General features: G+C 46.3%; 2 protein-coding genes and 1 long non-coding RNA gene across 3 annotated transcripts in view; all 3 read left to right on the top strand.

The window, feature by feature from the left end:
- The window catches only part of Ssc4d (scavenger receptor cysteine rich family member with 4 domains), an 8,879-nt gene extending 3,858 nt beyond the window's left edge, over window positions 1-5,021 (top strand). The window contains exons 6-10 of the mRNA XM_027952975.2: window positions 1,277-1,354; window positions 2,007-2,081; window positions 2,198-2,509; window positions 3,271-3,348; window positions 3,988-5,021. Of these exons, the coding sequence (XP_027808776.2) occupies window positions 1,277-1,354; window positions 2,007-2,081; window positions 2,198-2,509; window positions 3,271-3,348; window positions 3,988-4,304 (860 nt within the window). The 3' untranslated portion in view covers window positions 4,305-5,021. The remainder of the gene's footprint in view (window positions 1-1,276; window positions 1,355-2,006; window positions 2,082-2,197; window positions 2,510-3,270; window positions 3,349-3,987) is intronic.
- Window positions 5,022-12,182: 7,161 nt separating this feature from the next.
- On the top strand, window positions 12,183-18,879 carry LOC114106063 (uncharacterized). The gene is made up of 2 exons (XR_003585144.2): window positions 12,183-12,348; window positions 12,816-18,879. It is a non-coding gene; the product is annotated as an uncharacterized lncRNA (long non-coding RNA).
- A 7,750-nt stretch (window positions 18,880-26,629) lies between these two features.
- Window positions 26,630-60,712, top strand: Ywhag (tyrosine 3-monooxygenase/tryptophan 5-monooxygenase activation protein gamma). The gene is made up of 2 exons (XM_027952901.2): window positions 26,630-26,916; window positions 57,336-60,712. Exons 1-2 carry the CDS (start codon window positions 26,830-26,832, stop codon window positions 57,990-57,992), a joined length of 744 nt encoding a protein of 247 aa, XP_027808702.1. The 5' UTR covers window positions 26,630-26,829; the 3' UTR covers window positions 57,993-60,712.
- The last annotated feature ends 9,854 nt before the right edge of the window (window positions 60,713-70,566 follow it).

The raw sequence follows: 70,566 nt of genomic DNA, 5'->3' as shown, positions 1-70,566 counted from the left end.
AGGATGGTAAGTTCAAAGCTAGCCTCAGCAACTTAGGGAGACCCTGCCTCAAAATATAAAAAAGGATGGGGTTGTTGCTCAGTGGTTAAGCGCCCCTGGGTTCAATCCCTGATTTAAAAAAAAAAAATGGGCTGGGGATGTGGCTCAAGAGGTAGCGCGCTCGCCTGGCATGCATGCGGCCCAGGTTCCATCCTCAGCACCACATACAAACAAAGATGTTGTGTCCGCTGAAAACTGAAAAATAAAAAAAAAAGTAACAGTACTTTAAAATTGCCCCAGAGATACTTCAGAATCACCTAGCACAGCCCTCTGCAATCCTGAAGCTCCCATAGTAACTTTCTCCCACGTGGTCTCCAATTTGAGAAGTGTTCTCAGCCTATAGGATTAACAATGTCAATAACAACATTTCACAGATGGACCCTATTGTATAAGATGGAAAGTACTTTGGCACTCCAGGGGCTATCATTCCCACTTACAGATGGGAAAGTTGAGGTCCTGAGAGGCAAAGCCTTACCCTCTTACACAAGAAGTCTGACAGAGCTAGGGCTGTCCTTGCTGCATGGCCTTGAGCAGACCACCCCTTTCTAGCTCTATCTTAAAAAAAATTGTTTTATTTATTTTTTAAGTGTAGATGGACACAACACAATGCCTTTATTCTTATGTGGTGCTGAGGATCGAACCCAGGGAGTGCTCTACTGCTGAGCCACAATTCCAGCCTCTCTAACTCTATCTTATCTGCAAGATGAGTCTTGTTCTGCAAGCCCCTCAGAATTGTGAATGGGGGCTGGGGATGTGGCTCAAGCGGTAGTGTGCTTGCCTGGCATGCTTGCGGCCCGGGTTCGATCCTCAGCACCACATACAAACAAAGATGTTGTGTCCGCCGAAAACTAAAAAATAAATATTAAAAAATTCTCTCTCTCTCTAAAAAAAAAAAAAAAAGATGTAAAAGTTAAAAAAAAAAAAAGAATTGTGAATGGCCCTCCCTAGTGGGCAAGGCTTTCTCTCTAGTCTTGGACACATTAGGCTTCTGAGAACATAGGACACTGGAAGGAACTGAAAGCATGGTCCTGCAAGCCCTGAATACACTGTAAAGGCTAGCCCAAGTCAATCACTACTGTCAAAAGTGGGGCCTTCTTAGATCCCAGCTAGGGCTGAGCCCCTGTCCAAGGAAGTAAAATCTGGTGTCATTTCTAAGAGACCCTCCTCTCCTCTCCTGAGAGCCCATGGCTCACCTGAACCTCAGCCTCTGATCCTGCTCTCTTTTCTCCTGCTCTAGTCCTGGGTCCCACAACTCTCACAGCACTGCCACCCTTGGCCACAAGAGCAGATGGGGCCTGGCACACTGAGCCATCAGGTATAAAGCCCACCCTCCAGGCTGAAACCGTAGGAGCAAGGTGGGTGGGGCTGCGCACTGGGAATGCTGTTTTGGATTCACAGGAATGGGTCCATTACTCACAGGCCAGGGCTTTTGGCCAGATGGTAAGGGTGGGTGAGAGAACCATGAGCAGATGGAACAAGGATGAAACCCGGAGCCCTGAAAAGTTCGGCGGGGTGGGAGGCGGTGGTAAGATTTCTCCAAAGAACTTAAGTAAAATTTGGGGCTGCTGCTGAGTTTGGGAAATCAGAGACTTGGTGAGGGAGTTAACCTAAAGGATGAATCAAGGTTAAAAGTGAGGTTGGAGGGCTGGGGCTGTAACTCAGTGGTAGAGCGCTCGCCTAGCACGGGTGAGGTGCTAGGTGATCCTCAGAACCACACACAAACAAACCAATGTTAAAATCTTTTTTTTTTTTTTTTTTTTTTTTTTTTTAAGTGAGGTTGGAACTGGGGCTGGAGCTGTTACTGGGATTAAAATTAGGTTAACGTCTAGAATTAAGATTCTACATTATACACCATACATGGTGACTCTGAGACTAGGACTGAATGTGAGGTGCGGTGTGGCAGTTGGGGTCCCCCCCGCCTGCTGCAGGACAGACCTCCTAGTGCCCTTTAAACGCTGTCTCCGCAGGTACCAGAGTTGGTGCCCAGTCTTCTGGGGCGTCGGCTCTGTCCACCACACCCACCTGGGCTGCGGGGAAGAGAAGTAAGTGGCCGAGCAGGTGTCCCGCAGGGGGTGGGAGAGGATGGGGCCGGGGCTCTGCCAGGGAGCCGGCCGCCCCAGCCCAGCCCCCTCTGGCCGCGGGCCTGTGCGCCCTGCAGGCGGGCGGCTGCGGCTGGTGGGCGGCCCGGGCCCGTGCCGTGGCCGCGTGGAGGTGCTGTACGCCGGGGGTTGGGGCACCGTGTGCGACGATGACTGGGACTTCGCGGACGCGCGCGTGGCTTGCCGCGAGGCGGGTTGCGGACCTGCGCTGGGCGCTACGGGTCTCGGTCACTTCGGCTACGGCCGCGGCCCGGTGTTGCTGGACAATGTGGGCTGTGTGGGTACCGAAGCCCGCCTGAGCGACTGCTTCCACCTGGGCTGGGGGCAGCACAACTGCGGTCACCACGAGGACGCGGGCGCTCTCTGCGCAGGTGAGACCGCGGCTGGACCGCGCGGAGGCGCCCTCTGCGGTGCGGACGGGGCCCACGTACGCACGCAAGGCAGAGAGGGTGGGGCCTCGCGTACACGCACTGCGCGCTTGGGCGGGGCCTGAGAGGGATGGGCGTAGGACGCGCGTGAGGCCTCTCTGCGGCACTGCCGCGGGAGCACTCCGCCGGGACTAGCGGCCAGCCTGCTGTTGCGCTCTGCGGCTGCGCGGAAGGGGCGGGGCCGGAAGGGCGCGGCCTCCGCAGTGCGAGGGCAGGGCGGGGCCTGGGAGCGCGGCTCCGTGCAGCAGTGCAGGGCGCGTCTGGGAGCTCGCCCTAGGCTTGGACCTCTTTGGAGTCTGAGTCATAGTCCAGCAAACTCTAGTAAGAGAGGTGGGAAGCAAGGGAGAGTCTATCAGCCTTCCCAGAAGTCGCCAACGGGAGGAGGCAGTAGAAATGGGACGTTGAAAAATGCTTCTGTTCATCGATTGCTGTGGAAATCAATATCTTCACCCTCATTTAGTGCCCAGGCCTGATGGGGCGTCCTCTCCCTCTTCAAAGTCCTGGCCGCAAAGCGTTCTGCCTTGGGCCCCAGGGTCAAATTAGTACAGAGGACAGGGAGAAGTTTTTTAGTATCCTGTTAAGTCCTTTCTTGTCCCCAGAACAGATTTCTCTGGGAATGGGAGGAGAGGAGGAGGTGACCTGGCCCTGAGGAGCATGTTCCCCAACGTGACAGCCATCTCTTTTTTCTCTTCTTGCTGAGCCAGGCCCAGAGGAAGTGGGACTGCAGGTCCAGCAGGACGGCTCTGAGACCACTCGGGTGCCCACTCCTCGACCCAGGGATGGTAGGTGCCCACAGCCAGCTGGAAGTGAGGTGGGAGCATCAGAAAAGATGGATTAGGTTGAGGGAAGTCACAGCCTGAGTTATAGCAGCTCAACAGATTTGCACCAGATGTTGGAACACTTGTTTTTTTTTGTGTGTGTGCTGGTCTCAGTCCTAATTAATAGGGGTATGGTGTCCAGAAAGGAGGAGATGAACTTCCAACTAGAGCAATCTAGAGGTTTCTAGAGTTAGGGTTAAAGGCAAAGAGTGGGGATCCTGTCCTGAGGGGAGTAATGAAGTAATTCCAAATTTAGTTCAGGAAGTGGGGTAGAGACTCCAGTGACCTTCAAGGGACACAATAGGACATGATCACAATCCCCAGATGGCTGGCCTGGCGTTGAAGTACTGGGATTATGAGCAAAGGCCTCGAGAGACAGCTGACAGAAGCACTCAGCACGTTTGATCTCTTTTTCTCAGGCCTGTCTCTGGGTCTGGCACACTGCTCATCCTGAATCAGTCTCACTTGTCTGTCTTCATGGGGTTTCCTGGGCAGTGCTGTGTCTCAAACCCTGCCTTAGCCTCTTCACCCCCTACTTGGCCTAGCTTGGAGGTGGCCTGGCATAGGCCAGCCCCCTTACCCCCAGGCCTTGTTCCCCCACAGGACACCTACGTCTGGTCAGTGGAGCCCACCGATGTGAGGGGCGTGTAGAGCTCTTCCTAGGGCAACGGTGGGGCACAGTTTGTGATGATGCCTGGGACCTGCGGGCAGCTGGTGTCCTGTGCCGTCAGCTGGGCTGTGGCCCAGCTCTGGCAGCCCTTGGTGAGGCCCACTTTGGCCAAGGTCGAGGCCCCATCCTTCTGGACAACGTCAAGTGCCGTGGGGATGAGAGCACCCTACTGCTCTGCTCTCACATTCGCTGGGATGCCCACAACTGTGACCACAGTGAGGATGCCAGTGTCCTGTGCCGGCCCTTGTGACCAGCTGGCTCGACAGATCACCTCTTCTTCCGGGAGCCTACTGTAACCTGTCTCTCTTCCTCCAGGAAGCTTTCCTCCAGTGACTTCTGCAGTTCTCCCTGCCCCTCCCTCCCCTGCTTGGGAGAAAGTCTGCCCAGAGGGGAAGTCCTGCCTAGGGGAACCTGGCTCTGTCCCCATCAACTTCTTGGGTGACCTCGATCTGTCATCAACTATTGCAGTCCAGTGCAGTGAACACATCCATGTTTTGTTTAGCCAAAACAGAAAATGGCAGGGGTGGGATTGGGGACTCTAGAGTCTTCTCTTCATAGGAACTCCTATTACAGTACTATTGACCCTGCCTCCTTCTACCTGGATCCAGAAGGCTCAGGGTTCCTCTGTAAATGGGATGCCTTCCCTTCCCTTCCCTTCCCTGACCTATCTGGGGATCCCTAAGCAGGGGAGCCAGGAGGCACATGCAGCTCTTTCCTTAGACTCCCAGGGGCTGCAGAAAAACCTGGGTCATTGCCTGACCTTCTCCATGAAGGCCTGGATTTAGATGGTGCTCGGCTGGACAAGGGGGCTGGAGGGGCCAAAGCAGGGACAGTGGCTCCTCCCTGCAGCTGGAACCAGCAGCTCTGATTTATGCTGCCCCCGCCACAGCCTCCACTTTGCAGTAGCAAAGAAGCCTGGGGGCCTGTAGCCACCAGTTCATAGGTGCCAACTCAATAAAGCATTGTCTCCCTGACTTTTAACTGAGGTCATTGTTTGAACAGCAGTGCATTATCCGTGGCAACAGAAGATTCCAGGCAGGACTGACTCTCTGGAGGAATCTGGCCTGAGGATGGAAGGCGGTGGCCCAAGAGCATCATCCCTGAGCTGGAATCTTGGAAATGCTGACTCACCGTGGCAGGCCTCCAAGGTCCCTAGAGAATACCCTGGCCCTTGGACTGTCTCCTCTTTCCTTTTACATATACAGAAATCTAGAACCCGCTAAAGGAAGGGGTTTGCTCAAGGTCACAGAGCAAGGTGAAGGAGTCACTAGAGAAGAAAAAATGATTAAAGGGAGTGGGAAGGGAGATGGGAAACAAAGCAATGTGGAGATCCTGCTTGAGCCTCTCTTGGCCTCAGGCTATGTGACTTGCCTGTGTCTACAGTCCAGTGTCAAGCCCCCACCCTTCAGGTCCAGCCTGCTTGTCTTTTTTTTTTGTTGTTTTTGGTACTGGGGATTGAACCCAGAGGTGTTTTACTGGGGAGCCATATCCCCAACCCTTTTTAATTTTCACTTTTAGACAGGGTCTCACTAAGTTGCTTAGGGCCTTGCTAAATTGCTGAGGCTGGCCTTGAACTTGTGATCCTCCTTCCTCAGCCTCCCGAGTTGCTGGGATTAGAGTTGCTCAGATTGGAGGCATGTGCCAGAGGTGGTGCCTAGCAAGCCTGCAAGGCTTTGTATTAGTTTTTTTCTTACTGCTATAACATGGCCACCAATGTCCTTCCTTGAAATAATACAGATTTACCATCTTTTTTTTTTTTTTTTTTTTAATGTGGTGCTGTGGTTTGACCCCAGGGCCTTTGTGCATGTGGGGCAAACACTCTACCACGCAGTTTGAGCTATATCCCCATCCTCAAATTTACTATCTTAACAGTTCTTGAGGTCATAAGTTTGAAATGGACATCCCTGGATAAAATTCAAGGTGTCCACAGGGTGATGGTCTTTCGGAGGTTCTAGGGGTGAATCTGCCTCTGCTTCCTTACCTCTTCTAGCTTCTAGCTTCTAGAAGCTGCTCATCTGCTCATGACCTTCTATCCAGGAATCACACCATCTGACCTCTGGGCCTTTTTTTTTTTAGTGTTGGAAATTGAGCTCAGGGCACTTGACCTCTGAGTTAATTCCCTAGCCCTTTTTGATTTTTCAGAAATCTGAGATAGGAACATGCTAAGTTGCTGAGGCTGGCCTCAAACTTGCAATCCTCCTGCCTCAATCTCCTGAGTTGCTGGGATTACAGGCCTGTGTCACTGCACCTGATTTGATCTTTACTTCTGACAGCTCATCTTTGACTCTTTGCTTTCCTCTTTCATCTTTTAAGGCCTTCTGTGATTATGTTAGGTCTGCCTAAATAATCCAGTATCATCTCCCTATCTCAAGATCCTTGATTTAATCAAACACGCAAAGTAACATAGTCACAGGTTCCAGGGATTAGGATGCGGATGTCCTTGGGGAACCTTATTCTGTCTCCCACAGGCTCTAAACCTGAGTCCTGGCTCCCATCTAAGGAGTAAGGTGAACAATCTGACTCTCAATTCCCTCAGCTTCTGGCAGGAATGACTTTGCCTCATTTGTTAAAGAGCTCCCTGAGACCTGCTGTGTCATTGGAGGGACAAGGGCTACAGGAATGAAAGATAGGAAAGTGGCTCAGGCCGGTCTGGGCACACTGGTGCATGCCTGTAATCCCAGCTATTCAGGAGGCTGGGGCGAGGAACGACAAGTTCCAGGCTGGCCTCAGCAATTTAGCAAGACTGTCTTAAAATGAAAAATCAAAAGGACTGAGGATGTAGCTCAGTGGTAAAGGATCCCTGGGTATCAAAGGGGGGAGAAAAAGAGAGAGAGAGAGAGAGAAAGAAAGAGGAAAGAATTCAGGAAGTTAGGCAGAGGGACAGAGGAATGTTCTAGCTGCCTTGCTGTCCCCAGCACATTCAGGGATTCTGCTTTACCTGTGGTATTAGCCATTCCAGCCACACATTCCTTGTAATGTGTGTCTCTAATGTCCCAAGAAATATCACAGCTTCCCAGCACTGGACTCTCCTCATCTAAACAAAATAAACATTGAATGGATCTTCACCACAGCCCTGGGAAGGAAGTATTACCCATCCTGCTTTACAAACAGGGAGAAGTGAGGCTCAGAGAGGAGAAAAAGTTGGTCTGGGTAAGCAGAGGGAGCTAGAACTGGAACCTAGGCTTCCTGGCACTTGTTAGCAGTGGGCATCAGCATTACCAGTTTGTTACCTTGCAAGCAAGAGGTGGGAGGTGGATTTGCATTTCCATGCCCACCTCCCCCCCCCCCCCCACTTATTTTGTAGTGCTGAGAACAAGACCTTGCACTTGCTAGATAAGTGCTCTGAGCTATTATCCCCGCCCTTTTTTTTTTTTTTTAATTTTGAGTCAGGGTCTCACTAAGTGTCCAGGCTGGCCTCTGGCCTCCAACTTATGATCCTCTTGCCTTAGCCTCACAAGTCACTGAAATTATGGGTGTGCACACCACACCCAGTTACCATCACAACCTCTTTCAGTGAGGCATGGCCCTATGACACACTTTCACTAATGAAATATGGCACAATTCTCTTCCTTCAAGGTGACCAAATGACATCCAGTATGTGTGTCTAAGCAAAGGCCACTTGGAGCAAAGCCTCTACTGGCTCAGACAGACATGAAGTGGAAGTGAGAAAAAAATCCTTGTTTAAGCTACTGAGATCCAGTTGTTCATTAGAGCAGCATAGCCTGGCTTTCCAGACTCAGACATCAGGCTCCTAAGTTTTGCTCTGTCTTGTGGGTCTTGCAGCCAGTTGCAAAGGCTGATTCTGTTCATTTTTTTATCCCCCTGGTGCTGGGGATGGAACCAAGGGTTTCTAACATGACAGGCAAGTGCTCCAGGTCTAAGCCACATCTCCAGCCCTTTTCATTGTTTTATTTTGAGACAAGGTCTTGCTAAGTTGCTGAGGCCAGCCTCAAATTGTGATCCTCCTGCCTCAGCCTCCTGATTGCTTGGATTACCACACCCAGCTTCTGTTCACTGTTTTTTCAGCACACATTTGTGTTCTCTGGGCCAGGGCCTACTGAGGTTGGGAGCACAGGAATAAATAGGCAGGGCTTTTGTTCTTGAGAAATTCACAGAATAATCCCACACTGATTTCAAGTGCCCTGCTCTCTCTTAAAACACCCTATCCCACTCGTAACTTTGTCATCTACATCTAAACCTGAGTGCCCCTGTTTGGTAGTAGCACCACCAAATCACTAGCTCCTTTTCAAGTCCCACCCCAAACAACGAATGAATCACAAGGTCCTATTGATTTTTCTCAAACTCTCCTAGATGCTGTCCATTTCTCTTTATCCTTATGCATCTTCCCTGTCTGTAACCCATTCCCCATAGCACAGGAACAGAGAGATTCCTCCACTCCCCTGCTCAAACACCTGCCATGGCTCCCCAGTGCTCTTTCTCAATGCCTTAGCCCAGTTTAAAAAGGTCCTGCACAGTCTGGCTCTGTTTGTCTTTTCAGCATCATCCCTTGCCATTTGCTGCCAGGACTGAGCCAGGCTGAACTACTTTCAATTCCTCTAATGTCTGGGCTCTCTTCCCACAGAGGGGAGCCTCTGCACATCCTGTTCTCTCTGCCTGGAATACACATCATCTTCTCCTCCTCCTTCCCCTTCACCAATTCTTTTTTAGCCTCAGTCTCAGCTTTCATTTTCTCCAGAAGGCCTTCACAGACAGGTCCTCCTAGTGTGGAGCAGGAACCCCTATTACACCCTGTTATTCCCCTGACCACACTCACCCCACATGTCACACACTGCTGCTTGGCCTGTCCTTTCCTAGCCCCAGGGTTGAAGACTGGGGTTGCTCTGCTGTGCCCAATGTTGTACACAGGACCTAACATACAGCAGATGCTCAAATAAATATTTTTTGAATGAATGGAGGACACGCAAAAATTACTTCTGGAACATACTTTCTGGCACAAAGGCCAGCTTTCAAAAGGAGATATACAGCTGGGTGCCGTGGTGCCTGCTTATAACCCCAGTGGCTCAGGAGGCTGAGGCAGGAGGATCTCAAGTTCGAGGTTAGCCTCAGCAACTTAGCAAGATCCTAAGCAATTTAGCAAGATCCTGTCTCAAAAATAAAAAATAAAAAAGGATGGGGATGTGCCTCAGTGGTAAAGAGCTCAGTGCTCCTTTTACCAAAAAAAAAAAAAAAAAAAGAAAGAAAGAAAGAGGAAGGTTTGAGGGGATCTATTCCAGATCCCTCAATGGGGACTTAGCCTGGACTGCAAAAGCACCATAGTGAAGGACATCATGATTGGAGCAAAAAGGAACATGAGTCAGAGAATCTGGTAAGGGCTGGAGCACTCAGGGATTTTGGGCCACAGAGGAGCTTATTCCAAGGATGATGGGAATCCACAGAAAAGTGATACAGGGCCCCACTGCCAACCGAACATTGCCATCTTTCAACTTGCCAAGAATACCTTGCCTCCAAAGGTTTAATTAAAAAGATCCAGAGCTAGCCAGGAACTGTGGTGCACACCTGTAATCCCAACAACTTGGGAGGCTGAAGCAGTAGGATCAAAAGTTCAAAACCAGCCTCAGCAACTTAGAGAGGCCCTAGGTTACTTAGTGAGACCCTGTCTCAAAAAATAGAAAGTACTGGAGGTGTGGCTCAGTGGTTGAGCACCAGCACCCTGAGTTCAATCCCCAATACCAAAAGAAAAAATCACAAGGTGGGGGCGTGTAGCTCTGTAACAGAGCACCTGCCTAGTGTGTACAAAGCCCAGATTCAATCTCCAGCAACTCCAAATGGATAAATAAATAAACAAATAAATAAAGGATCCAGCTAGGTATCTATTATCATTAAAGTAGGATAGCCAGCATCCCAACCACAAATCTTGGATTCTGCTGATCACCCCTAACTTTTGCTTATTCTGATTCCTGCTTTTGCCTCCTCCTCCAGAAAACTTTTTTCCTGCTAAACCGACTAAGGTCTTTATTCCCAAAGCACAACCAATCTCAGGCTGTGAATAGAGCAAACTTGGCAGGTGATTTACAGTAAGGGCTCAATGCACAGCTGAAAATTGAAAATTAAATACCCTGCTTTTGCCAGGTGCAGTGGTGTGTGCCTGTAATCCCAGCAGCCCAGGAGGATGAGGCAGGAAGATGGTGAGTTCAAAGCCAGCCTAAGCAACTTAGTGAGACCCTGTCTCAAAATAAAAAGGGCTGGAGGTATAGTTCAGTGGTTGAATGCCCCTGGGTTCAATACCCAGTGCCAAATAAATAAATGCCCTGCTTTTAAACAGTCCTTGTGAACCAGGCCCTGTGGAAGGTGCTTTTTTTTTTTTTTTGTGCCAGGACTGAACCCAGGAGCACTTAACTTCTGAAAGACATCCCTAGCCCATTTATATTTTTGATTTTGATATAGAGTCTTCCTAAGTTGCTTAGGGCCTCTCTAAATTGCTGAAGCTGGCTTTGAACTTGAGATCCTCTTGCCTCAGCCTCTCTAGCTGCTGGGATTACAGGCGTGCACCACCAAGCCCAGCTGAACCTAGGGTCTCAAGCATGCAAGGCAAGAGCTCTGCCCTTGAGCTATATCTTCAGCCTTCATCTTTTGCTTATGAAAAATGCTGCTATAAACATCTGTATACAGGTATGTGTTTGAGAACCATATTCAATTCTCTTAGGTATATATTTAAGAGTGGAACTGCTGACTCAGGTAGCAATTCTGTGTTTAACACCTTAGGGAGCCACCTGTTTTCCACAGCAGATTCACCATCTTACATTCCTACCAGCAATACACTGAGGTTCCAATTTCTCCCCATCCTCACCAACACCTATTATTTCCTTCCTCCCTCCCTCCCTTCCTTCCTCCCTCCCTCCCTCCCTTCCTTCCTGCTGGGGATTAAATCCAGGGCCTTGTGCATGTGAGGCAAGCACTCTATCAACTGAGTTATATCCCCAACCCCAACACATATTAATTTCTAATTCTGCCATCCTATGGGTATATCTCTAATGATTGAAACCCATTAAGTCCCAAGGTTTCAATCCTGAGAATATTTCAACAAAATTGACACAAGTGCATTAAAATAGATTGGAAATCAGCCATAAGCTCATATGGTTATATGTTATTAGGCTATAAGTATTATTAATTATATTCCATAATATATACTGTATTTGTTTTTATAATTGTTCCACACCTAGGAACATGGAGTGAAATAGGTTCATAATGTTCAGTCTTTCTACATGCCTATTGGCCATATGTTTATCTTCTTTGGAAAAATGTCTATTCATTCAATGCCATTGCCTGTTTTTTAATATTTTTTAATAGGACGTCTTACCTTTTTTTTTTTTTTTTAATGCAGAACTGTACAGCTCTCTTGTCTATGGCCTAGGTTCCAGGACTAGCCTTTCAAAACTGTGATTTCTATTTTGCTACTCAGAGCTGTTTCTCCTATCGGGGATTCTGCAACCAAACTACTGTGCAGAGCTGTTTCCCCTCTACATTTGTGCACACCCTCTCATTTCACCTGCCCAACCACCTCAGCTGCGAAAGAAACTTGTTCTTTGGGTCTACAGAAGAGGATTGCGGTGCTGGCCAAGATCAGACAGCTGGAATTCACACCCTGAAAAGTCAAACCCCAAAGCTCCAGGCCTTCCTATCTGGCATTATCTTGCCTCGGGACCAGCCGCGAAGCGCATATTCTTATCTCTTCTCTAAGGAAGGAAAACCAAAGGCCAGAAAAGGGTCGAGGTTTTTTTCTGATCACACAAAAAAGACCAGGGTGTAGATCTCAGGACTCCTGCCTTAGTTCCTAAGTCCCCACCTCCTCCCCAGACGCAAGGCCCCGGGCGGGGCGGGGCGGAGCAGGGTGCGGCTTGGCGTGGCCCTCCCGCCTCGTCGGGTAGCACCTTCCCGCTGAGTCACGACCCTGGTGCAGCGCGGCGCGGGGTGGGGCATGAGACCCGCCCCGCGTGGGAACTGAAGCTCCACCCCTGGCTCCGCTGCAGCCTCCCGATTGGAGAGCCTGAGAACCTGCACAGCCAATCACAGCAAACTGCAAAGCGCGGGTTGGGAGGGGCTAAGGGGGAAGGAGCCGCCCTCAACTCCCCCGGAATCTGCCCACCCCGCCGCGCCCCTTCGGGCTTTTGGGAGCCACTGGGCTTCGGCAATCAAAGGGCGGGGCTGGCTGGATCCTGGGTCTGTTCCTTGGTGCGACCTCTTCGAGGACAGGAAGAATCGAGAAGGATTCCCAAGAGCTTGGAGGGTATGCAGACTTTTCTAGTCTGTGCAGCCATTTGCAGCTTACAAAAAAGGTTTGACACAACATCCTTGCCCCCCCCCCCCCCCCCCGCTCCAAGGCTGGGGTATTTACTCAGATTTTCAGAGGCAGGATTAACGCAGAGAAGCCTGTTAAAATTCTAAAGCTAATTTTCAAAACGACCTGCACTAGAAAGGGAGGTTCCCCCCTCCCCCGCCCCTGCACAGGCATGCGCACTGAGCAGTTTTTAACGTAACCAACTACAGTTAAAACCCCAGCAAAGGCGAAAGATGTGGAATCACATCAGGGTTTGGGGCCTGTGTGATTTTTCAGAATGGGCCATGCTAGTCAAAACAGAGATTGGTATTCCTACTTGGCAGAGGGAGAAACACATGCTTGGAGAAGGAACCTGCCCAAGGTCACCCACCCTGAGATAGAGGCAGACTGGGAAGCTAAGTATGCAGGCGCTTCCATGCACCTCTTCTCATCGTGGTCTGTCTGCCCGTATTTTTATTTCTTCAGGCTCAGAGCTCTCCATCACCATCAGAAAGAAGAGGAAGCTGCAGGCCCTTGGTGCCTGACTCTTGAGTCCAGCTCTCAAGATTGCTGTCACAGCCCACAGCTGTGCAGAGCTTTGCAGTCTGTAGCTTGCAGGGGACTTTGTATGTAATATCTCCATTGATTCACCTGGCCACAGTGGGAAGTGAAAATTATTGTTCCCCCATTTCCAGGTGAGAAAGCCTCAAAACTATGATACATCCATTGAGTTACAATGAGATTCAAAGACACACAACTAATGTATCTGCTGGACCTTGCTATTGTGCTGGGTTCTGTTAGATGCAAAGATAAATAGGTTTTAGGTTCTTAGGAATGTAATGCATATATTTTTTCAGCCCTTTATAAAAGATTCCAGGGTGTGGGGATTCAGAGAAATGTTGTGGGCCTCAGAGGCAGAAGTAAAGGGCATTTCTAGAAGTTCTGGGGAAGCTTCTGGAGGAGGGAATATTTAAATTGGGGTTGAGTCAGCCCAGGGGCACCCATCTGTAATCTCCGTAGCTCAAGAGGTTGAGACAGGAGGATTGTGAGTTCAAAGCCAGCCTCAGCAGTGGTGAGGTGCTAAGCAACTCAGCGAGACCCTGTCTCTAAATAAAATTCAACATAGGGCTGGGGATGGTGCTCAGCGGTTGAGTGCCGCTGAATTCAATCCCGGTACCTCCCCCCAAAAAATTTAGATTGGGGTTGAAGGCCATAGATTTGAACAGGTGGGGATGGAGAGATGCCCCCCTGCCCCTTGTCCTTTCCCAGTATTCTGGGCTTGCCCTTTTATCACAACTCACCTACTAGACTTTATGCACCTAATAGTCATTTAGCATTTTTTATTCAGTGCTAGGGACTGAGTTCAGGGTCTTGCACATGCTAGGCACTTTTCCACTGAGCTCCATCACCAGCCCAACACTCAACATTTGAATAAATGAGTAGAAAAATGAGTGTCTCAGAGGCAGGATGGGGCCATGTTATGGGTGACCTTGGTGATCAAGAGTCTCTCTTCCAGCTAAGTTGTGGAGGGCCACAATGTGGGTAGATGCCTTGTATGATTAGGATGTAGCCATGAGACATATTTTTCTCCTGTTGCAATGGTCTTGGCATTCTGCATTGAGTGCTTAGTCCTGGACTTTGGGGGAAGGGGATGATGCATAGGAGCCCTTAATTGGTGAGTTTTTTTTTTGTTGTTGTTTTTTAATTTTAGTACTGAAGTTTGAACCCAAGGGCGTTTTACCACTAAACTACATCCCCAGCCCTTTTAACATTTTTTTTTTTTTTTGAGACAGACTCTCACTCAGTTGTTTTGGATCTCACTAAATCACTAATTTGAGGCTGGCCTCCAGTTTACCATTCTCCTGTCTTAGCTTCCTGGGTTGCTGAGATTACCACTGCACCTAGCCAATTGGTGGGATCTTTAGAAATTGTGCAGCCTGGGAGCTAGAATCACAATCCTTTGACCAAACTGCTTGGCTAGATTTTTTTTTTCTTCTTGCAGTGTTGCTGATTGAACCCAGGGCTTCCCCATGTCATGCAAGGCACTCTGCCACAGAGCTACATCCTTAGTCCCTTGGCTAGATTTTTGAAATATTCTCAAAGGGTACTGGGTACAAGAGACATTTGTTACCTGCAAGTTCTTATTAGGCTTAAAGGACACCTTTATGCTCTGGTCTTACTCAGGTCCATGCCTCTGTGGGCAGGTGAAGACAGGTAGAATCCCTGAGGATAGCTGTGGTGGTTTCCATTTTGTAGGTGAGAGCCAAGACCTGCAAGAAGCTCAGTGGAAGCCAGGTGTGGTGGGAACGCCTGTAATCCTAGCAGCTAGGGAGGCTGAGGCAAGAGGCTCCAAGTTGGAGGCCAGCCTCAGCAATTTAGCAAGGCCCAAGCAACTTAGTGAGACCTTGTCTCAAAATAAAATATAAAAAGGGCTGGGGATGTGGACTTGTGGTAAAACTCCTCTGGGTTCCGTCACGTCACCTATACCTAAATAAATAAAGAAGAAAGAAAAAGAAACAGGTGAGTGGGTGCCAAACCTCACCCTAGGGAGAGGCAGAACTGGGGTCCATGCCTCCATAGCGGCCCCTTTCTTGGCCTCATACTGCCCTCTAGGAAGCCCTCAAGGGCAACCTTAGCCTGTCTGGGGAAACAGAGTCCCTGGGCTGCATTTTCCATGGCAGGTTGTTCAGAGGGGAGAGACGGCCAGCCCCATTACTGGCCTGATGGCCTCTGCCTTTCCAAAGCAGCCATCCATCCTGCCTGGTTGGGTCCAGCCCAGCAGCTTCCGGGACAACTCTTGGGCATCCGGCCAGCCTGCTCAGCACCTTCTCTCCCTGTCTCTGTCTCGAGCAATCTGTCTTCCTGTCTGTCCCTCTGTCAGATCTCTCTCTCTGTCTCCACCACTGTGTGCCTGTTTCTCCTTCCTAATCTTTCTTCTGTACCAACAATAACCTTTGGGCCTCCAGTCCCTCAGGAGTCCCGTTACCCCTGCTCTGACTGGTGCCTCTTTTTTTTTTCTTTTTCTTTTTTGTACCAAGGATTGAACCCAGGGGCACTTAACCCCTGAGCCACATCCCCAGCCCTTTTTATTTTTTATTTAGAGACAGGGTCTCACTGAGTTGCTTAGGGCCTTGCTAAATGGATGAGGCTGGCTTTGAACTCAGGATCCTCCTTTGAACTCATGATCCTTCAGCCTCCCCAGCCTAGTGCCTCTTCTCAACTGGCAGCGTGAGCCAGTGGGAAGATTATAAAGGAGGGGAATACCACAGTGGAACTCTAATCTGGTCAAGTCCTTGGCTTCCTCCTCTCTTGGCTTCCTCGTCCTTCCTGAGGCAACCAACCCCAGAGGCCCAAATTGTCTCCAGAGGAGGAAGGTGTTGCTCAGAGGTCCGAGTTAAAGAGCAGGACATGTGGTGGCAGGGCCTTTATCAACGGAAGACTTGAGGGGTGGACAGGTCCAGGCCACATGCTTCCCTACCAGCCCTGCTGGTCCTGGCAGACGCCCGTCCTCAGGCTCAGATCTGCAGCTCTGTGATCTGTCCCTTTTCCCAGAGCCCAGTCCTGGGGGCCCTGAATTGCAGCTTTCCTATTTCCCCAGGGCCTGCTTCGCCCTGGGGGACTCCACCTCCAACCACAGGGCCCAGCACCTTCCTCCAGAGCCTCTCAGGGTGAACCTCCTTAAACTTGAGCCTCAGCCCCTGTGTCACCGCCCCCAACTTTCCAAGGCTTCTGTTCATCTTGGAGGACCTCCCAGAAGGGACACTCCTGACCCTCTGGCACCCCCTGCTCCACTGTCCTCTGCCTGTTCTTGACTGACTCCAAGGCCTCCAATCCATAGCCACCTCCTCCTTCCCAACCTGGACTGGTGCTTGGCCAGTTACTCCTTTGATCTGTTGGGCTCCTTGTCCCCTGTCCCAGCTGACCCCTGGCCTGCTGCAGGTGGTCTGACCTCAAACTTCTCAGCTCCCAGCCCATACTGCCTAGAGCTACTGGAGAAAACCTCAGGGCTGGGCAGAGGGGCTGCTCAGCACAGGCCTCCAAGCCCAGCTGGTCCCTGAATGGTCAGTCCTTCCACAGCTTGCTCCCCCACCCTCTCCGGAGGCTCCCGCAAACTGGCAGCCTGTTCTCCAGCCTCCCTCCTCCTGCTGTGACTCAGCAGGTCACTTCAGCTTCTACTACAGTGACACAGGTTCCCAGGAACCTTCCTATCCACTCCCAAGACCCTCCCACTCACCTTCCATCTCAGAGGGCCATCCTCCAGTGCTTCTGGCCTCCCCCACCTCAAAAGATGCTCCCATCCCCTCTACCCCCAGCCCCTAACCCTCTGGCCTTGGTCTCTCTAGGCTCCAGTATTTAAGCCATCCCAGGCCTCTTCTAGGGTAATGAAACCACCAGCAATAACATCTCCCTTCTTCATCTGACCCGTGAAGCACCTTGGAAAACAAGTCATCTCCGAATCTTAACCCTTCACCTCTCTATCCCTGCCATTCTAATCTACGATAATTGGGCCCCATCAAAAAGGCACTTGCCAGCTGGGTGTGGTGGTACATGCCTTATAATCCCAGTGACTCAGGAGGCTGAAGAAGGAGGATTGCAAGTCTGAGGCCAGCATCAGCAACTTAACAAGGCCCTGAGCAACTTAGAGACCCTGTTTTTAAATAAAGTATAAAAAAGGGGTTGGGGATATATGTAGGTCAGTGATAAAGTGCCCCTGGGTTCAATCCCCTGTACCCTCCCCCAAAATGGCACTTGCCAAGGTCAACAGAGGTGCCCTAAGTCATGAAAAGGCCTTCTCTTCTGTCCTTACAGACTTTTCTGGAGCCATTTGTGTGGTCCCTGGGACACATGGACCCCTGGTCCTCCCAGCGTATCCTCCAGGTCTCCTTGTGAGTTTACCTTCCTTGGCCTGTCCCCATTACTCATCCCTTTCTCTTTCAGTCTTCCTGGGCCCCAGGCTTCACCTCCTATGGAGAACTCCAATTTCTTTTCCCAGCTCCAGCCTGGGCATCCCACTCGGGTACCTGTTCACACCCAGCAGTTTCCACTTGTCTTTCCCTAAACCTGTCCTAGTGAAGCAGATGGGACCCTCCCCATGCACCTGTTTTCAGAGAAGTCTCCCTCCTGTCCCAGCTGCCATGTCTTCCAAACCCAACCCCCAACCAGCTCCCCTAGGAGGAGCTAGCAAAGATCCTCCATTAAGGAATTTCTTCCTCTGGTCTCATCCCTGTCCTGTCCACCCTCTATCCTGCTGCCAAGTGACTGTTCTAAAATGCAAAGCTAATGGGGCTGGGGATGTGGCTCAAGCGGTAGCGCGCTCGCCTGGCATGTGTGTGGCCCCGGGTTCGATCCTCAGCACCACATACAAACAAAGATGTTGTGTCCGCCGAGAACTAAAAAATAAATATTAAAAAATTCTCTCTCTCTCTCTCTCTCTCTCTCTCTCTCTCTCTCTCTCTCAAAAAATAAAATAAAATAAAATGCAAAGCTGAAAATCCCTTGTGGCTGAAGCATGGGAAGGACCATCAGCGTCTAGTTCATCCTCAGGCTCCCAGCCTTGGTCTCTGAGGACCTCTTTATTTCTCCTACTCTGCTCCACCCCCAGAACCCAGGAAATCCCCTCGATGTCACTGGTAGCTAGGAAATCCCCTGGATCCCACTGAGCACTTCTTATCTCAAGTTCGGAGGACTTAGGCAAGGGCAGGAAAAGGCAAAGATTTTATCATTAACCCAAGTGGCTTGTCTTGAGCTTCTGGATCATTGAATCCTTCAGGATCTGAGAGAAGTCATTTGGTTAAGGTTATTCAGGAAGAAGTCCTTGGTGCAGCCAGGTCTCCAGTTCCATTGGCTGTTCAGGCTCCTGCATCCAATATGGAGGCTGTGGCCTTGGCAGTACCCTGGTAACCACTTTCCTTCCAACCTCCCCAGTAGGCCTGTGGCTCTGGGTCTCCATCGTGCTGTGAGTGAGCTGGCCCCTCGACTTCTCACTCAGACCCTCCCAGCCCTACCTTTCTCTGCCTCCTCTCAGAGCTAGAGGGGGAGACCAACCCCAGCTGTGTGCAGAGACCCAGGCTTGCCTCTGTTGCTTCTGAAAAGAGGCCAACAGAGACTTCTGGATGGTAGGATAAGGATCAAGAGACAGGAGAATCTGGTTTATGACCCCAGGCTCCAGCTGTGGGACCCCAGTAGATTACATAACCTCGCTGTGCCTTGGACTCCTCCTCCTGGAGTGCCTGCCTGTGGTTTGATTGGAAATTCACATTCACCAAATTCATATGTGATAGTACTTGGTGGTACAACCTTTGGAGGTAATTAGGATTCCCTGAGGTCATGAGGATGAGCCCATGATGGCCTTAGGGGATTTATAATTAGAGGAAGAGAGAACTGAGCCAATACATGCATGCACCATCCTGCTACTTAATGCCCTTGGCCATGGTTTGATGCAACAAGAAGGCCCTCACCAAATGCCAAGCAGATGCTGGTGTCATGTTTCATATTCTTGGACTTCTCAGCTTTCGGAACTTCAGCCGAATAAACTTCTATTCTTTATAAATTGTTTGGTCTCAGATATTTTGTTATAGTAACAGCAAATAGTCTATTTTCCTACTGAGTACTGGGACCAGGGGGCAAATGTTGTTTCTTCTCACTTCTTGGCCTTTCCTCACCATCTGAGTGATAGAGACTGACGTGAAGACTTGGGGGAAGAGGACAGAGCATTGATTATAAACCCCAAATTAGCCTTTTTGTGTAAATATTCAACCTAGCCTACATTGGATGTGGCTGCCCTGGGGCCAGAGGCCAAACTTTCACTTACTTAAAGAGCTCCCAGGTCTTGCATGATGCTCTGGACACAAAAGCTTAGTACCTCCGGTCTTTGCCATCTTTTCTCTCTGTCTCTGTCTCTCTTTGGCACTAGAAATTGAATCCAGAGTTGCTCCATCACTGAGCTACATCCCCAGACCTCTTGCCTATTTATTTATGATACCAAGGATTGAACCCAAACATTAAACAGGGATGAGAGGTGGGAGGGAAAGGGAGAGAGAAGGGAAATTGCATGGAAATGGAAGGAGACCCTCAGAGTTATACAAAAGTACATACAAGAGGAAGTGAGGGGAAAGGGAAAAATAATACAAGGCGGACAAATGAATGTCAGTAGAGGGGGCAGAGAGAGAAGAGGGGAGGGGAGGGGAGGGGAGGGGAGGGGGGATAGTAGAGGATAGGAAAGGCAGCAGAACACAACAGACACTAGTATGGCAATATGTAAATCAATGGATGTGTAACTGATGTGATTCTGCAATCTGTATATGGGGTAAAAATGGGAGCTCATAACCCACTTGAATCAAAGTGTGAAATATGATATATCAAGAACTATGTAATGTTTTGAACAGCCAACAATAAAAAATTAAAAAAAAAATCTAAAAAAAAAAGGATTGAACCCAGGGGGCCTTAAACACTGAGCCACATCCTGAGCCCTTTTTAAAAATATTTTATTTAGAGACAGGGTCTCACTGAGTTATTTAGGGCCTCACTAAATTGCTGAGGCTGGCTTTGAACTCATGATCCTCCTGCCTCAGCCTTCCAGGTAGCTGGAATTACAGGTGTGTGTACCATGCACCAGGCTTATCTATTTATTTTGAGAAAGGGTCTCATTAACTTACCATGCTGGCCTCAGATCCTCCTGCCTTAACCTCCTGAGTACCTGGGGATTATGTGTATGCCACCATACTTGGCCCTTCCTTTTTAAACCATCTATCCTTTCTTATCATGAATATATTATGGATGGAAAAAGCACATGGTTAAAACCTACTCTTTGCTTCTAGGGACTGTCTAATGGGGAGATGAAAGAACTTCACACAGGGCTGGGGGCGTAGCTCAGTGATAGAGCGCTTGTCTAGCATGCCCTGGGTTCCATTCCCAGCACTACCACAAAAGAAGGAATTTATACATTCTGGCATCACTGGGGAGAAGAAGGGTTATCTTTTTTTTTTTTTTTTTTGCCGTGCTGGGTTTGAACTCAGAGATGCTACACCACTGAGTTACACCCCGAGCCTTTTTTATTTTGAGACAGGGTCTTGCTAAGTAGCTTGGGCTGACCTCAAGCTTGAGATCCTCCTGCTTCAACCTCCCAAGAAGCTGGGATTACAGGTGTGCACCACATTCTTTTCTTATAACACCAAAGATAGAATGAAGACTTATGAGCAGAAGGGTCTGGAAATAGGAGGGCTATCCAACAGTAAAGGGAGCTTCGGGAAATGGCCAATTGCCTATGGCTGGGGGTATGCCAGCCAGCGGTGACCTTGAGGGGATGGGATGCTGCATCTGGTACACCCACCCTGGATGAACAAGAGTCCCTCTGCTGTCCCTACCAGTCTACCATCCTGACAGGGAAGGACAGGGAAGGAACCTGGCTTGCTCAGAAACCTAGAAGACAAGGCAGGCCCCATGCCCCTGAGTCATCAAGAATCTCTGAAGGCTTGGGATGGAGAGGTTGCTTTTTGTCCCTGGCTGTCCTCAGGCCCAAAGCAAGGAGTTGGCACTGGATGTCTGTACATCCCTCCTGCCCCTAGTGCAGCCTGGGTTCCTGTCTGCCTGCTGTGTCAGCACTGGCGTTCATATTACATGACCAAGTGGGATTTATACTCTCGAAGCATTAGTGCTGGGCTGACTTGGCAGAATGGCCAATGCCAGAAAGTTCCAGGTCCCGAGCCCCTCCCAGCAGCTTCCTCAAGGCTCCAAGGCCCTTTAAATTCCTTTTCAGGCAATCCAGCCTGGCCTCCTTCAGAGTTGCCTTTGGAAGCAGACTCAGGCAGACCACTGGTGGTACAGAAAAAAATCCCCCTGCGAGTTTTGAAGACATACAGCTTCTCAGATCCCAGGATTGGAGATTGTTTTTGCCGGGGCAGTGGGGGGTACCAGGGATTGAAATCAGGGGCACTCAACCACTGAGCCACATCCTCAGTCCTATTTTGTATTTTATTTAGAGACAGGGTCTCAATGAGTTGCTTAGTGCCTCGCTTTTGCTGAGACTGTCTTTGAACTTGTGATCCTCCTACCTCAGCCTCCAGAGTCACTGGGATTACAGGTGTGTACCATCACCCCCAGCCAGGGCGTGCGTTTGGTACTGAGGATTGAACCCAGAGGTGCCTTACCACTGAGTTACATCCCCAGTCCTTTTTTATTTTCAATTTTGAGACAGAGTCTTGCTAAGTTGCTGAGAGTCTCCATAAATTGCCAAGGCTGGCCTTGAACTTGTGATTCTCCTGTCTCGGCCTCCTCGATAGCTAGGATTATAGGTGTGCACCTCCATGTCTGGAATAATTGGAGATTTTGACCTGGTGCATCTAGGTTGGGTCTGGGACTTTAGTCTCCCCACAAGTATTGAGGGGGCTGTACTGCCCACCCAGGTGGAGGATCACTGCTCAGCATCACCCATGAACAGCTGGTCTTCTGACCCTGCTTATTCATGGGTCCCTGTGACATCCCTGGACAGCACCAGCTGATGGAAAAAAATTTGCTTCCAGAAATTGGGCTGAAATTGGTGGACTCTATGCAGCTTAGAGTCCTCTAAATACATAAAACACTGGGCTTGCTCCATGGGATCTGCAGGCTGCCACCATCCCAGCATTGTGACTGTTCCCTGAGTGCCCTGTCCTCAACTCCAACTGTCCTTGGAATTTCAAGTATCAAAACATTCACTTTAGACCCCTCTACCAAGAATCCTGCCATCCTATTCCCAGCTCAGTTCAGAGGGCAGGGTGCAGACTGCTCTTTACTGTCTCTGTGGGGAACCAGACGTTGAGATAGTTAAGCCCATACTTGGTCCAAGTTCATGCCGCCAGGTTTGGGGAGAAGATCCTTGTCCAGACTCCTCTGCCTCTTGAGAATGGGAGATTTGTCCCCAGGTAGTAGCTGGGATTATAGGCATGTGCCTCTACATCTTGCCTGCAAGGGGTTTAGAAGCATGCATCCAATTCCTTTATTTTATGGATGCTTAATTTGAGAACCAGAGAGGTAAAGTGACTTTCCCAAGGTCACCTAGCAAGCTCAATGGTAAAATTAGGGCCTCTACCTTTGGGCCCTGCCTCCCAGTGCAGGATTCCTCCACTGGCCCAAGATTCACAGCAGGAGAGACAGTCCCTAAGATTCTCCTGTCGTTCTTTGCTTCCAAAGCCATGGTGTTTTCTGCCCTACTGCAGGCCAACCTGGTAGGGCAGTGGCAGGGAAGTGTTCCCAGGGGACAGGGTGGGGAGCATTGCAGGTTGGCTTGGGAAGATGCTACTGCTGCCCCATCTGCACTAATCAGCGAGCTCTTCAGCCACAGGAGGAAGCCAGCAGCCAGGGGATGGGGCTGTGGTGATTTATGACCACACAGAAACAGAAGGACACTAATGTCCCCGGCTGGCCTGCTTATCTGCCAGCTCAGCCAGAGAGGATGCATTTAAAAGGTCATGTCCTCTAGCACCAGAGAAGGGGCTGGAGGGTGTTCTTAGGCAGTTCAGTCCCTTGCGGTCAAGGGTCCTCCTTTCCTGAGCAGAGGCCAGGGAGGTTCAGCCTTGCAGATGGGAGAGGCCAGGGCGCCTTTGCTACAGGGAGTCCTTAACATCTGCCCAGTTTTGAATTCCTCAGTGGCACACAGCCTCCCTGTGCCTCAGCTTTCTTGTCTGAAAAACAGAGATGAATCTGAGCCTCTTGATCCTTGGGCCTCGACCTTCTCCCAGGTCTGCAGGCATAGACACCTCTGCTCTATTTCCACAGCTGAAGAATGTCGATATTTTCCATTTCAGAAGAACATGTTGAATCTAGAACCCTGACTCATCATAGTTGGGTGGGGCACTGAGTGCTCCTTTAGTTTAATGTCTCATTTTAAAAGTGGGGGAAATTGAGATCCCTAGGGAGGACAGGCCTTGCACCCAGGGCTGGGGGCCAGGCAGATGCCTAAACACTAATTCTCCAATCCCCTTCTCCAGATTCTTTGCAGTGCTATAAAGCAGCAGAGGAGGAAGCCAGGCTTTTAAGCCCTTTGCTCTGTTTCACTTCATCTTGGCTCAGGAGTAGCCTTCTGAACACTTGGGTTGCTGTGCAGCTGTGGCTTTAAACCTAGGGCCTTCAAAAGTCAAAAGGAAAGGAAGGCGGGGCCAGTTCTTCTGCACCATTGGAGGAAAGTCTCAATATGGAGACTGCAGATATTCCTGTTTGGCTCTGAAAAATTTTTTCTTTGCATCTGTTTTACTTTTCCCATACACATTTGGCTTGAACGTTTTCCTCCCCTTTCTTTTTTTTTTTTTTTCCCCAAGTACAGCAGGCTAGCGGGTGGGGGTGGGGGTATGGAGTTGGGGAGGGGGTAGGGAGAGGAACTGAGGTGGAGAGGTCAAAGGCCTCTGACAAGTGGCCTGAAATGTGTCAGGAAGTGCTCAACGTTTAGCATCTGGGGCCTGAATCATTGGCATGTTCAATCCAGAAGTGGACAATCAGGGTTGGTTGGAAAGGCTTGTTCCCCTGGACCTGTGATGCCCCAGGCCAGAAGGTTTTAGGTCTGGCCTGCAGGGAGGAAGAGACAGGAAGAGGAATGACTTGGTGGAGGCTTCCGCAAGAGACAGAAGGAAGTGGGAGGGTTTATTCACCAGCAGGATTGCATTTTGCTGGGTGGTATGGTAAGAGAAGAGAGGCCAGGCCAGATCCTATGCTGGAGGAGGGGGAGAACAGAGCTATTTCTAGCGTTCCTCCCCACTCCCCACTCCTCCATCTCCTACACCCTTCCCAGAGCAGCCTGTCCAAAGTGCCTTCATTCATTCATTTCTTTATTTCCTGGGTTCTGTGTTCTTACTATAGAACAGGTACCATGCTAAGCACTGAGCAGTCAATGGTGATGAAGGTGACAAAACCTTAATGTGATCATTTTCTGTCATTGTTAAAAATGTTTCACAGGCTTCCTGTTTATTTTAGAATAAAAACTTAGTTCCTGGGCTAGAGATGCCACTCAGTGTTAGAGCACTTATCTTGTACAAGGAAGGCCCTGGATTTGATCCCCAGCACTGCAAAAAATACAAGCCCCTCTATTATTTAGCCTGCCATTCAATGCCCCTGGTGTCCTGTCCCTGACTCCTCCCCTACTTTCATTACCCATCACTTGGGAGCCTCTCAATAAACTTGTGCAGGATGACCTTGCCTTTGAGTCTCTGCCTGTTGTACTCTCAAATCCAATAATTCTTCAATGGTTGGATAGGATATGTTACCAAGTTCCCTGGAGTAGCTTTTCAGAACCTCTTTCTATTCAACCTGAAAGAAAAAACAAATTTTTCTTTTTTGTACTGGGGTTTGAAACCAGGGGCACTTAACCACGGAGCCACATTCCCAACTCCCTTTATTTATTTTATTTTTAATTTTGAGACAGAGTCTGGCTAAGTTGCTTAGGGCCTCTGTCAATTGCTGAAGCTGGCTTAGAACTTGTGATCCTCCTGCCTCAGCCTCCCAAACTGCTAGGATTATAGGGCAGTGTCACCTGCCCAGTTTACTTATTGCTCTTATTTTTGGTTACCAGGGATTGAACCTCAGTGTGCTTAACTTAACCACTGAACCAGATTCCCAACCCCTCTTTTGTTTTTCTTTGAGACAGGGTCTCATTAAATTGCTGAGGTTGGTCTCAAACTTGCAATCCTCCTGCTTCAGCCTCCAGAGTCTCTAGACATATTCTACATCTATTTATGTTTATTTATTTTTGTGGTGCTGAGGATTGAACCCAGGATCTCATGCAAGCTAAGCACAAGCTCTACCACTGAAGTGCATCCTATGTCCCCTTATTTATGTGTTTTTAGTTCTGGGGGCCTGGGATTGAATTTTGGGACGCCTTACCACTGAGCTACAGAGGTCACCACGCCTGGCCCACATATTTATTCTTATCTTGCCTATTTTTGGGGGGTAGGAAGTTTTGCCTGTTTTGTTCTATTCCATTGCTTAGAACAGTTCTTGGAACATAGTGGGTGCTCAACAGATAATTGAATGGATGAAGTAGATAAAACAAACTGTCAAAACTACTGGATGTGTGAGCTACATGGAATGTCAAAGACAGAAGCACATGAACAAAACTATATCAGCCTGACCTCAGTGTGTATCGCTTGGGTGGGGAGAGATGATGGGAACCCACCCCCAGACACAACCCATGGAGTAGGCAGTTGGTCACTGCACTGACTGCTGAATTTGTCATTGAATTTTTTTTTTTTTTTTTTTTTTTTTGTACTGGGGATTGAATTCAGGGACACTTAACCACTGAGCCACATCCCCAGCCATACTTGTGTTTTATTTATTTAGAGACAGGGTCTCACTGAGTTGCTTAGGGGTTCGCTAAGATGCTGAGGTTGGCTTTGAACTCACGATCCTCCTCTGTCAGCCTTCAGAGCGGCTGGGATCACCGGAGTGTCCCACCGCGCCTGGCATGTCATTGAATCTTCGGTGTTCCACCGTGGAGAGGAAGAGGGGGGCCCCCAGGGTCAGCCTGCGACAGCTGCATCCTTTCTGGAAACTAACCAGTATGTCCTGCCGGTATCTGTCCTTCCATGACTTCACCTATTCAAGCCCCCAAACCTCAAGCTGTGGGGAACTGGAATTTTCTGTGTGAAGGGAAGGGATAACAATTCCTCAGGATTTGGACCTTTAATTCGGCCATCCGACCTGCAGGCACCCCTCTGTACGATGGTGGATGGCCAATCTGCAGCTACACTGGACACCTTCCCTCCCTGCCTAGCTCCCATGCCTGGTACTTTAATCTCGGAAACGGTCTAGGGCTGAGGCCCTGGCCCCGTCTCCCCGCGGCTTCAGGAGGAGACGGGGCGGGGCCGTGAATCAGCACTCGCTTGGACTCTGGCAGCCCGCATCCCCGCCAGGGGTCCCCAGTGGCCGCGGGGTTGGAACCCTATCTTCCTCCGCTCGCGCGCTATGGCCGCTGGGAGATGTAGTCTCGACCGCCCCTTTGTCCTTGGTCTCCGCAATCCGTCGGCCCGGGAAAGGAGGAACTACAACGCCCAGTGGCCTGCGCGCCGGAAGCCCGGAAGGGCGGGCGCTGAAGAGGGAGGTGTGAAGGGGGTCCCTGGAACGGCTGGGGCGAAGGAACCGGGGTGAAGTGAAGAAAGGGGAGTGTTGGGGGCCAGCGGAGAAGTGGGGTACACTCAGAAGACGGAGGCTAGCTGCATCCGCTGCGGGGGCAGAAGGCTCAGCCGAAAAAGGCCCGGGCGGGGCCTGGGCGGGGCGCGCGGGCGGAGCCTTTTGCGTCACGCGGCGTGGGCGGGGCCGCAGGGGGTTGTCCGCCCGCGGCACGCACAGCAGCCGCAGCCGCCTCGCGCCTGGTCCCTCGGTCGCAGCTCGTGCCGCCTCCTCCGCGCCGCCGCTGTCTCAGCCGCTCGCTTCGTGGGTCGGTCCCTCCGGCACACGAGTTCCAGCCGCGCCACAGCCGCCCTTCAAGCCCTTCAGGCCGTCCCGGTCTCCTTCCTCCGGCTAGACCCAGCCCGTGAAGATGGTGGACCGCGAGCAACTGGTGCAGAAAGCCCGGCTGGCCGAGCAGGCGGAGCGCTACGACGACATGGCCGCGGCCATGAAGAACGTGAGTGTCTCCTCCCCTCCCCCCGCCTCGCCCCAGCCCTTCCCGAGTCGCGGTCCTCGGCGGGGAAGGCCCCGGGGCTGGTAGCCTGTCGCGGCTGGCCGCCGGTCGCGCCCGCAGGGTGGCTGCCCCTTCTCGCTCCACAAGGGCGCTGGGGAGAGTCCTGGTAGTGGCGGGGACCCGTGTGGTGACGCGGCCGCTCCCCGGCGTCCCCGGCGTCCCCCAGGCCCGGCCGCGCTGCCTCCGAGGACCTTCCCGGGCTCGGGCTGGGGCGGGGTCTTGCGAGGCTGGTCCCGGGAGCGGGGTCTCGGGTGCGCCGGGGACCCGGCGGGCGGTGCGCATCCTTTGTGCCCCACTTCCCCTCCTCCCAGCCCAGGCGTGGGGGCGGGGGACCGCATGGATGCGGTTCCTCTTTCTCTCCCCGATGTCTGGGCGGCGCCTTTCCCATTCACTCAGCAGGTCTCCCGGTTTCCCACCCCCCACCCCCAGTCATCTTCCCCGCAGCCTCCCTGACAGATTCCTAAGGAACCTCCCCGGGAAAGACGTAGGCTCCCCAGAAAACCTGGGCTTAGTGGTGCAGAATCGAAACCTCCTTGCTCACGTTTTTCTTAACAAAAGGCTCCTCTTTCTTCATTCCCCTGAGCAAGTCTCTGGCTTTTAGGAAGTGGTGGTGGTGGGGGACATTTGTCTCCTTGGCATTTTCATTGATTGTCCTCCACATGCCATCTCCATTTTTCTTAATTTTTTTTTTGTTTGTGTGTGTTGAAAAGGGTAGGTATTACTTTTCAAATAAAGCCTGTGAATGTTAGCTGACTGGTTCAATTTGTGACATATGCTGTTTCTTTTTTGAATACAGGCACGCGTCCGTTGAAATTCCTATAAGTTGAAAAAAACCATATTCTGTCTGATCTGATATTGCAAACAAAGCGGTGGTGGGAGGCAGTATCAAGTCATTCCAGAAGATTCTGCATTTGTCATATTGCAGAGAGCCTAGACTGGGTGGAGGCTGGGAGGAGTTATTTTAAAGGGGAAAAAGTCTTTTTTTCCTTTTTAAATTTGTTGAATACATCTGAGGCTTTAAAAAATTTTATTTTAAGCAGCGTATTCTCATGCAGATGAAAAGAATACTGATCTCCAGTTGTCGCATTTTGTCTGGGATGCAGATTCCTGCCTGTGTTGCACCATTTTGTCACTTAACACTACATTTATCTGATGGGTCGGCAACCCGTTTGATATTATATTAGGGCGGAAATACTGAATATTATAAAATGGAAGATTAATCTAGTTAATGGTTTAGGTTTCCCACTATCTTAATATTAACTTCCTGCCTTATGTAACAAAGGTTTTAAAATGCATCTGTGGTGTGAAGTGGATGCAGGGAGTGTATGTACCTTGCATGTTAAATCATTTAAATGAAGCAGCAGAGGTATTGAAGATTAATTCTTAAATAATTTCACTACATCTTAAAAGATGATAGTGCTGTTTTCATAATTAAACCATCCATATTAATAATTTTTTTTTAATTAAGAGGAAGAGAACAGGCTAAATTGAGAATACTGCTGTATTGATAAGTTGCTATTTTGTAACATTTTCATGCTCATATGATACAAGGTGGACTTAAGTAGTTAATCAGTATTGGAAATATCTTTAGTTCATGTTTAGATTCTTCTAATTTTTCCATATTTCTAGTTCCACAGGAGAGCGAGTGACCTCGCACCTATATCCATAGCAACCCAGTGATGTCACACACAATGACACAGAGGCTGCAATGCACCTAAGGGCTGGTAGGGAGTTTGCAAATGGCATTTGTCCAAGGTAATGCAGAAATTACCTGATAAGCCAGGTGGAATTGTGTGCTTCATCTTCCACCAGATAAGAATTGGTCCAAAAAATAAGAATTTCATTTACCCTTAGACATGCAAATTAATGACCTTTAGATATGCCTTATTCACCATCCCATTTCTAATATTTTTAGAAAAGTTTTTAAGATACTTTTATATTTTTAAAAACTTATTTTGATAATGGGGCAATGATAGAATTGAAATAGAATTTTTAAAATAAGAATGTATTTATGGTCATAATACAGGCCTGGAATGTATATTTGGGTTATTGAAAATAATTTATTGACAGGTTTTAATAAAAAAACCTTTAAAAAATCATGGCTTCCTACTGTGTCATTTCCAATAATCGTTAAGGAACAAGAACCAATTATAAAATGTGTCTGGATTTGGGAAGGTTGTCTTTTGCTCCGTTTATCTGTCTTTGACACAGTATGGAAGAAATCATAGTTCGTGAAATTCAGTGTATTTTCTGTGAGTTTAAGGAAATGGCTTATGCTCTGACCCTCGTTTTCCTCATCTGTATGATGCAGCAATTCCTACCCGAAAAACTGGAGAATGGAGTAGGTGCTCCAAAATGGTAACTACTAGTACCATTGTTCTTCCCATTTATAAGTGTTGGATGCTGGGGGTATAACTGAGTGGCATAGTGTGTGCTTAGCATGTGTGACTCTCTGTTTGATCCTCAGCATCTCCCCCCCCCCCCCCCCCGAAAAGTCAAGCTCTTTTAGAAGGCTAAAATCCTGATATGGAGATTAAAATTTTTTGTATTTCGTGAAATTATCCTGGTAATTGCAATGTTGAGATATCTGCAGAATGAGTTGTATATGGGTGATCAGACAGAAATAATATGTGATATAGCATTTTGAAGAGGAGAGTTAGGTCAGCTAAGACAAATACGTAGTCTTGCCCTGAAGACCACACTGAAGGAGAGAGTGAATGTAGATGTTAACTACTTTTTTAGATAGTACAGTAGTTTCTTTTTATCCACATTTTTGCTTTCTGTGGTTTTAGTCAGCCACTGTCTTAAATATTACATAGAAAGTTCTAAGTATTACATAGAAAGTTCCAGAAATAAAAAAATAATTAATTAGTTTTAAATAACCTTTATTACAGTCTATTGTTAAAATTGTTTCATTATGCTCTTACTGTGTCTAATTTACAGATTATCATAGGTATGGATGTAGGAGAATGGTAGATATGGTATTCTGGACTATTCAGGGCTTCAAGCATCCACTGGGGGGGGTCTTGGAACATAATAACCCCTTGGGTAAGCGGGGGATCACTGAACTGCCTTGTCCTTTGGCTTTTAATAGCCTAATAAGTTAATATTTTAAGTAGGCTACTGGTCCTTGCCTCAGGGGGAGGAAAGGTTCTAGACTACTAATTTCCTTGAAGTTACTAGGTTAAGCAATCTAAGTGGGTAGTGGGGGCATGGCTGGCAAAAGGCTGTCATAGTCACGCATAAAAGCATATTTTCCTAGTGGACTTAACAATTTATACCATCTGAAATGCTGCATTTTTCCTGCTACCTCTTCCAGGAAGCTAGATCAATAGCCATTATCACTAATGGAGTAATGACACCATGGTAGGCCCTGTAGAGGTGGAGTTCTGCCAATCTGTGGTTTGAATTGTTCTCTTCTTTGAGGTAGAGAGAACACAGATAACAGTTTGCTTTTCATGTGTTATTATTCACAGTACTGAAATGAATATTAAGTGCATTTTCCAGTAATTTAAAAAATGTTCATGTGTCTTTTGAATTGAGACAACAGATGTTGCTAAATGTACATCCTCACAACAGTACTTTGACAGCAGATGTTGGGTAGGATGTCATCTCTAGTACTTGGGGAAGGCTTATCAATTTATTAAGTCAAACTATTATTAATAAGAGTGGAGAAAACAATAGTATTTTCATTGAGGTGAAAGTCATATAGCACAACATAACAGTCATATAACAAAAATTGAAGTGTACAATTGAGTAGTATTTAGTACATTTCACAGTGTTGTGTAACCATCACCTCTGTCTAGTTCAAAAATGAGAAAGTGGTATTTTTTAAAAAGTGATGCTAGTCCGGCCTATCACTGTTGAATTTCAAAACATGATTACTGATTCAGGACCGTGTCAGTAAATGCCCACAGCAGCTCACAGCCAGTGATAATTGGTTATCCCTTTGTCTTTGTTTTTGAACATCTGAATTTTTCACCATAAAACAAAAAAAGGGACTTCTCATTAGCGAGGTTTGAATTATATTTCCGATTAAAGAGTCATAGAACTTAACAGCCATAGGCTGTTCATCCAAATAAATAAGAACAATTTGCCTGAAATCTGAGCAAGCCATTAACTGTTTGGAGATTATGGAAATGTTGCTAGTGGTGTTGCAACTCATTTTTAGCCCTGAGGCTGACTGTATTGTAAGCGACTTCCCCACTGTGTGGTGGCAGTTCCCTAATGAACACACTGCAGCGCTGAGTGCTGGGCTGCTCAGCCTGGCATTCCCACTGGATGGGATGCCATTGTAAGAAGCTAAAGGGGTTGTTTTGGTTAGCAGTGTGCTCCTGTGACTCTTGGACTGAATACTACTTCTTGCCCCCAATTCTAGCACCCTAGCCTCTGGGAGGGCATCTGACTTACTCTGTATTTCTATAAAATTCCATAGGATGTGGAAGAAAAGAAACAAGGACCACTTTCTAAGTTTAATAATAATAGGGAAAAGTCACTTTTTGTTGAGCTCTGTTCTTAGTGCTTTACGAGATATATCAGTCATAGGGCTGGCTGTCTTTGTCACCTTTCTGGGTAATAAAGGCTACCATACCAACTGGTTTATGGCCTTTCTTTCCTTTCATAATTTTTTTCTTCCCCAAATTCCATTTTAGGCATCAATTATCATTTTCTTTTGTTTTGGGCTGGGGATTGAAACCAGGGGTGTTCTACCATTGAGCCGCATCCCCAGTCCTTTTTCTGTATTTTGAGACAGGCCTCCCTTGTTACTCAGGCTTGGCTTTATCTTGCCATCCTCTGCCTCATCCCAGCTCAGCTGTCATTTTGATTAATTACAAAATCATGTCATTACAAAACCATTGCTTGGTTTTACTAAATTGATAAATTTGAAATTTAGTTACATGAAAAGTGATCAACACGGCTGGGGCTGGGGCTCAGCGGCGCTCACCTAGCATGTGCGAGGCCCTTGGTTCAATCTTCAGCACCACATATAAATAAATAAAATAAAGGTATTGTATCCAACTACAACAACAACAAAAATGATCAAAAAAGGCTCCCAAAGAGTGCATAATGGCAAGTGCTTATAGTCCCAGCTATTGGGGAGGCTGAGGCAGAAGGATCAGATTAGCCCAAGGCTTTAAAAAGGCCAGTCCAAGCAACAGTGAACTTTGTCTCAAAAAGAAAAGAAACATTTTTAAGCCTTGGGCTCTAGTTTGTAGTTGTAGTTCAGTTATTGAGCATTTGCACGACATGCCGGAGACCCAAGGTGTTTGATTTCACAGGGCTGCAAAACAAAAATGCCTTACCCATTGGGGGAAAAAAAGCCTAAAGGGGGGGGGCTCAAGAAACAATCTTAAGGTAAATTATTAAATAATGGACTTGGTTTCATGATTGTGCATAAACAGTAAAAATTGTGAATTTTTTTGGGGGGGATGAGATAAAGGGAATGGAACCCAGGAGAGCTATCTCCTCAGCTCATTTTCCTTTTTTTTTTTTTTTTGAGACAGTCTCACTAAATTTTTGAGGCTGGCTTTGAACTTGATATTCTCCTGAGTTTCTGGGATTAGAGGTGGTGTTACAGTGCCCAGCAAAAATTGTAAATCTTTTTTTGCACGAGCGTTTTTCTTTTTCTTTTCTGCTGTGGGCATCTAACCCAGGCTCTTAGCTGTGCTGGACAGCTGCTGTACCAATCCACTCTACCTTTTTTTCCCATGATCTGTGAAGTGGAAGCCACTGGCTTGTAAGGGTGCATCTCAGAGAGAAGCATTTGCTTTACCTGAGTTGAATGCTACTAGTGTGCCATATAACACCAAGTTTGGTTGTGAAGAAATAGAGAAGAGTGAGTGTTCTTACAAAGATGGAATCTTAGCATGACATAAAAAGGTAATTCCAGGCTGGGGATGTGGCTCAAGCGCTAGCGCGCTCGCCTGGCATGCGTGCGGCCCCGGGTTCGATCCCCAGCACCACATACAAACAAAGATGTTGTGTCTGCCAATAACTAAAAAATAAATATTGAAATAAAAAAAAAAAAGGTAATTCCAAGTGAACTCAAGTGTTCCTACCCTCTTCCTCTTCATCTGTAGAGAAAGCCCACAAGTACTCAGCTTTCCTCTCGTTTTAGTCTTTTGCTAGGGATGTTCAAGCTGGGACTGTGCAGAGATGGCAGGGGCCAGCTCCATGTGTACTGATAGCAGTTAAAGAGGAGTTACTTCCCAGCCCTGCCCTAGCTGAGTGTGAGGAGCAGCTGCAGCCAGAGGGTGAGAAATGGCTGGAGAGAGGAAGCCAGAGTTTTAATCAATTAATTAATTAATTAATTTATGTATTTATTTTAGTTTAGTTTAAAAGGAATTATTGATGACCCCTAAGCTGCTATAGTTAAATAGCCAGGTTTAGGAAACAAGGTACCTGTGGTGTTATTAAGGGTGTAGAAATAGGCCTAAATTTCTTTTTCCTTTTGGTGCTGGAGATTAAACCTAGGACATCACACATGCTAAGCACATGTTCTACTGCCATTACATTCCTAACCCTGCTACCTTTTATTTTTCTGGAAATGGGGTCATTTGAACTGGGCTCAAGTATCCTCCAGCCTCAGTCTCCTGAATATAGGCACATGCCACCATACCCAGCTAAGCTCAAAACTGTTTTTTTACTGAATTGTTTCTTAATAATACTTAACTTGTGGGGTTGGGGATGTGGCTCAAGCGCGCAGTAGCGCGCTCACCTGGCATGTGCGGGGCGCTGGGTTCTATCTTCAGCACCACATAAAAATAAAATAAAGATGTTTTGTCCACCAAAAACTAAAAAATATTTAAAAAATTCTCTCTCTCTTTAATAAAATAATAATACTTACTTGTAGTAATCCAGTGTGAAATAGTGTGTCTTTGCTGTGGGAGAGCTGGCATGGGTGGTAGCCATCCAAATAATCCCATACTCCCTGCTGGTATGCCTGTGTCTGAGGGCCTGCCTGGCGCTGGTTGGTGGTACTGGCTAAGTGTTGTTCCCCCCCCCCCCCCAGTCCTACCCCATTCTTTGCAAATAGTCTATTTTGGTATTTCTATTACGTCTGTGAAATTATAGAAATAGAAAGTTCTATGAGGTTGGGAAAGACGAGAAATTAACAGAATTATGAGAAGAACAATGGAAAAGGGGATTCTAAGGCAAGAAAAACGAGTTTGGGACAAATGAATGAATAATAGGGATATTATATTCTAGAATCATCTTGGGTCTGGTGATGCTGTGCTTTTCTAAGGGAGTCCTTTTTTTTTTTGAGACAGGATCTCCTAAATTGTGAAAGCTGGCCTTGAACTTGGGATCTTCCTGTATCATCCTCCTGAGTAGCTTGGATTGCTGGAGTATGCTCTCACCCTGCTTTCATGATATTTTCCTTCTTTTTTGTTTTTGTACTAGAGATTGAGCCCAGGGTGCTGAGTCATACTCCCAGTCCTTTTTTAAAAGTTTTTTGTTTGAGACAGGGTCTCACTAAGTAGCTTAGGGCTTTGCTAAATTGCTGAGCCTGGCCTGGATCTTGGACCGGTCCTGCCTCAGTCTCTCAAGCCACTAGGATTACAGGCACATGCAGTGATTCCTGGCTGTCATCAATATTTTCTTTCTTTTTTTAAAGAGAGAGAGAGAGAGAGAATTTTTTTTTTTTTAAATATTTATTGTTTAGTTTTTGGCGGCTACAACATCTTTGTATGTGGTGCTGAGGATCGAACCCGGGCTGCACGCATGCCAGGCGAGCGCACTACCGCTTGAGCCACATCCCCAGCCTGTCATCAATATTTTCAATGGCTGAATAATCCTGTGGACATGTCATAATCTTTTTCATTTCTCTTTTTTTGTTGTGCTAGGGATTGAACCCAAGGCCTCATGCATGTTAGGAAAGTGTTCTATAACTGCTCTACACCCCAGCTCTTATTATCATCATCATCATTATTATTTTGCTACCAGGTTTTTTTGTTTGTTTTTTTTTTAAAGTTGTAGACAAACACAATACTTTTATTTTTATGTGGTGCCCAGGATCAAACCGGGTGCCTCAGATGTGCTAGGCATGCACTGTGCCACTAAGCTACAACCCCAGCCTCATGGTATAAGGTATTTAACAGAGGTGCTTAAACTCTGAACTACATCCCCAGTCCTTTTTATTTTTTATTTTGAGACAGGATCTTGCTTAGTTGTGTAGGGCCTTGCTAAATTGCTGAGGCTAGTCTATTATTTTTGATTCTCCTTTCTCAGCCTCCTGGGCCACTGAGATTATAGGTGTATGCCAGTGTGCCTACTTTATTATTTTTTAATTTAGCACTTAGGTTTCTTTCAAATTTGTACTTATAAATGTTATTGCTATGTATGTTTTTTGCTGGAAAGATCCTAAAATAAATATACATTATTCAAAGCCTCTGGTATTCCTAGGCAGGCTCCCATCCAAGTACCAACAAGGCCTAACCCTGGATCATGTCTGCTTCACCAACAGGGACTTCATCATCCCCTCCCCACAACAGACCACCCAGGTCTGAGATCAGATGCATGTAGGGGATGTGGCCATAGATTAAGAATAATGTTTAAAGCTTTTAAGACCCAGTGCTAATGGCAGTTCATCTCATAGAAATTTTAAAAGATTAATATGGAGTGGGTATTGCGTATATATTCGTGGTTCAAAATTGGAGAAGCACTTTTTTTGGTGGGCGGTATGGGGATTGAACTTGGCACCAATGAGCCACATTCCCAGCCCTATTTTTTTTTTTTTTTTTTTTGGTGCTGCTGGGGATCGAACCCAGGGATTTGGCATGCTAGGCAAACACTCTACCAACTGAGCTATTTCACCAGCCTCCCCTCTCACCCCTATTTTGTATTTTATTTAGAGATAGGGTCTCACTGAGCTGCTTAGTACCTCACTTTTTGCTGAGGCTGGCTTTGAACTGGATCCTCCTGCCTCAGCCTCCTTTTTATCCTGAGCTTGTTGTGGAGGAGGAAGCAAGGCAAGCTCCATCTCCTCTCCTGCTTTTCTGCACTTGGAATGATTGCCTTTCTGTTCTTTAATGGAAACTTTCTTAAACATACAAAACGAGGATGAGTAGTACCATAATTCCCCACATGCCCAGCCTCCCCACTTTTTAGCACATTGGCAATCTTGACTTAATTCTGGTCCCTTTTGGGATTATTTACCATCTTGAAAGTTGGCTTTTTATCTACCTAAAATTGTTCCTTATATTCCACAAATATTCAAATTACTAGCAAAATTTCTTTTATGTTCAAATTTGGCAACCTCATAGTGTACTTTCTTGCTTAAATCATTTAATCCAGATGGCAAATAATTTACTTTTCCCCTTGATATATATTTTTTTAAATATTTTATTTTTTAGTTGTACACAATACAACTAATACTAGGGATTGAACCCAGAGCCTCGCACTTGCTAGGTGAGCGCTGTACTGCTGAGCCACAACCCCGCTCTTCCCCTTGATATTTTTAAAAACTATTTTTATTTATAGATGGAAACAATGCCTTTATTTATTTATTTATTTTTATGTGGTGCTGAGGATCGAACCCAATGCCTCATGGGTGCTAGGCATGTGCTCCACCACTGAGCCGAAACCCCAGCCCTCCCCTGGATTTTTACTGAGGGTGCTTGACATCCTGATGTTGCCTTGCCTTCAATCTGTACTCCGATGAGAGGACTTAAGCCTGGGTGGTCTGTTGTGGGGAGGGGATGATGCAGTCCCTGTAGGTGAGCAGACATGATCCAGAGACGCTCTTTTACTTGCTTCTTGCTGCCTTTTTATTATAAGGCAGTTCTGTTCACTTCTGAGACTATCCTCTCTAGTCTATAGAGGAGGTAACTCTGGATTGGTTTGGGCTATGTGAGTAAGCCAGTTTTGCTTTTGTTTGGCTTTTACCTCCCAAGCTTTTTTGGGGATGGGTTCTGGGGATCTAACCCAGGGCATTCAACCACTGAGCCACATCCCCAGCCTCTCCAGGCCCCCCCCCCCCAACTTTTAAATTCAGAGACAAGGCCTAAATTGCCAAGGCTGACTTTGAACCTCCTACCTCAGTCTCCCGAGCCACTGGGATTATAGAAATGTACCATCATGCCCGGCTCTAAAATCTTTCTTTTTTTTTTGAGAGAGAGAATTTTTAAATATTTATTTATTTTTTAGTTCTCGGCAGACACAATATCTTTGTTTGTATGTGGTGCTGAGGATTGAACCCGGGCCGCATGCATGCCAGGCAAGCGCGCTACCGCTTGAGCCACATCCCCAGACCCTTTTTTTTTTTTTAATATTTACTTATTTTCCAGTAGAATGCATTTTGACATATAGTACACAAATGGAGCATTCTCTCATTCCTCTGGCTGTGCATGGTTCAGAGTCACTCCACTAGTGTAATCATACATTTATATAGGATATATGTATAGAATCTTTCTACTGTCCTTCCCATTGGCTCTAAATCTTATTTTGAGACAGGGTTTGGCTAAGTTGTTCAAGCTGGCCTTGAACAAGGCAATCCTCCTTCCTCAATAAAGCATTTTTTTTTTAAACAAATATTTTTTGCCTTAAAGATGGCAGTGCAGTTGTAATCCCAGCAACTGTAATCCCAGCTACTTGGGAGACTGAGGAAGGATCACATGTTTGTGGTCAGCCTGGGAAATTAATTTAGCCAGAAATTGTCTTAACCCTATCTCTAAGTAAAATACAAATTGGGCTAAGGATGTGGCTCAGTGGTTGAGTGCTCCTGAGTTCAATCCCGGGTTCCCCACCCTTCAAATAAATAAAAAATTTAAAAAAATAGAAAGAGTTGGGGTGTAGCTCAGTTATAGAACACTTTCCTAACGTGCATGAGGCCTGTATTCCAATACTGGTACCTCAAAAAAAGAAGAAAATTTCATGACCTGGAAGACTGAGGCAGGAGGATTGGAAGTTCAAAGCCAGTCTCACCAACTTAGCAAAACCTTGTCACAAAATGGGGTGGAAATGTGACTCAGTGGTTAATTCACAGTACCCCCCCCCCCCTCAAAAAAAAAAAAGCAATGTGTGTGTGGGGGTGTGTGTGGGAGGGAGAGAGCAATTGCACACAGCCACCGCTCTGGTCCCAGACAGCCTTGGTTTGAATCCATGTTGAGCTACCTGGTATAGTGGCACGCAACTGTGATCCCATTGTCTAGGGAGGCAGAGGCAGGAGGATTGTAGCAACTTAGTGAGACCGTCTCAAAATAAAAAAGCTGGGGATGTAGCTTAGTGGTAGAGCACTCTTGGGTTTATTCTGCTATACTGCATATACAAAAAAAGTGGAGCTGATTAATTCAATGATAATGTTCAGTGAGTAGCCAATATCAGGTAGATATCTGCCAATTTATTTTTTATCATTGGGGAAGGAAAAACGGTATGATAAACTTAACATACAGGTTGAATTTTAAAAATTTGCATGAATACATTTCTATTAACTTTTCAAATTTTTTAAAATTTTTTTTAGGTGGACACAATATCTTTATTTTAATGTGGTGCTGAGGATCCAACCCAGTGCCTCACACATGCCAGGCGAGTGCGTACCACTTGAGCCATATCCCCAACCCTAACTTTTTTTTTTTAATATTTATTTTTTAGTTGTAGTTGAACATGATACCTTTATTTATTTTTATGTGGTGCCAAGGATTGAACCCAGGCCCTGGCATGTGCTATGCAAGCGCTCTACTGCTGAGCCACAACCCCAGCCCCAAACATTATTTGTTTGAAATTGGCATGTAGATCTATAAAACTTTTCTGAATGGATTATAATTTTGATCTTGCTTTACTGTGCTCATTTGGCTGGCGTAATATGGCATGTGTGAATTTTTTTCTGCATTTTAATGTGTGTTAATTTTAATAAGTGATGCTTAAATGTTAATTTTTCAGAAAGTATTAATATCTGCTAGCAACAAATGTCAGTACCCGGTGGCGCAAGCCTGTAATCCCAGTGGCTCAGGAGGCTGAGGCAGGAGGATCAAAGCCAGCCTCAGCAATTTATCTAGGCCTTAAGGAATTTAGCAAGACCCTGTCTCTAAAATGCAAAATAGCACTGGGGTGTGGCTCAGTGGTTGAGTGCCCTTGGGTTCAATCCCTAGTACAAAAAAAAAAAAAGAAGTCAGTACTATTACTTGCAGCATACTAGCCTTGGGACCACAATAGAATTTGAACAGTTAGGGTACTTTTTGGTATGGCGGTGTTTTTTTTTTTTTCCTGGGGAATGGGATACTAAGGGTTGAGCTCAGATGCTTTCTCACTGAGCTATATCTCCAGCCCTTTTTAAGAGTAAAGGAAGGTCTGGGGTTGTAGCTCAGTAGTGAGTGCTTGCCTAGCGTGTGTGAGGTCGTGGGTTCAATCCTCAGCACCACATAAAGATAAATAAAGGTATTGTATCCATCTACAGAAAAAAAAATTAAAAAAAAATGAGTAAAGGAATAGGATTTATTCAAGTGATAATTCCCACAAGGGGTCATGGGATCTAATAGTCCTGGTATGAATTGTTTAAAAAATATTTCTTCTGTAGAGTTCTACGTTGACTAAAAACCTTTTTTAGGCCAACACAAGATTTAAAATTTTGCCCTGTTGGATCAAATATTGGAACATATTGGGCTGGGATGTAGGTCAGTTGGTGGAGCACTTACCTAGCATGCATGAGGTCCTGGGTTTGATCACCAACACAGTCTCTCTCCCCTTTGATATTTACTGTCACCTTGGGAAGCATTTTTACTTACTTTTACCATTAATTTTACGACAGCATCATAAATGAAATTCTTCCCATTTTACAGGTGGGAATGTTTAATTGGCCTAGGTTTGAGCTAGAAGTATTTTTTCTAAAACTAGGACTCATGTTTCAAAAAGTGTTTTTAGGGGGTAGGAATGATAGTAGAATAAACTGGACATTATTACCCTATGTGCATATATGATTACATGACCTGTGTAACTCAGATGAATGAGAAGTTATACTCCATTTATATATGCTGTGTCAAAATGCATTCTGTTGTCACATATAACTAATTAGAACAAATTTTTAAAAAAGTTTTTTTAGTTTCCAAAAGGAGTTGTACTGAAGATTGATTTTTTTTAATTAATTTTTTTTTTGTAGTTGTAGATGGACACAATGCCTTTATTTTATATGTTAGTTTTTATGTGGTTCTGAAGATTGAACCCATTTCCTCATGTATGCTGGGCAAGCACTCTGCCGCTGAGCTACCCCAGCACCTGAAGACTGCTATTATAATTGATCTGTTTTCATGATTTTAGCATACCATTAATTGTAGAAGCATGAAGAACCCTTTAGACTACTGTGTATTTAATATTTTCTTTTTCCATTTAGTTGATTTTGAGATTGTGCTGTTTGTATTAAGTTTAAAATGCAGGCAGGGCATGGTGGTGCATGGATGTAATTCCAGTGGCTTGGGAGACTGTGGCAGAAGTATCAAAAGTTCAAAGCTTAGTGAGACCCTGTTTCAAAAAAAGAAAAAAAAAGGGATGACCATGTGGCTCAAGTGGTTAAGTGCCCCTGAGTTTAATCCCCAGTAACAAAAAACAAAAACAAAAAAACCACAAAACGCAAATCTCCAAAAACCAGCAGAACAAATTTCCTTTAGGGTAATCCTAATTTTTTTTTTTTTTTTTTTAGTAAATGTCATTTGATTACATGAGTTAGTGTGTTTTAAATCCATTTAACAAAGAACTTGATTTATTTTATTTTATCTTTTGTACCAGGGTTTGAATCCAGAGGCACTATTGAGTTACATCTCCAGTCTTTTATTTTTATTTTAAAACAGGGCCTTGCTCTGATGCTGAAGGCCTTGCTACATCTGAGGTTGACTTTGAACTTGGTGATCTTCCTCTCAGCCTGACGATTAGCTGTGATTATGGATACAGTGATAGTACCTGGCTGAATTTGAGATTGTTTTTTTTTTTTTTTGTGGTGCTGAGGATTGAACCCTGGGCCTTGTGTATGTGAGGCAAGCACTCTACAAACTAAGCTATGTTCCCATCCCTGAACTTGAGATTTTTAACATAAAGTTAATTACTATAGTTTTGCTGTCAAGAGTCTTAACAAATAGTGCCAGAAAGTGAAAGGATGTGGCTCAACTGAATGGTAATACTTCCTGAAATAAATAGACCTGGAGGAAGGTGTGACTTTCTGTGTGTCAGAAATAATATTATATTGGCTGGATATAGTAGCAGCTGCCTACAGTCCAGCTACGCAAGAGACTGAGACAAGAGGATTACTTGTATGAGCCCAGGAGTTTGAGGTCAGCCTGGGCAATGTACTGATACCTTGCCTCAAAAGAAAAGAAAAAATGATTTTGTTTGAAATACATAAAATGGAATTTTGAACATGTTTTAAGAGCATTTAGATGAAGATCAAAGGAAGGAAAAGGATGCTAATTTTTGCTGGGCATAGTGGCACATGCCTGTAATTCCAGCAAGCACAAAAGGCTGAGGCAGGAGGATGGCAAGTTCAAAGCCAGCCTCAGCAACTTAGGCTTTAAGCAACTCAGTCAGACCCTTTCTCAAAAATAAAACGAAAAGAGCTCAATGAGTTCAATCCCTGTTAACACCCCCCCCAAAAAGTTATTTTTTCATATTTTGTATAAAAGTTTATAATCATTTTAATATTTTGTAAACATTCTAGGCAGGTGGAAGAAATGATGATATTAATGCAGAACCATATAAGGAAGTTAGAGCTGTGGTGAGTGTCACTGAAGATGCTTTGGGAGTATTCATTCCATGCACAAAAAAATTGAGGTGAGGGCTGTGGAATCTTTGAAGGACAGTTCTCAGGGGCATCAGGGAAGGTTGCTTATATGCAGTGATGCCTGAGCAGTGTCCTTTGTGGGAGTTGATGGGGAGGATGGGAGGAGGATACCCTGGTGGAGGGGCTGGCTGGCTGAGTCAGTGCCAGGAGCAGGATCTCACTGACTCGCTCCTTCCCTGTTGGCTGCACAGGCAGCTCCGCAGTGGGAGCCGAGTCTAAGCAAATTCATGGCCAGTGCTTGAAGAGCCTGTAGAGTTTTGGGTTTTTCTGTAGCTTTGGAGAGTCACTTGAGGCAGAGGAGGATTGTAATCCAATTTTTGGTTTGAAGAGATCACAGGGGAGCTGGGTACCATGTGGTTGCTTGTAATCCCAGCAGCTCGGGAAGAGGATGGCAAGTTCAAAGCCAGCCTCAGCAATGGCGAGGCGCTAAGAAACTCAGACCCTGTCTCTAAATAGAATATATAAAGAGCTGGGGTTAAGTGTCCCTGGGTTCAGTCCTCAGTACTAAAAGGAAAGCTCCAAGGTCAGCCGAGTAGAGATTGAACAGGAAGACACTGAGGTGGAGCGAGGCTGATCAGATTAGTCGAGGGTTCTAGGGGTCTCACAGATGGGTGCCTGGACAGAGGCAGACTTGAGAGAGAAATAGATGGTTAGAGATGAACTGGGAAAGAGGAGGGGGGACAAATGATTAGTTGTGGTCATTTTCAGTTTGAGGAAAAGTTTAAAATGAGGCAAATTAAGTTACTACATGAAAGGCACTTGAGTGTAACCACTCAAAGTAGTGTGAATTCGTGAGATAAGGAAATGTGGCCTGGGAGTGGCTCTGGTAGAGCACATGCTTAGCATGTGCAAGGCCCTGGGTTTGAGCCCCCTGCCTCCGATTAGACCAGACTGGTCTGAGAGCTGGAGAACATAACATCTGCTACCCTCATAGGGTTGTCCCTCTAATAATGTCTTCTGCCTCTGTGATAGTTGGAACCGTACATGAGGAAGTTCCTTAGGGAAATGTAGAGTTGAAAATGGGAAGCCCTATGCCATGGGTCCTGGAATGAGGAAGAAAAATGCACAGTGAATGTAAGAAGACTGGAGAGATTGGTGACACCCGGAGCAGAGTGCCAGAAAGGGGAGTGGTCAGTGGTGTGTGTCAGTTTTCTTCTGGCTGTGTGCCCAGGCCTGGTGCACACTGGGTAAACACTCTACCCCAGCCTCACCCTTAAGCCCTGTGAATTAAAATGTAAGGTGGATACAGAAAACCCTGGTGTGTGAGGTGGAAGGCATTGGGTGACTGGAGGGTCACTGTGGTGGGTCACTGTGGCAGTGGCTGAGGAGAGCAGGGAGGATGGGAGAAGTGGTAACAGGTGTCAGCGTGGTTCTAAGAGCCTTATTTTGAAGGAAACAAGAACAAAGAGATGGGAATTGAAGGGCATCATTTATTTATTTAATTAATATTTAAATTTTGTAGTTGGACACAATATATTTATTTGTATGAAGTGCTGAGGATCGAACCCAGAGCCTCGCACGTGCTAGGCGAGCGCTCTATTGCTGAGCCACAACCCCAGCCCCTAGGGCATCATTTATTGAAGCCTGAACTTGGAGTGTGTGTTAAGGGGAAATGAAGAGAGTAGGGAGAGGAAAGACGATAAAGACATGGCTGGTAAGAATGCATGGAGGGAAAACCATCTTTTTCCTGCCTTAGGTGCTGGGGAACATAGCCAGAGGCTCACACATACTAGGCAAACCTGCTCCTCCACGTGGGGAAAACACATCTTTTTAGGCATTTAATGAGGAGGCAGTGATGGGTACAGTTATTTGGCTTATCTAGGGTCACATTCCTCTAGTAAGCAAGGGCTGCCAGGCAGGTTGTAGTAACTGATCTCCCTCTCTTACTTCTCTCCTTGCCTAAATCTTGGGTGTAAGAGCAGCAATACCAGGTGGTTGGATTGATTGAACATTTAGGTGCTTTAGAGAAATTGTGTTGCAGAAGAACATGGCACAATAAACTTTTTTCTTTTTTTTTTATTGGTTGTTCAAAACATTACAAAGCTCTTGACATATCATATTTCATACCTTTGATTCAAGTGGGTTATGAACTCCCATTTTTACCCCGTATACAGATTGCAGAATCACATCGGTTACACATCCACGTTTTTACATATTGCCATACTAGTGACTGTTGTATTCTGCTATCTTTCCTATCCTCTACTATCCCCCCTCCCCCACAATAAACTTTTATATTTATGCAAAAAAAAATTGAATTGATGGATCTAATGACCCTTAAAAGAAAGAAATGAACCCTAAAGAGAAGGAAGGAAAAGGATTCAAGAACGAGTCTGATGGGCAATAGTGAGGACTGAAACGTTGGAGGTTTTAAGTTTTATTTTTATTTTTAAAATATTTATTATTTTTTAGTTGTAGTTAGACACATTATATTTATTTCATTCTTACGTGGTGCTGAGGATCGAACCCAGGGCCTCACATGTGCTAGGCAAGCTCTCTGCCGCTGAGCCACAATCCCAGTCCCGAGTTTGATTTTTTTTAAATGAATGATTCTGAATAAGGTCAAGGGTGTGCTTTGGGGTAAGTTGTCAAAATTTAGTATCACTCATTTTTTTGTTCAGTATTGGGGGGTGAACCCATGGGGCACTCTACTACTGACCTATTCCCCCCCCCCCCCTTTATTTTAAATTTCATTTTGAGACAGGGTCTCTAATTACCCAGGCTGGCTTGGAATTTGCAGTTTTGCTTCAGCCTCAGAGTGGCTAGGATTTCAGGTGTGCACCACCATGCTTGTTAGGAATCTTTTAGACTAATTTTAAAAAACTATTTATTTATTTATTTTTTGGTGGATTGAACCCAGGGACTTGTACATGCGAGGCAAGCACTCTACCAGCTGAGTTGTAACCCCAGTCCTTAAACTAATTTTGATTAACCTAATTTTTGGAGTAGAGTTATTTAGATATTTACCAAGGGAATGACATGATGTGTCTGGGGCTTTGAGAGACACTTGATGAGTATCTTTCGGGCTTAGGAGCTTTTCTGTGTCCTGACAGTTAAAATTGAGATCAGACTGGAGCGAGGTGAATGTAGACACATGAACTGTCTTTTTTTGCTTCCAGCCCTGTGAGTCCCCAGATGTCGCTGTTCATTATATTGTATGCAGCAATAGCATTTGTGGGGGGAAAATATAAAGCTTCTGAGGTCTTATGTATACGATTTTATTTTATATTTTTCAGTTTATTTAGTTTGAAGCTGTGGAATAAAATGTTAAACACATATCAAGCTATACACCAAAATAAATTTCTTATAGATGTGTTGGGGCTGGGTGAGCTGTATGTGACCTCTCTCTCAAGGTTAACCCAGGCTGTTTCCTCGGGGTAGGATAGGCACGTTCCCAGCAGCAAGCTCTGGGCACACAAGTGCCTTTGAAGGCTCTGCTGGCCTCTTGCTAGTGCTCCCTTAGCTGGGGCAGGTCACATGACCATGTCGGATTATATGGGTGGAAAAGTAAATTCTACTTCTTGAGGGGGGAGGTGCAGAAGCATTGCAAAGGAAGGGGTGGACACAGGGTTAGGAGAGATTATCATGAGAGCCATTTTTGCAAACAATCTGGCCTTGATACATCCCGTATAGATTCATGTCACTCAAAAAACATTTCAGAAGTGATTGTTAGTGGACCACGGTGATTCATATGACCGAGCTCAGATAGTGGGGGTGGAATGTGAGCCCTGTATTAATGTGAAGATGCAGAGAGTGGTGCAGTGTGTGAATTATTATTAATATTACTATGAAAAAGCAGATGTGTAATAAGAGTTGATTATTGTGATCTGGGTATTGAGGATTTTTTTGTTTTTTACTATCTTCCACTTATATCCCCAGCCTTTGACCTGGGCATTGCTAGCTTGGAGCAGAAATTTTCTACCTCTGTGGTACTGACATTGAGACCAGATTGTTGTTGTTATTTTTTAAAATTTATTTGTTCTAATCAGTTATATATGACAGTAGAATGCTCTTTGACTCATTATACACAAATGGAGCATAATTTTTGACTTCTCTGGTTGTACCCAAAGTTGGGTCACAATTCATGCAATCCCAGTAAATAATATCACAGAAAGTTTGTGTGTATGTGAGAGAGAGAATGGGGATTGGGCTCTGTTTAGCTCTACCACTTAGCCACATCCCCAGCCCTGTTTTATTTAGAGACAGGTTGTTGCTGAGCTGCTTAGGGCCTTGCTAAGTTGCTGAGGCTGGCTTTGAAGTCAGGATGCTCCTACCTCAGCTTACTAAATTGTTGAGGCTGCCCTTGAACTTGGAATTCTGCCTCAGTCTCCTGTGCCTGTGGCTGAAGACTGTTTTTTAAAAGTGTTGAACTTAATCATAGTTTATACAACTTTCTTTTCTTTTTTAATTTTTTTTTATTTGGACCTTTTTTTATTCATTTTTTTTATATGCAGTGCAGAGACTCAAACCCAGCGCCTCACATATCCTGGGCAAGTGCTCTAACACTGAGCCACAACCCCAGCCTGTATAACAACTTTCATGCATAACAGTTTGTTTAATTTTCTAGTGGGAAAGACTTCCCTTTTTCAACGTTAAAGACAAAGATTTATGAAAAAACTAGTAAAATTAAAATATTGGCTTATTTATTTGATGATTTCTGAAGATAGCCCTGTTTAGGTGGTAGTTTGTATTCTACATAGCAGGCCACGGGGTACTCGTGAATTGGAGCATGTTTTGGGAAGAGTTAGGATGGTGAGGGGAGTTGTCCTAAAAATGGAAAGTAGGATTAGAAACCATTCAGAGATGAGAACTGTTTGAGTTGATTAACTACTTGTTTGAATTGATTCTGGTTGGTGGAGCACACCTCCCATTCTGGCTACTTAGGAGGCTGAGGCAGGAGAATTGCAAGTTTAAGGCCAGGCTGTGAAACTTAGTGGGGCCCTGTGTCAAAATAAGAAGGGCCCAGGGTATAGCTCAGTGGCAGAGGGCTTGCTAAGCTGGGTTCAATCCTCAGTACTTTTTTTTTTGTATCAGGGATTGAACCCTGGGCACTCAACCACTGATCCATATCCCCAGCCCTATTTTGTATTTTATTTAGAGACAGGGTCTCATTGAGTTGCTCGGGGCCTCACTGAATCTGGCTTTGAACTCCTGATCCTCCTGCCTGAGCCTCTGAGCCACTGGGATTACAGGCATGCACCACTGCATCTGGCCCTTGTGCCTTAAAAAAAAAAAAAAAAAAAAAAAAGACTCAGCCTTGAAAGCTTTTTTTTTTTTAATAGTCATAGGTGGACAGAATACCTTTTTTTTTTTAATATTTTATTTACATTTTAGTTTTCGGCAGACACAACATCTTTGTTTGTATGTGGTGCTGAGGATCCAACCCAGGCCGCACGCATGCCAGGGGAGCACGCTACCAAGGGAGCACGCTACCAAGGGAGCACGCTACCGCTTGAGCCACATCCCAAGCCCCAGGACACAATACCTTTATTTTATTTCTGTATACTTGGTCCTGAGGGTCAAACCCAGGGCCTCCCACTGAGCCATAACCCTGTTGTGAGAAAGTTTGCAGCTGTGAAGGACACAAACTCAGTATTGATGTGAAGGGTCAAGTGCTTGTTGATCTCTGCAGGTGGGATGTGGGTGAGTTCTCACAAAAGGTGTGTGTGAGAGGTCCAAGGTCCTCTCAGCAGTGTTGATAAGAGGCCCAGCGTGTTGGCTTGCAGGGTGTGGGCTGCCTGCTCTTCCAGGGTGTTTTCCTCCTTGACTGGATTCCCTGTTTCCTAAACCGAGGTGGGGAATGTAGTTAGCTTGACCATTCCTGTGTACTAAACAGCAGCCCTTTTCTCCTTTTTGGAGAGGCTATTGAGAAGTGTCAGCCTGCATGCGATTGTACAGGCATTTAAATGGCATCCTAAGAGGAGGATTGGACACCAGCCCGAGCACTGTGCCGTTATATTAAGTCCACATTATGATGAAGCATGAAATTGTAGGGAATTCTGAGCCTGTCAGCACATCAGCTAATATTTAATTGCTGGTGTGAAAATGCTATGTAAATTATGATATGCACAGCGATTTTTGATAGGCTTTGTTGAGAAGTAATTTGTATACCATATAAAAGTGTGCAGTTTAATGATTTTTTAGTATGTTCAGACTTGTAAGCTTCACTACAATTAATTTTAGAAAGTTTTCATCAACCCCCAAAGAAACCCTGTACCTTTTGGCTGTCACTTTCTGCCCCTCCCAGGAAGAGCACACCCCTGCCTATGTGACCTGCCCTGTTTCTGGGTTTGTATATATTCTGGGCATTTCATTCTGTGGTCTTTTGCAACTGACTTGTTTAGTAAAAAAAAAAAAAAAATGATGTAGCACATATCAGGGTTATTTTTATCCTTTAATAATATTTCATTGGGACTAGTGGTGTAGCTCAGTGATAGAGCACTTGCTTAGCACATGGGAGGTCCTGTGTTTGATTCCCAGCCCTGCAGAATAATCAGAAATAAACAATAAAAGTAATCTGTTTTATATGCGTCATACTAAATTTTGTCTGTTCATTAGTTGATGGTTCATTAGTTGGGTTGTTTCTGCTTTTTGACTATTATGATTAATTTGACTATTAAGTATTTTGGTGCTAGGGATTGAACCTAGGGGGCACTTTAACCATTGAACCACATCTCCAGCCCTTTTTTCATTTATTTAGAGACGGGGTCTCACTAAGTTCCTTAGGGTCTTGCTGAGTTGCTGATGCTGGCTTGTAATCCTCCACTCTCAGCCTCTAAGGCTGCTGGGATTACAGGCATGTGCTGCCATGCCTAGCTATGACTAATGGTTTTATGCACATTAGTAAACAAGATTTTGTATGGACACATTTTCATGTTTCTTTTCTGTACTTTGCAGTGGAAATATTGAGTCATATGGTAACTCAACATTGAGAGTTACAGTGTATAGTTTTTGGCCTTAGATAAGGATTGGCTCCATGAAGTACTGAATCTGAGCCTCAAGAGGTAGGGCTGCCCAGTGAGTTTTTTATAAAAAGCTTTCTGTCCTTAATTATAAACTAGTTGTATAGTGGGAAGTATGTGGAATTTAGAGCTAGTCATTTGGGTTCTGTTTGCCTCTGAGCCTTAATTTTCTTGTCTTTGTAATAGGAATAATAATACAAATCATCAGTGATTATCTGTAGGATAAGTAGAGAATTATAGTTGGAGTGAAAACCCACTTATGATTACAAAAGTTTATCAGAAAAATATGAAATACATGGATACACTCCTAACATAATAGAGAAAATATAAAGTCAATTTTCAAAAGTGAAACTGGAAATATTCCTATTAAATTTTTTAAAAAATATTTATTTTTTGGTGTAAATGGACACAACACAATGTCTTATATTTATGTGGTGCTGAGGATAGAACCCGGGTTCCGCCCATGCTAAGAGAGCGCTCTACTGCTGAGCCACAATCCCAGCCCCATCCTATTAAAATAATTTTAAAAAGCTAAAAACGGGCATAAGCAGAACTGACATTGTGTGTTAAAATGTGAAAATGTGTGCTTGTGGAACTTTAGGAAGGGACAGTGATATTTGAAAACCATAAGACCATGTATGTAGAGTATAAACTGGAAAAATGTTAGAGTTTGTTGTTTGGTGAAACAGGGTAGAACATAGCTGTATGAAGATACAGTAGGGTCCCATCAGGTTGCCCAGGCTGGCCTCAAGCCATCCTTGTGTCTCAGCCTCCTGAGTAGCTAGGACTGTAGGTGCCACCTTGCCTGGCCTGATAAGGGATTTTTATTCAGTTAGTGTTATTTATTTATTTTTAAATTATTTTGTTTTATTTTTGAGGTGCTAGGTAGTTAACCTAGGGCCTCACACTGCTAGGCAAGTGCTCTGCTACTGAACTACTGCTCCAGTCCTCATTTAGGGGTTTGAAAGAGGAGGCTGGTATTTGGGTAGAGGTTGAGCAGTGTACACAGAGCAGCAGGTGAGGGCTTCAGTAAGTCAAGGGCATTCATGAGCTTTTAAACTATGGACTTTGGGCTTTTTTAAAGAAAACTTGGGTTTTCAGGTTCGGCTTTAAATTTTAATTGGTAGGTATGAATTGCGGGGAGGGTTTGTTTGAGCATGTTCCTACTCAGCAAACTCAGTCTATTCAACCCTCACCACCTCCCAGCCTGTCTTGTTTCATACCTTTCTGGAAGTACACTGAGAATACATAAAAGAATTTTTTAGTGACTATCTGGGATTCTGTTGTATGATTGTATTATAATCTAACTAGTACCCCGTTTAAGATCATTTGTTGTTCCAGCCTATAACTGTTTTAAATAGAATCACTTTTTTTTTAAATTTTTATTGTTGGTTGTTCAAAACATTATATAGTTCTTGATATATCAAATTTCACACTTCGATTCAAGTGGGTTATGAACTCCCATTTTTTACCCCATATACAGATTGCAGAATCACATCGGATACACATCCACTGATTTACATATTGCCATACTAGTGTCTGTTGTATTCTGCTGCCTTTCCTATCCTCTGCTATCCCCCTCCCCTCCCCTCCCCATCTACTGTAATTCATTTCTCCCCCTTGTTTTTTTTTTTTTCCCCTTACCCCTCACTTCCTCTTGTATGTAATTTAGAATCACTTCTTAAAAGTTGAATTACGGGGCCAAAGTTTTTTGAGCATTTGTAATTTCTGTGGTCATTTCTGAGTTGCCCTCATATATAGGTTTTATTAGTCTGCACTTCCACTTCCACTGTCACCCTCCCAGGGAGTCATTAAACTTTTAAGCCTTGGCAGTCTGAGAGGAGAAAACAGAACTTTTAAAATGAATGAGGTTTGGCATTTTTGTTTACGTTTTCTTTTTCTCTCAACTAGCTATCTGTTCCTTTTATTTGTTGATTTTGTAAATCCTTAGAAGGCCTTTTTGTGTTAGAGGAATTGGCTCTGTGATGTAGCAGCATCTACATCAGGCCCTTAGCACAAGTGTTAAAGCCAGGAGTGTGTTTCCTTACTCTCTTCTGTTTGTTAGTTGTGACTATGGGGAAGAGTCCTTCTGGGCCACTCCTGGAAGGTGAGTGATGGCCCACTTTGTATTGCACCTTTGAAAAGAACACAGGACTTGATGGCTGTGAAAACTCTGGGTTTTTGCCCAGGTCTCTCTGAGACCTCGAGATTGTCCCTGAATATGCCATGGATGTTTTTTCCTGTTTCATTTAGAGACAGGGTCTTGCAGAGTTTCTTGGGGCCTTGCTAAGTTGATGAGGCTGGCTTTGAACTCACAGTCCTCCTGCCTCAGCCTCCCGAGTCTCTGGGATTACAGGTATGTATTACTGTACCCGGCTAAAATCTGTAATCTTTCTAGGGAGTTTTGCTGCCTCTGGAGTTCCTCTGAGGCGCTAATGTGAGTTGGGCCTCCTCTTGGGAGGGCTGAGTGCTTGCTCAGAGTTCATCTCACCAATTTTTGTCTTTATATGTTCAGTGTGCTCTGTGAATGCTTGGTGAATGATTTTGATAAGTAGGCCTTTAAGTAGATTTTCTGTGGTCATCAGACCTTAAAGGATATGCTGTCAAGTTTTCTAGAATGAATGTGTTGGGGTCCCCAGGGTTACCCTCAGGTTCAGTGATTTGCCAGGACTCAAGATGCAGTTGTACCATGGCTGTGTCATTACTGTCAAAAGTATGTTAGCCTCAAGAAATTTGTAATGTTTTGAACAACCCACAATAAAAAATTAAAAAAAAAAAGTATGTTAGCCTTTGTCAGTGAAGGGAAGAGGTGCTTGGGACAAAGGTGACAGAAGACTGGGCATGACCGTTCCAGCTCTTCCCTGGGGAATGACAAGCAGAGCACAAATGGCCTCCACCAGGAAGCTCCTTGCACCCAGTGCTGGTCTTGTGGGCATTCTCGGCTTAGCACGTGCCTGAGTTCCAGACTTCTACCAGGAATTTGGCTAGTGTGCATGGTTTTCACCAACACTTGAAAGACAGTGAGCCAGCCATTCTTTCCTGAGGTGGTAGGAACCTTCCTGAAATCCAAGTTCTCAGATGCCAGCTTTTCCCGCAGGCCTCTCTAAGGATCGCCATTGAAAACCTGCTGTGTTAGCTCTTCTTTTTCTGCTCAGAGTATATAGTTCAGGTAACTAAAGGTTGTTTTAAAAAATCGTAGTTTATTATCGGTAGGCAGGCCTTCTTGAAGCGGTGGTTCATGATAATTGAGCAGAAACTGCCCTGTTGGGTGGCAGTGGGTACCAGTGCACATGAGTTTTGTCCCTGCTCATCTTCTTCCTTTTGATTTTGCTGCAGGGTGTCCTTACATAGCATTCCTTGTGGCCCTTTCGGTGATAGCATCCTCAAATCCTAGGGGAGCAAAAGGGGCACAATGGAGCTGGATATCCCCAGTGGCTGCTTCTGCTGCTTTTAATTAAGAGAGAGAGAGATACTGGGGCTTAAACTCTGGGGTGCTTTAGCAATGGGTACATTACCAACCCTTTTTATTTTGAGACAGGATCTTGCCAAGTTGCTGAGACTGGCCTCAAATTTACAATCCATTTTAAATAAGATAACATTAATTCAAGTGTTATTTTGAATAAATTATCAAATTATGAATATTTATCTTATTTAAGAAGTTTAAAAATGAAAAGTTACCTTCATTACAACTTAAGGTCCTTTTTTGGGGGGTGGGTACTGGGGATTGGACTCAGTGGCAACTTGACCACTGAACCACATCCTCAGCCCTATTTTGTATTGTATTTAGAGATAAGGTCTCACTGAGTTGCTGAGCGCCTCGCTTTTTTTGAGTTCCCAATCCTCCTGCCTCAGCCTCCTGAGCCACTGGGATTACAGGCATGTGTCACCGTGTCTGGCTCAATTTAAGGCTCTTAGTAGGTAAATTGAGGAAACTGAATGACCTGGTACTCCAAGCCTTAAGATCAGAAAATCATCTAAGTAGCTTTTCTTTTCTTTTTTTTTTAAAGAGAGAGAGGGAGAGAGAGAGAATTTTTTAATATTTAGTTTTTAGTTATCGGCGGACACAACATCTTTGTTTGTATGTGGTGCTGAGGATCGAACCCGGGCCGTATGCATGCCAGGCGAGCGTGCTACCGCTTGAGCATGCACATCCCCAGCCCTAAGTAGCTTTTCTAATAATCTCAAAAGAATTACTAAAGTTAAGTAGAAAAGATTTCTCTCTGCATCAACTCTTAGGGGAGAGCAGTTGCTACTAATTAATAACTGATTTCCTTAGGAGCTGGGATTTGGGAATTTTACTTTTGAAGAGAATTACAGATTTTCAAGCCTTTTTGTTAATCGTTCTATTTCACATCTTTCCATTATGAATCGAAATTTGAACTTGAGCTAGAAGGAGTTGAGGGAAGAAAAGACTCAAATTTTTTTCCTGTGCTGGGGATTAAACCCAGGGCCTCATGCATTCTAGGCAAGCTCTCTTTTGCCATGCCACAACTCTAGCCTTTTTAATTTTGTTTTTAAGTAGAATATATAGCTCTGAAGGATACCGACCTACACTTTCTACGTTTCCAACAGCTGACAGTAAATTTTGGGGACCATATTTATAAGTTTGCGTTCTTAGAAACAGTTCAGTGGCTGGCTGTATTGAAAATGTTACTTCCTTTAACATTTGTATCAATACATGATGTCTTCTCACCTTGAATAGTCTTTGGGGCTTGGAGTTTAAGTTAGTTGTAGAGTGCATGCCTAGCATGTGTGAAGCCCTGGGCTCAGTCCATCCCCAGCGCCCAAAACAAAATAAACACCTGTTTTGGACACTTGAGAAAAAATTTTTTTAAAAAACTTTAGTATTATTTTTACCTTATAGTATGGCTGTAATTTCTGATCTCTTAATGTAAAAACCACAGATTAAATCCTATTAAGGGAATTTTTTTATATGCTAGGCAATTGCTCTACCTCTAAGCTACACTGCAAGTCCTGATCTGAGGGATTTTTGAAAAATTCTGAGTTGTGATTTTTTTTTTTAAATTTTTTTTTAGTTGTAGACAGACACAGTACCTTCATTTTATTTGTTTTTATGTGGTGCTGGGGATTGAACCCAGTGCCTCACAGATGGAAGGCAAATGCTCACCAACTGAGCTACAACTCCAGCCCGAGTTATGATTTTTAAAGAAACCTTACTTGACTCTGAGGACTTTTTGAGCTTAGAGTTTTCCCCTCGAACTTAGTTTTTCACTGGCAGAGAACATGCTAGTGTGTTCCAAATGTGCTTGAGTTACTCTATCTAAAGGTGGCGTTGGCATTTCACAATCTCCCTGTTGCAGTTTGTCTGCGCAACTAGAAAAGCTTTACATAAGCTCAGTGGCTGCCCTGTGCCCTGGAGCCAGACCTCCTTTGCAGCAAAGAAGACCTAACGGTATAGTGCACTGGTGAGGTCACTTGAGTTTTAAATAGAGCCTGGCTCTTGAAATAAGGACAGCATGATTTAGGGGAAAGGCCAGAACTTGATCTCCATGGCCTCAGGCACTGGAGCTTCTCCTGGCACCAGAGACCATTATTAGGTCGCATCATAGTGGCTAGGTTTCAGCGCCCATGTTGGCAGTAGGAGAGGTGAGAGCACGGTGGACTGAGGGCTCACCCACAGACCTGCCAGAGCCTCTGCCTGTCTCATAGCCAGTCTGGGGAGTTCTTTGCAGGCCAGTGCTCAGGTTCATGGAAGGGAAGTGGTATAAAGAGCAAAGGAAGTGTCAGGCTAGGGAAGAGGATGTGATAGAGAAGAAATACTTGATATGGGAAGATAAGAAAGAAATGTATGTGTGTTAATAGTGAGAAATACACGAGGAAAAAGTCTTCAGGGCATCCTCAAGTATACCTGCTCACATCTCCCAGCGCATGCACTTGTATCCCAGCTCTTCAGCCTTTTGTCATAACAGATCCCTGTTTGTTTTTTATATTGTTGTTTTGGTTACTGGGGATTGAATTCAGGGCCACCGAGTTGCTTAGCACCTTGCCAGAGCCGAGGCTAGTTTTAAACTCACGATCCTCCTGTCTCAGCCTCTCGAAATGCTGGGATTACAAGTGTGTGCCACCGCACCCGGCACAAATCCCTGTTTTTGGGTAAGGGAACTATGACCATGAGAAGTGGAATGTTTTGCCCCTTGAGTGACAGGCAAGGAATTTTCTTGGCATTTGTGTGGTGGTAGCCATCAGAACTCAGTGTGTGAGCGTTGCCCGAGGAGTGAGCAGCCATGACTATGTGAAGATGATCAGCATCCCTGTTCATCCAGGAAAAGGGATGTTTGCACAGGGCAGGGTGTTGGGGGTGAGGAGACAGGGGTCCTGGAGTGAAAAACATCTCTTCCCTCACTTGTGCTCTGAATTCTTCTAGCAGCACCTTCACACTTATCTGCTGTAGGTATTATAATAGAGAGTCAGTAATGTATCATGAAGAAAACTACTTAAAAAAATACTAATCAGTTCAAGAAATATTTGCATTGCATAACATTTTCTGAATATCTCAAAAATTAGTAAACTACACGTGATGAATTCAAAGACTGAATTGCTTGTAGCACCCTAATAAGTATGATCTGGTTTTTATGTTCTGATTTAATTATCTCTGCATTGGAATTGGTGGCGACAAGCTGGGTGTGGTGGTGCATACTAGTAATCCCTGTGACTCCTGCTGTGGACTTACTACAAAGAAGTTTAAACACAGGCTACAGTTAACAAGTTCAAGGCCAGCCTTGGCAACTTAGTGAGACCCTCTCAAGATAATAAAAAAATGAAAAGGGGCTGGGGATGTAGCTCAGTGGTAAAGTGCCCCTAGGTTTAATTCCCAATATAAAAAGAAGAAAGAAAAACTTGGGACTGACTATAATCATTTTTCCTAAGCATCCCCTATTCCTTTTTAAAAGGCTATAGAAAAGGGGCTGGGGTTGTGGCTCAGTGGTAGAGAGCTTGCCTAGCTAGCATGTGTGAGGCACTGGGATCGATTTTCAGCATCACATATAGATAAAGGTCCATCAACAACTAATAAAATATTAAAAAATAAAAATAAAAGGCTGTAGAAAGAAGGTAAATGACTTGGATGTGGAAAAAAATCTTTGGCATAGCATCCCCCCACAAACACTTTAGTATATATATTATGTAATGTAATTTTACATAGAAGCTATGATCAACACCAGGAACATAACAAGTGGCTAGTTTACCTGGGGGTGAAGAAGAGAGTAGGGAAAAACTGGTTTCATAGGGAATGTATTACCTTGTTTGGGGGGCTTTGGGGGGTAGTGGGGAATTAACCCAGGGGAGCTTTACCACTGAGCACATCCCCAGCCCTTTTTATTTTGAGACAGGTCTCTGCTAAGCTGCTGAGGCTGGCCTTGAACTTGTGATCTGCCTGTCTCAGCCTCCTGTGTGGCTGGATTATAGGCATGTACCACTGCCCCTGGCCTTATCTTGGTTTTTAATACTTTTAGTATATGCCAGGTAGGAGTAGGTGTTCTAGGTGGGGCAGAAGAACAAGCAGCCAGTAAACACAGGCTGGATGAATAATGTGGCCTCAGAATCTGGAAGATAGTAAGAGTGCTGTTAGAAACCTAATGGCTGTGATATCACACAACCAGGTGAAATAAAAAAAGGGAGTGTTAGTGACTTAATGTCTTGACAGTCTTAGGATGGTGAAGACAGAAACCTTTGAAGTTCCTATGTTTATTAAAACATCATCTCTGTTGACTACCTCCAGAAGTACTTGCTCATTTTTCTTGTCCTGTATGTTACTAATCCTATGGACGCTGTCTGTCACAAGTACACATTTCTCCACTTTTTTTTTTTTTTTTGATAGCAGAAATTGAACCCAGGGGTGCTTAACCACTGAGCCACATCCCCCCCTTTTTTTTTAATATTTATTTTTTGTGGTGCTGAGGATCGAACCCAGGTCCCGTCCATGCTAGGCGAGCCCTCTACTGCTGAGCCACAATCCCAGCCCCCATCCCCAGCCCTTTTTATTTTTTGAGATAATGTCTTGCTAAGTTGTTGAGTCTGGCTTTAAGCTTGTGATCCTCTAGCCTCTATCTCCCAAGTTACTGGGATTACTGGTGTGCGCCACCATGCCTGGTAATTCATCTTCTCTTGGCACACCAGCAGAAAAGCCTTCTTGTTTTTCAAAAGTCAACTCAAACTTGACTCAGGTATATTCTCATCCCAAAGGGGTAGGCCTAGGAGTCAGTGGATAGCGCAAATGAAGTTGTCAGTCAGAGAAGCTGAGGAATGTAAGTCATCTATTAGAATCTCTAGGATCATATGTATGTGATGTTACATGAGAAAATTGTATAGGCCTTTTGCAATTAAAATAACAACTTGAGTTGTCATCTAAGAGCTAGACTTGACAGTTCTTCCATAGAACCACATGTGCTGGGCCTGGGTCCTTCTCTGAGGAGGAAGCCAGGGTTTGATTACCTTGATCCAGCTGCATTTTTCCCTTGTTGGTTGCCTGTTCCCCCTCCACTCCCTTCCCTATTCCCACACAGTGTTCTTCTTTTTCTGTTAATCATTTTGATTTACTGTTGTGTTTTAGTCGTATGAAGATGTGACTAACCCAGTTGATATCATCTGTACAGTAACAGCTCTTTATTGTTTTCTTCTCACAGGTGACAGAGCTGAATGAGCCACTGTCCAATGAAGAACGGAACCTGCTCTCTGTGGCTTACAAGAATGTCGTTGGAGCTCGCCGTTCCTCATGGAGGGTCATCAGTAGCATTGAGCAGAAGACATCTGCAGATGGCAACGAGAAGAAGATAGAGATGGTTCGTGCTTACCGGGAGAAAATCGAGAAGGAGCTGGAGGCGGTGTGTCAAGATGTGCTGAGCCTGCTGGACAACTACCTGATCAAGAATTGCAGCGAGACCCAGTACGAGAGCAAGGTGTTCTACCTGAAGATGAAAGGGGACTATTACCGCTACCTGGCTGAAGTAGCCACTGGAGAGAAGCGGGCCACCGTGGTGGAGTCCTCTGAGAAGGCCTACAGCGAAGCCCATGAGATCAGCAAGGAGCACATGCAGCCCACCCACCCCATCCGGTTGGGCCTGGCGCTTAACTACTCCGTGTTCTACTACGAGATCCAGAACGCCCCAGAGCAAGCCTGCCACTTGGCCAAGACCGCCTTTGACGATGCCATTGCCGAGCTCGACACTCTGAACGAGGACTCCTACAAGGACTCCACTCTCATCATGCAGCTCCTCCGTGACAACCTAACGCTCTGGACAAGCGATCAGCAAGACGACGAGGGCGGAGAAGGCAACAATTAAGGCCCCAGGTGGACTGGCAGCGCACGCTGATGCTACTACTGCAGTCTTTATTTTTTTCCCATGAGTTGGGGGTCGGGTGGGGGAGGGAAAGGGAGGGCTGACCTTCCCAGGGAGAAACCCACGACCTGTCCTGTCTTTGATCGCCTCTTTGACGTTTTTGCCAAAATACCACTAGTGGAAAGTCAGGCTAGCTGTGCTGGTATTGGAGTAGCAGTCTCACGGCATATGGACTGTGGTGTAGGTTCATGCAAGTGGAGCTGTCTGTCTTTAATTTAACTTATTGCTAGGTGATAGGTTTTGAGATGAAAAGAAAATGTAAATGGAATGGCCCTCATTCAGTAAGTTCTGTGGTTCCAGTAATGATTTTATGTACATACGCTCTTGTCTTAAGTTTTGGGTACTTTCTCGCTCCTCTGTTTTAGCTGTGCATTTCTTTTGGGGTGTCCTCTACCAGACATGGCATAGTTTAAATCCCAAGCAAACAGACTTGGAGCATGAGGTTTGCTCATCCTACAGTTTAGGCCTGCCCGTTTTCCTCAAGTCTGATTAGTTGACAGTATTAACACTAAATTGCAGTTTACAGTATTTCTACATTACAGCCATATGTGACATCAAGCCATCAATTGTGAATTTTTCTTTGCTGTTTTTTTTGGCTTTACATTCTTCTTTAGCCGTATCTAGGTTGGTTTTGCTGTTCTCTGCCTCCTTGGCTAACAAACGTGCCCTGAGGAGAGTCAAAGCTACTTTAGGTTCGGTTAATAGGTGCTTGGCAGGTGGCTGTGGGATTTCATCCTCCTTTCCTCTTAACAAATCAACAACAGAAGTTATTAATCACTTTAACAGAAACGTTAAGCACCGCAAAAATGGAGGCACTTCAGGTCTGTCTGTCATGTATGGTGTTAGATTCTCCATGACCCCTGCTCCCAGCTGCCTCAGCTCCTTCCTCAGGGATTGCACTGCCATTTGCTCCCCTCTGCACGTGAACTTTCCCCGCTGTACCGGTGCCCACGGCACACGAGTGGCTTGGAGGTTGGATCGTAGAGGCTGGTGGCCTTCAAGAAGGTGTGTGGTGCAGTGTGGAGAGTCAGGTGCTAGAAGCTGAACCTGTAGAGACCCGGCAGGAGGCGCTGCGCCTGCCCAGCCTTCCTCCAGCTCTCCTTCCTGAGGGCAGGCCTGCTGCGGTGGTGAGTGAAGTCACCATGGGGAGTAAGCGCTGAATCCTGTTTGACCAAAATTTTTCCCCTTTTTCTATTCAAGGAAAGCATAGAAGTTGGAGGTTGACCTCTCTGAGTTAGCGCACATTTTGCAATTGAAGGAAACCACAGAGCTGTTTCCACACAGCTGTTCTCAGTTAGCCCTGGGGCCCTCCTTCCCACTGCAGCTTGGTCTCTGTAAACATGACCCATTGCATGTCGCCTGTCCAGTTTTTCTTAGCTTTTTTTTTTTTAAACAAAATCAGTAACCATGTGGACTCCTAGGATGGGTAATGACACCAGAGTTACTTTGTTACTTTATTTTATTTAGGCAAGGAGAGATATGAGTAATGACTGAGGAAAACCTGACATGCTTTTGCTAGACCAAAATCAAGCTTACAATTATGAAATGAGTATGTTTAACAGGACACAGTGACAGTGACAATAGAAGCGTGGTGATGACCGTAGAATCAGTGTGCTCCGTAGTATTGCAGTTTCCCAGCATGATTTTCCTTCGAGGGCCCCTCCTCACCCTGATGGAAGTCCTGACTCACTGAATTCTTCCAAGGAGTTCTAACTCAACAGAGCTTTGTCGCTTTAGTGCCATTACAGGAGCCTGGAGTCATCGCTGTGGATGGAAAACATTTGGGGGAAGGGGCGGGTGGGTCTTTCCCTAATTTTATCTTCATGTCCAGTGAGCAGTGTCATGTCCGTCCTTATCGCATTTGGAAATGATTGACTGGAATTACAAAACCTATTTTTCCTTTAAATTTCAGCTTTGGCTCTGGCTGCGTTTTAGAATAATGCAAGATAAAATCCCTGCAGACAGACAGAGGGCTGGAACTGAAGAGGGACAGGAGACTTGGTGTTACGCAGCTTGAATGGTTTCTTTTCTTTTCTTTATTTTTAAAGAAATGCACTTGCCTATGATACTGTCTCTCCAGTGAAATGATTACTCCTCCATTACTCTATTGATACAATATTGTGCATGCTCGTGTTGTATTTCTATACAGTAGCTTGAAATTTATTAACTTATACTGTAGGTGTTATGTATTCCTATGACAAAAAAAAATTAAGTCTTCAAATTTTTTAAAGTTTTTTTAATTTAATTTTTCCTTTTGGGGGTACAAGTTTGCTCTACCAAATAGTGATCGTAACAAATTGATCTGTTTTGGATGTTGCTATAGTGACATGCAGTTATATATTTTGTTTTTAAGGGGGGGGGCAAAAGAAACACCAGTGTTAGCTTAATCTTAATGTCTGGTGTTTGTCATGGTGAAATTATAACTATTACAGTGTAGGAGAGCACTGACTATGTTCTCCGAATGAGCCTTTGTGCTTTTTGTCATGTTATGCAGTGAACTATTTTTAAGGTCTAATCAGTGATTATTTTTCCAACTCCGTGTTTCTCTAAGGAATTATTTCGCACACGGACCATTCTTAGCAGTTTTCCTCAGTGATGGAATATCATGAATGTGAGTCATTATGTAGCTGTCGTACATTGAGCAAATAAACTTACAGATCTGATGTCCGTGCCATTTAGTTTCATTTAATGTTTTAACTTTTCCTTTGCTTTTGGGGGTATGATTGGAGGTGTGTGAGTTTGGATGGGTTGATGGGGTGTGGGGCGAGACAGCTTCCAGTACAAAGGGCCTGTGTCTGGGAGTCAGACCTGGGCTTAGTGACCTTAAGAAAATCAAGGGTTGATTGAGGGTATGGCTCAGCGGTAGAGCACTTGTCCCTTGCCTAGATGTGCACAAGTCCTGGATTTGATCCCCAGCACTTGAACAAAAAAAGGAAATGGAAATTAGAACACTGTCTGGGCCTCCTAAGTCTGCTTTTTTTTTTTTTGTACTGTGGTTGAACTCGGGTACAAGGCCACTGAGCCACATCCCCAGCCCTGTTTTGTATTTTATTTATAGACAGGGTCTCACTGAGTTGCTTAGTTCCTCACTTTTTGCTGAGGCTGGCTTTGAACTCACGATCCTCCTATCTCAGCCTCTCAAGCTGCTGGGATTACAGGTGTGCACCACCACACCCAGCCCAAATCTCTTGCAAAGTACTGTGTTTGGCTGGGTCCCAAAGGGCCCTTTGGGGATACAACTGGTGAGAAGCACAGGCCCGAGTTTGAATCCTGCTCCTGAGCCCAATAGCCAGGTGCTGCTGGAGGCAGCCGTGTCAGGAGGTACCTGCGAGTGGGAGTATTGTCCATGAGATAAAGCCTTTGCACCTTTCAGGGGGTACGAGTTTCAGCAGAAGGGAAGGGTGGCCTTTACAGTGGAGGGAGACAAGTTTTTTTTTATTTTCTGAGAAACTTTAACTCGCATTTGGTGTGATAAGACCGTGTCAGAGGCCTTTCACTGTACATTGAATGAATTGTCCCTGGGACCACCTGAGTGCCACTGCAAGTATGACTTGGAACTGGCAGTGACTGGGCCTGAGGTCCTACCACACACTGATGCCTGGATTTTGGGCCCTCCCAAGTTTGGTGAGCTAAGCCCGAGCTGCTTCTGGCAGTGCCGGCATGGCCCCTCGGGATGTGCTGAGCAGGATCAGTGTAGGAGCCACTGAGCGTAGAAAGAGAAAGTACAGGCGTGGGCAGGTTTTGAGAGGGTCCCTGAGGCTCTTTGGAAACAAGGGAAAAGGACTTGGAAGTTTCTATCACACCCTGTTCCTTTGTGACACCTGCCTCTTAGGGTTATCATGACTGGAATTTACCCAGAGTATTCCATGAACACTTGGAAATTGTTTTTTGAGGAGGGGGACACTTTGTTGCCCATGCTGGCCTCCTGCTAAGTCAGTGAGACTGCAGGCAGACACTACCATGTCTGGCTGGCCAGTTTTAAGATTTCTTTGATGCAACAGTCCTCAGACTTTCTCAACTCAGAACCCTTTTACATAACTCTGAAGAGCTTTTGTTTGGGGTTGAATCAAAAACTACAAGTTAAAAATATTCATTTGTCTAAAAACAATCACCATTTGTTTCTTGAAAAATAGTTGTTTTCCAAAAAAAAAAAATAGAGGCGTAGCATTGTTTCACAGTTTTATAGGTCAACTGGACTCTGATATCTGATGCTACGTGCAGTGTGTTGTGATACGTTGAAGTATTGGGGGGTGGGTAGTTGGAAAGGATGGCCCTGAAGAGCTGGGTTGAATGGTGGTGTAGAAGAAGGCTAGTAGCTTCTCATGGTTCAGGTGGCACTCATCTGTAATCCAAGCTGCTTAGGAGGCTAAGGCAGGAGGATCGGAGGTTCAAGACCAGTGTGGGCAACTTAGTGAAATCTGTCTCAAAATTCACTAAGGGCAGGGGATGTAGCACAGTGGTAACAGTGCCCCTGGGTTCAGTCCCCAGAACTGCAGAACAACAAACTCATTCTTCAAGCTCTGTGTCCTCGTGCTGAGTGTGTTATAGAATTTTGAAAATAGCCAGTAGGATAAAGCAGTGAGGTAAGGTGACAGGGACAGGAGTGGGTATTAGGGAGTCCCTCAGCCCCCTTGCTTGGGGCATCCGTGGAGCAGAGTTCATCCTGACAACTTTGGGGGTGGAGTAGAGGTCATAAATAAGGAGGTTCAGTGGCAGGAACCTTCCAGCACAGCAGGCATGCTGCAGAGGGCGGGTGCAGTTTCTCTCCAGTCTATTTATGAGCGATGACCACACACACTGGCCTCTGCACGGGTCAACTGAGACTGCACATTGACTCACTCTGGATGATCCGAGTGGCTAAGAATGGCAACTTGGTTTTCAGAGCAAGTTTGGAGAAATAGCTTCTGAAAACTAGCTGTTCTCTATTTCTGGGAGTTGACATTAAGTGGTCACCAACCTGATCAGAGCATTAAAATGTGATATACCTGGCGCTGGAGTTGTAGCTCAGTGGTAGAGAGCTCGCCTCGCATGTTCGAGGCTCTGGGTTTGATCCTCAATACCACATAAAAATAAATAAAATAAAGGTATTGTGTCAAAGTACAACTAAAAAATATTTAAGAAAAAATGTGATATACCAGCCTTGTCCAATGAGCCTGCTGGTATGAATTCACCAAGTCTGGAGTGATGAGACAGGACGGGTTAGATGCAAACCACACCAGCCCTACCTCTAAGGAATTGTGAGTACCTGTGGTCCGGGAGGAGTCTGCAGGAGGAGCGGGCTCTCACAGGCCTCACAAGTGAACAGATTGCCCAGGTTAAGTAAGGTACTGGTTAGGCACTCCTGCCCTACTGCAAGAGAGGAAAGCCAATAGGAATTACTTTGAGGAACATGATTTGGGGGTAGGAATGTTTTTTAATTAGCGGTGTATGCACCTAACAATATAAAAGGGTGCGATGTTGGGGCTGGGGATGTGGCTCAAGCAGTACCACGCTCACCTGGCATGTGCAGAGTGCTGGGTTCGATCCTCAGCACCACATAAAAATAAAATAAAGATGTTGTGTCCACCAAAAACTGAAAAATAAATAAACGGTGCAATGTAAAACAGTTTTTTGTATTCTTGCTAAGAATGTAGTTTTAATTTTTTAATATTTGAGACAGGGTCTTGCTAAGTGGCTGAGACTGATTTCAATTTTTAAAAATTTTCTTATTTACTATATGTATTTTTATTTTTTTACCTTGAACTTTGGATCCTCCTACAAGAAACACAGGTGGTTCACAAACCTTAAAATATTTACTACCTGGCTAATCCTGTGCTGACCCCTGGTTTCCCATTAACTGTCCCACCATGCCTGTGCACATGCCACCCATTCATTGCCCCTTTGTAGTATAACCCTGCTGTCCCCCTCCTGATATGGCTCAGCCTGAGATAGGATTTTTGCTTCTTTTGAGCGCTACTATGGACCAGAAATGTTTGCACAGTGATTTTAAATAAGGATAAATGGGATTTGGTGGCCTCTTGAATTAGAGGATTTAGCCCCATTGGAAGGGGGCAGACTTTTCTTTGTGTTGTGGAACTTGGAAGTCGCCACATGCCATTTACTCCGTGTTCACATTTCTCCTAAAAATAAGGATGGTTTTCTTACGTAACCACCATTACACCAAACAGCAATTCCCTAGTGTATCAGCCCATGTTCAGATTTCCCCACATTGTCCTCAGGATGCATTTGATGGCTCATTCTTCTTTCTTTTTTTATTTTTAACATTTATTTAGTTGTCAGTGGACCTTTATTTACACGAATGCAGTGTTGAGAATCGAACCCAGGGCCTCACACATGCTAGGCGAGCACTCTACCACTAAGCCACAACCCCAGCCCTTGATGACTCATTCTAACACCACTCCCATGTCAAGGAGGATCAATTCAAAATTCATTCGACCTCTTTTATGACATTGACTCTGGGTTGCAAGAGAACAGGCTACTTGATAGTCTCATAGAATGTCCCACACTCTGGGCTTGTCTGTAAGTTTCCTCCTGCCATTCAGTTTGTTTCCTACCCAGTTGGGAAACTTGTCTTGCCAAAGGATTTTTGTTTCTTTTTTTTTTTCTTTCTTGTGGCACTAGGAGGGCTCTGCCACTGAGCCATGCCCGCAGCCCTTTCCCTTGCCGGAGGATGTGGCTCTGTCTTCCAGTCTTCTCCCTGGTTCCTTTGCTGGTCAGCAGCAACCAACACCAAGGCCAACCTAAGCCACAGGGTGAAAGCAGCTCTGAATCATGGGCCAGGAGGACTGAGCCACCCTTGAGAACCATCATGTTTCCTGACTGGTCTGCTAGGCTGGGCTTTGCCTCCTCCCAGTACCTTCCCCCAACCCCCATGGGAAAAGGGAGGTGCTCTATGAGCACTTGCTTTGACTCAGCAAACTGTCCCACATGCTTGGCCTGGTGAGGCCTGGCAATCTACAGCTGTTGTGTCCTGAGCAGGGTGTCGGGTAGGGTGGAGAAACGGTGCCACTCACCATATGTGCCATAGTTATATCAGCAACAGCTGAGTGGATGCCGGCCACCTTCATTCTGGGTCTGGTTAGGGAAGCCTCAGCCATGTGCTAAACTGGTTCTCTCAGGTGGGCACAATGGCGCATGCCTGTAATCTCTGGAGGCTGAGGCAGGAGGATCGCAATTTGAAAGCCACCCTCAGCAACTTAGTAAGACCCTAAACAATTCAGCAAGACAGTCTTAAATTAAAAAAAGAATGAAAGAAAAAAAGGCTGGGGATGTGTGGCTCAGTGCCCCAGGTTCAGTCATCCCCCCGTACAAAACAACAATAACAACCACCAAAAAACCCTGGTTCTTCCAATGACGGACAAATTCTCTTACCTACTACTTTGGCTCTTAGACATCCAAATGCCACTTTTTATTCTAATCTGAAGCAGTATTTTAGGGCTGGGGTCTTAGTGGTTATTTTTGTTTAGTGACACGGGTTGGAACCACAAATGTAGTCAAGCACTATACCACTGAGCTACAATTGCAGCCTCATTTATGTAGTACTGGGGACTGAATTTGGCATTGCACATGGTAGGCAACCCCTTATCACTGAGCTACATTCCCACCTTTTGTTTATGTTTTTTTGGTACCAGGGATTGAACCCACGGGCACTTAAACCACTGGAGCCACATCCCTAGCCCCCCCCCCTTTTTTTTTGAGACAGGGTCTCATTCAGTTGCTGAGGCTGGCTTTGTAATCCTCCTGCCTCAGTTTCCCAAGGCGCTGGGATTACAGGTGAGCGCCATTGCGCTGACCAGCCCGTTTTTCTAGACAGGGTCTCACCAAGTTGATCAGGCTGGCCACTCCTGCCTCAGCCTCCTGAGGCGCTGGGATCCTGTGGCCCACCACATCTGGGTGGTTGTCAGTCTAAAGCCAGATGGGAAAGGTCATATTGGATTGTTAGGGAGCCAAAAGTGACTTCCAAAAAACTGGTGGTGGGTTTTTTATATTATGGTTTGCAAGGTTTTTGCCTCCTGACTTTGAGGACTGCTGTCTCTGGAACATTCCTTATTGGTGTATTGTGGTCCTTCAATGATGAGTTCTAGACTGGAGTGGATAAGGGAGGGGACAAAGTGGAAAAAAAAAATATCCTCCGGTGCTAAATCAGATTACATTAGAAACACAGATGAGATTTTGCAAATAAAGGCTGGGGAAACGGTATGAAGGACAGAAGCTCTGAAGCATTATGAGTGTCCTTTTCCGTGTAATCTCCCTAAATACTGTCTATATCCCAAGACCAATCAGTATGCTAAGTCCCACTGGGGCTGAAGCAAAGAGAGAGAATGATGGCTGCCCCCCGCCCCCCTTATGTAAATGGTGGGAGGGACAAAATGAAGCTCTTGAGCAAACACAAGAGCCCTGGTTCCCCCTAGCACCCAAAAAATGCACGAAAGATGACTGGTCTGACCGCCTGGTCAACTGCAATAATGCTGGTTCGCCGGGCCTGGAGTTGGGAGGGAGGCTTCTGCATCTCTCCAGGTCGAGGTCCCACCCACCCAGGGGCTCCGGCACTACTGCCCTCCACTGCCCCCCGCTGGACACCGCTGGTCACAGCACTCTTCAAGCCTTCACTACTAGGCTGCGCCCTCCAGCCCAGCCCAGCTGGGAGCTCCAACCCGGGGCTTCTCTCTGGGCCCTTCCCCGCCACAGACGCCCGTACCCACGGGCTTCACTGCCTGCGTCTCCCGCGGGCTCGTTTCGCACGGGCAAACCGAGAGTTCCCTCCGCTTCCCCGGCTCCCCAGTAGCTCCGACCCCGCGGGCGGCGCAGGTGCCCGGATGTGAAGCGGGCGGGGCCCGGACCCATCCGTGGCCCCGCCCCTTGAGGCGGCCCCTTCCCTCGCGGGCGTGGCAGGAGCCAATCACAGGTTAGGCTCTTCCCTCACCGCCAATGGCGGGTCTGTTGCTAGGGCTCGGGTTCCTGCTCCACGATCGGCCTGCTCAGCTGCCCCGGAGCTCGATTGGTGCTCGACCTGGCTCTCCCGCCACCGCGGAGCTTTATCCACCCCGCCTTCGCCACCCTCCTTCATTGCCGGAGGAACCGGGTCTGCGGTGTGGAGGGCATCATAACTCCTTAGAGGGCGGTAGTGACCTCCGTGGGCGTTGTCCCTGGAAGGAACCGGTTTGGAAGCGCGGAGTCTGAGGTTCCTGGTGGGGCACCCAGCGTTTTCATCGGATCAGTGGCCCTGTCTCCCGTGCTCCACCCCAGCCCTTTTTATTTATTTATTTTCGATACAGGGTCTCGCTGAGTTGCTGTTTTTCTTCTTACAGATCTCATTCTGAAACAGTCCTAAGACGTCTGCATTATTCCCATCTCGCAGAGGGGGAACCAGGGCTCTGAACACCTTTGACCCCCACCACACACTGTTGGGAGGTATCAGAGGGGCACAGAGACTCGGATCTGACAGTTCCCATCACCTTACACGTTGCCCCCCTCGTGGAGCAGTGAGGTGGGCATACGGGGCACACCTGGTGTCCTGAGGACACTGAGGCCAGCACCCGTCTCTTGCCTGCCTGTCCAGCCTCAGATTGCACACTGTCCTACTAAGTGTTACAGGCCAGTCATCCTCAAGCATGGTGTGCAGGGTCCTCTGCCCAGGTGTACTGGCCAGCCCCATGCTCACGCTTCTAATTGAATGGTGGCCAACCAGGGCCAGGGCTCACCCGCAGAAACCACCTGGAAAGGTGTTAGAAATAGAAGGGAGTGCAGACACCCCAGTCTCTCCCCTCCCCATCTTCCAACATAGAGTTGTATAATTTCATCCCAAAAGGAGGAACAAGTTTCCCACATCACCATCCTACCTGGATGTAAGAATCAGCTTCAGTGTGGCTTCTGTCACTCAGTAATGTTCCATTTTGTGTTGGGGAAGAAAAGCTTAAGAACTCAGGATTTAGATTCCCATCCTACTGTGTTTTGGATCTGTAGCATAACTTCTCAAGTTCCTTAACCTATCAGTTTCCATATCTGTAAAGTGGGAATAATGTGGTCTACATTATAGAAATTCCTAGCATCAACTGGGTACTGTTTCCAGGACCTGTTCTAAAAACATCACCTATTTATTCCTATACAGCTTCATTTTGCAGATGAAGAAACGGAGGCTTATTAACTAGACCGAGATCCAACAGCTAGAAAGTGGCTGAGTGGAAATTTGAACTCAGGCAGGCTGATATTGCTGTCCACAGCGTATCCATGATCCTCTGCTGCCTCTTAGTGGCCTAGGCTTGCTATGAGGAGTCAGTCAGCTAAGGAGTGATGGGCAGCTAGCCGGTGTCCAGTACGTGGCAGTTGTGAATAGTAGCAGACACAGTGATTCACACGCCCTGCAGCAAAGATGTGCCAGGGCAAGGCAGGGGCCCAGGATCTCAGCCTTGGCTTCCGGGCCCTGCAAAAGCCGAATCAGACTGGCAGCCAAGACAGTGAGCAGGGGACATGCTGTCAGGCTTGAAGGCCCCTAAGGAAGAATGGGACCAAAGGCATGGCGGGGTGGGACGGGGGTGGCGTCAGTATTTTCCAAGACTGGGCCTCCTGCTCCCATTTCTGCTGACCCTGCCAAGCCCAGAAGCTGGACAAAGATTCTGGAAGGTTCTGGAGTGAGCACTCTGGGATGTCTGGGGTCTTTCTCTGAAGGAGCACCAGGGGGCAGTCACTTACTATATCTGGGCATGGGGGCAGGGTGATTAGAATGCCTAGCCCTAGGGCATTCTGCAGGGGCCAGTCTCAGGACCTGCTTTGGCACCGCTCCAGCCTGGTTCACATGGGCCATGATCCAAAACTTCCTGCTTGAAAGGAGCCAGGACAGTCCAAGAGGTCTGAGTACCCAGGCCTGTGGCTTTCCTGCTGGGGATCACTTACTCTTCCTCCAGAACCACTCATTCAACCCAGAGGTACCAGACCTGGGGCTCCAGGACCCCTGTTGAAGGGTCAATCCTGCAGGCACTCCTAGGGTTCAAGGCTGTCAGGCTGACAGGCCTTGAGCAGAGGCTCTCCAGGGGTTTCAAAGACAAAGTTGGGGGTGGGAGGCAGAGAGGGGAGGGCCTCAAAAAGGGAGGGGTCTTGGTGAAGTGAAGAAGGTGGGGGTTCAGAGATGGGAGAACTCCAAGAAAGGGGGTTCAGTGTGCTAGAGGGGGCTTGATGTAGGGAGGGAGTGGGGATGGGGTTAAGTAAGGGTGATGGGAATCAGAGGGGTCAGGAGTGGAGGATGGCCGCTCTGAAGGTGCCCAGCGGGGGTAGGAGGGTAGGAGGGCTGAAAGGGTAGAGAACCCAGGGAGGAAGGGGGCTCCTGGGGGAGAGGACTCAGAGGCCTCTTTGTCATCCATCCACCTGATTAAGTGATCAGCCTCCTGTCCTCGGTTTCCCCAGCCTGAACACAGGGGTCCTCCTACCATCCCTGAGAGGAGTTGCAGAGACCCATCTTGTGCAGGTGGGCGGATGTGGCGAGACAGGGGTCCCAGGCCCTTGTGGTCCTGCATGGCGCTGTCTCATTTCCTTGGCCGCCCCTGGGACCTTGGCTTTCCTACCATTGTTAGGGGACAATCCAACTTTTGTGATTGCTGCTTGATTCCCACCCTGCCGGGACTGACAACCCAGACAGACAGGAGGCGGGAGGCCAAGCCCAGGGCAAGACTGGCCCAAGCCCAGGTGTGGCCCTGCCTGGTGCTTATCCCTGAACCTCTCAATTTACTCCTCATCCCAGACCTTGGCAGGTTCTGTCCTGTTCAGCCCCAGGGCCAGGGTGGGGCAGACTTCCTGGCACAGAGGCAAGGCTGCCTGTGCTCTCTGGTAGACAGGGCAGCATGACCTGCTGGGCTGGACAGAAGGGTGTGAGGGGCCATCGTGCTGTGGGGACACCCCAGGGCTGCTCTCCAGATGTGATCTTCCTCTCTGGGCTGAGGGTGGGAGCCCTGGCTGGGCATGGACCTCCCCTGCTGGCTGGTCAATGAGGCTCTCCCACCTTATACATCCCTGCTCAAGGTCACCCAGCCAGTTTTCATTCCAGACCTGACCCTTCTTGGTGAGCCCGGGATTCCTTGCATTTTGATATTGCCAACTCTTCCAGCACCAATGGGAAGTGGACAGAACTGTCTCTTCTCAGAAGCCCATGAGGACACAGCGCATCCTCGGGAGGCACAGTGATGCACACAGTGAGGTCTGGAGTCACCTGGCGGCGTGGAAGTGGGGAGGAGAGTCCCACCCCTGGCTCAGAGGCTCCTGCAGGTGTGGAGTGATTTCTGCTCACATGTGGGTTTTCCTCTTGGAAGCCTGTGCCCCCTCAGGGCTGGCACTTGGGGCATCCGCCAATAGAACACACACAGGGCACAAGTGGCTGGGTAGAACAGTGGGTGGGGACACTACGCTGGGCATTCCACACCCCAGGAAGAGGCTTCGGGACCACGTGGCCTGCTCTGCCCTGATCTGCTGGACAATCCTGGGCAAGTACAGCCCCTGCTGTGCCTCGCATTCTCCTCTGTGTGCTGAGGGG

This window comes from Marmota flaviventris, chromosome 19 (genome assembly GCF_047511675.1).
Source record: "Marmota flaviventris isolate mMarFla1 chromosome 19, mMarFla1.hap1, whole genome shotgun sequence".
NCBI classification, from domain to species: domain Eukaryota; kingdom Metazoa; phylum Chordata; class Mammalia; order Rodentia; family Sciuridae; genus Marmota; species Marmota flaviventris.
This window is presented reverse-complemented; position numbering and strand designations above follow the sequence as displayed.

Bases quoted from the DNA above. Each gene is read 5' to 3' on its own strand.
- Ywhag (XM_027952901.2), top strand. From the start codon at position 26,830: ATGGTGGACCGCGAGCAACTGGTGCAGAAAGCCCGGCTGGCCGAGCAG. The intron at 26,917-57,335 runs GTGAGTGTCTCC...TTCTTCTCACAG, and splicing joins TGGCCGCGGCCATGAAGAAC to GTGACAGAGCTGAATGAGCC.